Below are 67,333 nucleotides of genomic sequence, written 5' to 3' on the forward strand. Positions count from 1 at the left end.
GATCCCAGGTTGAGAAAAAATTCATATCCCCATACCCAGCCCGCCACTCTTTAGTTTTGTTTGAATAATCCCATACGTCACTGGCCACAATATGCTGAAGGCAATGGCTTTTTCCAAGATCCAGCCCTGTCCCATTACACACCCAACACCAATGACCTTTTCCCTCCACCACACTTATCCATTTAGATACATTTATTCCCACTGCTTCCCAAGTGTCATTGCTGTTCCATGTTCTGTTAAACGTATGATGTCCTCCAGTGAGGTCTGGGGAATTGAGTGGGATAGCCAGGATAGGAACACCAGCTTGAGAGTGGGCTGGGATGTGGCTGCAGACCCAGCATTTAGAAATAATAAGGGTCTGAGCTATCCACACTTGCCGCTGGATAAAAGAATTGCCATTGTGGGCTCCCCAGACCTTAAGACACCAGCAGCCGAGGAACAGGCGCCACCAGAGGCGCATGTTGGAGGCAAGGCCCTTCTGGTTCTGACAACCTCAACTGAGGGAACTGCAGTCATGGTTTTATGTCCACCAGGCAGCAGGCGCTGGGCTCACTACTGCTTCTTTTGGTGGGCCTTGCTTTAGGTTGTCGTCTGCTTCCGGCAACCCTTATGAGAGCATAGATTGTAAGGTATTGCAGGCTGTTCCTCTACGTCTTTTTCTGGGGTCAAAACTGACTCTGTGCAGTTCTGAGGTGATGATTGGTTCGCCGGGGAGGGTGTCTTCTTACACTGTGAAGCATGTATCTACGCTGCGATGCCAGATAGCTTAACAGCTGTCTGGGTAGTAAGCAGTACCTGATGAGGACCCTTCCACCGAGGTTCCAAGGCGTGTTTTCGATGGTGTTGCCGTATGTAGACCCAGTCACCTGACTCAAGGTTGTGGCAGGCGTCAGAGGTGGGTTCCGTCGGCCAGGCAGCTCAAACCTGTGAATGGAAGTGACTTGCAGCTTGCATTAATCCCTTGCAATATTGAAGGAGCGTACTGTGAGTCAAGTTCAAGTCTGGGACTGGAGTAATGGTAGCCACAGCTCGCATAGGGTGTCCCAATGATTTCAAAAGGACTCAGTTTATGCCTTTGGGATGGAGTGGATCGCATTTCCATAAGGGCTAGTGGTAAAGCTGCTGGCCAGCTTAACCCTGTGGAGTCACAAATCTTAGCAAGCTTATTCTTAAGTACATCATTTCGCCTTTCCACAGCACCTGCACTTTGTGAGTGGTAGGGACAGTGCAGCAGGTGTGTGACATGTAATATATGATCCAGGTGTTGGACAATTTGTCCGGTAAAACGTGTACCCCGGTCACTGGACAGAGTGGCAGGAATTCCCTTGGCAGGCATAATATGATTTAACAAACATTTAGCAACGGACAGTGAGTCAACCTTGCGACAAGGAAAGGCTTCAATCCAACCAGAAAATAAACATACCATAACCAAAATAAATTCATATCGTTGACACTTAGGCATTTGTACAAAATCAAGTTGCCAATGCAAGAAGGGTGCTTGGGGCAAGCCCCGGAATCCCTGAGCCACTTTTACAGGTTTACCAATATTGTGGCTTTGGCAAGTGGTACAGGCGGCACAGTAGCGGGCTGCAAAAGAGCTGAAATGGGGAGCCCACCATCCCGCCTTAGTTAGAGCAGAGACCATTCCCTCCTTTCTGACATGCGAAAGACCGTGTAGCAGGGCGGCCAGCGATGAGTAGAATGAAAAGGGGGCCACAAAGGCACCAGTGGGCGAACGCCACAGGGAATCAGGATGTAGAGAGCAACCCTGGGCAACCCAGGAGTCTTTTTCGGTTTCTGGGGCAGAGTTCTGGAGCAGGGTGAGGACAGTGAGGGACGGCAGTGGTATAGAAACAGAGAGGGAACCTAGAAATGCATCTGGGGAAGGTTCTATGGCAAAAGCATGTTTAGCAGAGGCATCAGCAAATGTGTTACCTTTAGCAACATCAGTATCCGCCGTGGAGTAGCCAGGGCACTTAATAGCTAGGGCAGAGGAAAGTAAAACTGCATACAGGAGAGCAGCGATATAGGGGCCATTTTTAATAGGGGTACCGGCAGAGGTAAGGAAACCCCGAGCTTGCCAGAGGGTGCCAAAGTCATGTACAACCCCAAAAGCATAGCGGGAGTCAGTGTAAATGGTGGTGGAGCGTCCCTCCGCCAAAAAGCAGGCACGGGTGAGGGCAACTAATTCAGCAACTTGCGCTGAGGTTACAGAAGGTAAAGGTGCAGCTTCTAGGGCTTCAGAGAGTGACACTACAGTGTATCCTGCAAGGAGACGACCTTGGTTGTCTCGAAAACAGGAACCATCAGTAAACAAAACAAGGTCAGAATTAGGGAGAGGGACATCAGAAAGGTCAGAGCGTGGGACGGTGATAGCAGAGACAGTTGCACGGCAGTTGTGAGGATCATTGTCATTAGACAAGGGAAGGAGAGTGGCAGGATTTAATTGAGAACAACACTTTATGGTGATATACGAAGCCGACAGCAGGAGAAGTTCAGACCTGGTAAAGCAAGTGGAGAAGAGGTGGCTTGTATTGCGTTGTAACAGCAGAGTTTCCACAGAGTGAGGGACCATGAGAGTAAAGGGGGAGTGAAGGACAAGGGATTCAGACATTTCGACCAGGCGTGCTGTGGCAGCCACAGCACGCAGGCAGGGGGGCAGGCCTTGGGCGACAGGGTTCAAAGTGGCAGAGAAATAAGCCACTGGGCAGTTCTTGCCTCTGTGCACCTGAGTGAGAACTCCAAGTGCACATCCAGATTGTTCATGGCAGAAAAGGGTAAAAGCCTTAGAATAGTCTGGCAGCCCTAAAGTGGGGGCAGAAGCCAAACTTTGTTTGAGAGAAACAAAGGTAGAGTCTACTTCAGGTGGCCATGGCATGGGATTAGGCACAGAGAGTCGAGTGAGTTCTTGGAGAGGTTTTGCAAGGGAGGCATATTGGGGAATCCATTGCCTGCAAAATCCAGCCATGCCCAAAAATTTTTGGACCTGGTGTGGGGAGCAGGGTCAGGGAAAGTGAAGGATAGCCTGGACATGGGTGGGAGAAAGCATATGGGAACCCTGGGAGAGGAGACAACGAAGGTATGTGACATAGGCTTGACAGAGCTGTAGTTTAGAGCGAGAAGCCTTGTGACCTTTGTTTGCTAGGGCAGTAAGGAGCACTAAAGAATCAGTTTTTGAGGCAGATAACGAGGGGAAACAGAGGAGCAGATCATCTACATATTGGACTAGAGTGGAATGGGAAAACAAGATCAGCTAGGTCTCAGGCTAATGCCTGGAAAAAGTAAGATGGACTTTCCGTATACCCCTGAGGGAGTGTGGTCCATGCATATTGCTGTCCCTTGTAGGAAAAGGCAAAGAGGTACTGGGAGTCAGGGTGAACCGGAACGGAAAAGAAAGCAGAACACAAATCAACAACAGTAAAATGAGTTGCAGCTGGTGGGATAGAAGCCAGGATCGTTGCTGGGTTTGCGACAACAGGAAAAGCGGGTATGACAATACGATTAATGGCTCGAAGGGCCTGAACAAATCGCCATGATTTGCCATCAGCTTTTCGAATGGGGAGGATAGGAGTGTTACAGGGACTGGAACAGGGAACAATAATGCCTTGCTCCCGCAGGGCAGTTATGACCGGAGCAATGCCAGCCTCTGCCTCAGGGTTTAAAGGGTACTGAGATAGGCGAGACAGGGTTTGGAAGAGTCAACAGTAATGCAGATGGGGTCAGTATTTAAGCGGACCACCTCAGAGGGATGAGTTGGCCACAGAGAGGATGGTACCTGCAAAATTAGGTGTTCAAGGGACGGGACCAGTGGGCAACAAGGGACTGGAGTGGAAAGGGACGTTTCAAACAGCAGGGAGGCTACAGAATCACTCAGGGAGGACTGGGGAATCTGTAAATAGACCCCATTTGGGGAACAGTATATATGGTGCAGCCAAGCTTACATAACAGATCCCGACTCAAAAGATTTACTGGAGTGGAATCAGAGAGAAGGAAGGCATGATCCGCAGAAAGGGGACCAACCTGGACTGGTAGAGGTTTTGAAAGGGGATAAGGGGTTGGGACTCCTGTAATGCCCACAGCGGACACGGTTTTTCCGGAGCGGGAAACCACAGGCAGGTCGGTAGTATGAACTGCAGAGAGCGAAGCTCCCGTATCAACAAGGAAAGGGAGAGAAAGATCATTGATAGTTAACACACACTCACCCATGGGAGTGAGAGGTAGTAAAGGAGCTAAAATTTCCTGCCGTTCCCCGGTGTCCCATCATTGCTATGGGGCAAAGTAAGGCTGGGGACTGATTGGCTGTGCTGGCAGGGGGTCTAACTGGTTATTCACAGAATTACCAGGCCGGCTCAGACATTCATTCTTCCAATGTCCCGGCTGTTTACAATAATTACAAATATTTCCATAACCTGAAAATCCAGTTCCCTGGCCCCTCCCACAACCATGTCCCCATCCCTGGTATTTTCCCCGTCCCCGGTACTGTTTGCCCTGCCCTGAATAATGCTGTATTTGCAAGGCCATTAACTGTTGAGCTGATTGTTTTTCCTTTCCTTTTAAAGTACGTTGGCAGTGCTCTGCCACTGTTTGCAATTTGTCCACGGTTTCAGTCTCCCACCCAACACTTATTTGTTTTAGCATATTGCCAATAGCAGGCAGGAGGCCATTAACAAACGCACTAGCCAGGGCGCCCTGTTCATTTCTATCTGGTTGCTGTATACCAGAATGTTGCAGAAAAATGTCAGTTAGCCGGGTGCGATAGTCATCCGGGTTTTCTCCCTGTCGTTGCTTACAGCCATTTATGGCCGTCCAGTTGCTTTTAGGAGTCCATACCCGGGGGATGGCTTCAAATAGATTTTTAGCTCGTTCCTTACACTTTTTCTGGTATTCAGCATTAGGACCAGTGTCTGGTAAAGTAGAGTGGCCGTCAGTAGCAAGCCAATCTGCTGCTGTGAGCCATTTTTCATGCTCACTAGGGGCTGCTACAAGTAGCTTGCACAGCTGCAGGAGGTCTGCCTCAGAGGGTTCATAGGTATCACATACTAACAAAAATTCCTTTGCAAATTTGGTAGGATTTTCTCAGGGCCTTGGAAAGCCTTTTACAATTGAAAGGAGCTCTGTGCGAGTCCAGGGTTTTTAGCTCCAAGTGGGACCCCCATCTTGGCCCCCAGCATGCAGGATTCGGAGGGGAACCTGGATATTTTTAAGGCCCAAGCACAAGCTTTTACGAGGCAGAGCGAGTCCAGAGGAATGGGCCTCGGCAGTACCGGACGATCCGGATGGGTCTGAACTGGAGATCTCTGGGAATTGTTCCTGAGCCAGGAAATCTGGTGACAGTCGTTCCTGAGCTGGGAGATCTGGTGACAGTTGTCCCTGAGCTGGGGGCGTGGGTGGCCGTCTATTGATTCGACGCAAGGCTGCCAGGCCAATTAATGCATCTTCTTCATCCTCGTCCCTGGAATCTAGCAAGGGGTTTTCTTCGTCTTTTCCCACCCGGAGACAGGAGTATGAAGTGGGGTCTGCTTGGAGAACAGGGTAAAGGGGAGTGCTCGGTCTAGTGGTGGGAGAAGAGGTTTCCAATAAAACTTTTAACTTATCATTTGAATCTTTGAGAGAGGCGAGTTTCGATTCTGTCCATCTACAATTTGCCCCTTCCCATCATTGCATGAAACAATCGACCTCTCCTTTTGCCAATTTAGTTTTAGAATGGCTGAGTTTGTCTTTTAAGACATCTACTCAGTCCTTGTCCCAAGATCCTAACAGTGGCCACTGAGTTTTGGGATCTCCCTGAGTTAGCCTAGACCATTTTTCCAGAAATTTAGAGGAGTCTGGACCTTTCCTAAAATACATAAAATGAGCCGGTGTTCCTTTAGGGAACTGCCCCGACTTCGACGTCTGGTTACCTATACGGGAGGACTTTACACATCAATCACACAAGAAGGAAATTTGGGTTCGTCAGAGCGATGCCCAGTGCAACACACAAAAGCAGCCCACAGGCTACTGCCTCAATCACCCTTGCTTTCACACCAAGGGTTTTACCCAAAGTGCGGTGCGGCTGCGATTGTGCAGATTTTACTCACTCAGACCGCAGGACAGGAACCCCTTGGTCGGCCGATCCCCAGACGGAGACGGCACCCAGACTCAAACACTCCACAGAGAGGACGGATAGACACAGAGACAGGACAGTCCTCAGTCCAGACAAAACACAGAAATAATTACCTGACCAGATTCTTGATGTCAGATCCCAGGATCCCTACCAGAACAGAGTGGGACCCAACAGGTTCGATGTTGTAGACTTCACTGTGGTCGTGCACCCTTCCGTTCAGAAGGAGGACTGCTCGGGCCAAATGCCCAGGTGCCGGCTGCCACGGTTGTCCCACAAAACGGTCAGGAATCACACGGCCCCAGTGAAGATGGTTGCCACCTTGGTGGAACCTCCAAATTGTCAAAAGTTAGAATCAGGACTCACAATTTGTCAGACCACTCTGTTTTATTAGCGCAGAGCTCTGCCAATAACACCCAGATAATGTGAGTGGCCACGCAAGACCCAAACAGACTTATTTATACTGATAAAAGAGCGGGAATTAGACAAAGGGACAAAGAAAGCAAAACAGTAAAATTCACCTGGGGCACAGCATGCATATCCTACTTCTTTACAGACAGCATTTCTTTAATCCTTTCTATTTTCACAATATAATTCATTCTACTTTCACACACCCTCCGCTGGCAAAAGGAGACCCCACACTCCCACCATTGGGTGCCTCTCTCAGTGCTGGAGAGAGCATCTGAGCTGGAGAGAGCGCCCCCTGCTGGGACAAGGGAACCAATCCCATCCACCCCTCAGTCCCAAGGGCACCCTCCCAAGCTCTCAGCACCCAGCCAAACCCAGAGAAAGTGCCCCCAGTTGGGACAAGGGAACCAATCCCATCCACCCCTCAGTCCCAAAAGCTCCCTCCCGAGCTCTCAGCACCCAGCCAAACACAGAAAGCGCCCCCTGCTGAGGTGCACACACTCCCCAGGGTGAGGAGTGCTGCCCATTTCTGGTACAGTGCCAGGCATGCTTGTAACCGAGTGGTGCCGGTACCAGCAGCAACCAAGTTGGCCCCTGCCTGCCATGCCTCCTCCCTGGCACTGCCCAGGTTCAATGGGGAGGGAATGGTACATGCTTCCTGAGGGAGATGGCAGCGCTTTCATGAGGATGTGCCGGAGGAGAGATTTCCGTACCCTTGGCGAGGGGGCCCATGAGGAAGACTCTGGCCGGTGATGAGGGAGAAGCAGAGGATGACAGGAAGGGGGTGTACAAAAGATGCCCTTGCCAGTGAACAGGGGTGAGGTGCCTGCAGCCAGCAGGGGGCGGGTAGGAAACTGTTCAGTTGCCAGGGCCAGGGGCGCTAGAGGCCGATGGAGTAGGCCCCCGAATCAGTGGACTGCTTCTCGTCGTTCCGGCCTCCCAGCATCTGGCTGCTCCTGTACACGGGGCTGTGGCGCAGGGTCACATCCGTCACCTGCAGCGGGCACAGAGCCGGGTCAACGCCCACCACAAGGGCATGGAGTGACCTCCCCACAGGCAGCACCCATGGCGGGGACTGCCAAGCTATTGCCACAGCCTTGCTGGTAGGAGTCAGGAGCCTGCCCCACAGCCAGTTCTCCCAACCCCACTCCCCACAGTGCCCCCTTCTGGGAGAGGCTGGGACTGGAGCAGCTAGGAGCTCTCCCCACAGCCAGCGCTCTCAACCCCACTCCCCACAGTGCCCCCTGCTGGGACAGGCTGGGACTGGAGCAACTGGGAGCTCCCCCCACAGCCAGCGCGCTCAACCCCACTCCCCACAGTGCCCCCTGCTGGGAGAGGCTGGGACTGGAGCAGCTAGGAGCTCTCCCCACAGCCAGCGCTCTCAACCCCACTCCCCACAGTGCCCCCTGCTGGGAAAGGCTGGGACTGGAGCAGCTGGGAGCTCCCTCCACAGCCAGCGCGCTCAACCGCACTCCCCACAGTGCCCCCTGCTGGGAGAGGTTGGGACTGGAGCAGCTGGGAGCTCCTCCCACAGCCAGCACTCTCAACCCTACTCCCCACAGTGCCCCCTGCTGGGAGAGGCTGGGACTGGAGCAGCTGGGAGCTCCCCCCACAGCCAGTGCTCCTGCCCTGCTCCCTGCAGCGCCTCCTGCTGGGAGACACCAGGACTGGAGTAGCCAGGAGCACCCCTCAGATCCTGCACTCCGCTCTCTGTTGGGTGTGCCAGGCTCTGCAGCACCTTGGGCTCCACCTCCCTTGGACTCACCTCTTCGAACTTCTTTGCCTTGTACTGCTCTGCGCCCTTCAGGAAGTTGAGGAGGATGATGTCACACAGCACAGTGCCCTGCCGGGGAGGGGAGACAGGCTGAAGGGGGGCCCAGCCAGGCTCAGCAGAGGGCAGGGCCTTCCTTTCTGGGTGTGGGGCTGTCCCCAGTCACCTGGGGATGACAGGGGCCCAAAGGCAGCAGGGCAGGACCCACAGGCCTCTGGGTTCATGGCGGGGGGGCTCTGGGAGCGGGAGGAAGGACATGGATCCAGAGCCGAGAGAAGCTGATGAGCGGGCCTAGCTCTTCCCCTTCAGAGCAGGGCTGAGTGCAGGTGCCCAGGCTCGTGCGTTCAGAGCCCGCACTGCTGGAGTGTCCGTAACCCTCTCTGGGGTCCGGCCAACACGAGCAGGGACAAAGCCATACACCGAGTGGGGTGGGTGACACACTGCTGAGTGGAGGCTGGAGCACTTCCCGTGGCATCGCCTTGCTGCCATCTTGGATTCCCCCTGGGGCCATTGCCATGGTGCCATCTTGGATTCCCCCTGAATCATTACCACAGCCCTCCACCCTGTTACTATGGCACCATCTTGGATTCCCCTGTGTCATCACCATGGTGCCATCTTGGATTACCCCTGGGCCATTGCCATGGTGCCATCTTGGATTCCCCCTGTGTCATCACCATGGTGCCATCTTGGATTCTCTCTGTGGCTCTGCAGTCCCTGGCAAGCCTGGATTTGACTTTTGATTCAGGGCTTCACTAAGCAGCAAGGTGGCCTGCCCAGATGGGCAGCTCTTTTCTCTGCCCCGGGGCTTCCTTTTTCCCTGCAGTCTGGGGCTTGCTCACCCCGGCACCTGTGGAGCGTGCAGAGGGGAAGGAGGAGGCGGCAGAGAGATGGTTGCACTCACCACCCCGACGGAGGTGAAGGCTGCCACTGTGTTGATCAGAGTTGGGATGATGTTGAATTTCCCAGCCTGAGGGGACAGAGAGTGGAGTTAGTGGTTGGGAGAGGGAAGGTTTGCCCCTAGGACACCACATGAGGGCCCCCCCCCCTTCTCCTGTATAGGGTGGTGTAACCCCCTCTCCACACCCAGCCTCAGGATCTGTGCCCCCTCCACTCCTGCCTTATGGCTTGCGTTGGGCATGTGAGTCTTGGGGCTCTTGTCCTCCTTCATTAAACATGGCCACCAGGTGGCACTGCATCTCCAAGCACATGACCACAGCCAGCTAACTCCTCCTACACCCTATGGCGCTTTGGCAGGGGCCTGAGTCCATGTGGGGGAGTCCTCCACTCTCATTGCATGGGGAGGAAGGACAGTGAGGGGTCAAGCTGGAACCCTCCTCGCCAACAGGAGGTGGAGTGGCATGGAGAGTCAGGCACATGGGGGCAGTCCCAAGCGGAGGGGAGGAGGAGCCCCAGTGCTCTGATTGGCCAAGAGCTATACATGCCCACGGGGTGGTCTCTACCAGCCTTGTATGGACCCCTCACACACATTGGTGATTCCCCATCAACTCCCTTCCCCTATCCTAGGGCATCAGTGCTGACTCCCCTCACTGACCCTGCTGGCTGCCTGGCCGTACATACGTTTCCATAGACCAGCACATCAAAACGGATGCCAAAAGCCTTCATCAGGGTCCGGTACTCAGTGCCGTTCTCCTGCCTGTAGTACTTGGCATACCTGGGGGACAGAGAGAGGGGCTGTGACTTGCCACCCCCCAGTCCCCAGTGCACCGTGTGCACACCGACGGGCAGCTGTGTGTGGAAGGAAGGGTCTGGTATGAGGGTAATGTGTGTAGCGGGGAGGGTGTATGTAACTGGGTGAGTCAGTATGTAGGTGTGGGGGTGTAACTGGGAGAGTGTGTGTAATAGGGTGTCTGGTGTGTCAGTGTTGCTAGAGGGGAGCGTGTGTAATTTAGTGTATTTGGTGTGGAACTGGAGGGGAGTGTGTGTAGAGTCAGGTGTATGAGGTGAGTCAGTGTGTATGTGGAGGGCAGTGTGTGCTGTGCATGTAGTTGGGTGTATCTGGTGTGTTGGTGTGTCATTGTGTATGTGGAAAGTGGTATGTGTAGTTGGGTGTATCTGCTGAGTCAGTGTGTGTCTGGAAAGTGGTGTGTGTAGAGTTAGGTATATCTAGCGTATATGTGGAGGGCAGTGTGTGCTATGCATGTAGTTGGGTGTATCTGGTGTGTCATTGTGTATGTGGAAAGTGGTATGTGTAGTTGGGTGTATCTGCTGTGTCAGTGTGTGTCTGGAAAGTCGTGTGTGTAGAGTTAGGTATATCTAGTGTGTATGTGGAGGGCAGTGTGTGTTGTGCGTGTAGTTGGGTGTATCTGGTGTGTTGGTGTGTATGTAGAGGGCAGTGTGTGTAGTCAGGGATATGTGATGTGTCTGTGTGTAGCTGGAAGGTGCTGTATGCCCGTATGAGAGGAGAGACATGTGCCCCGAACATGTCCAAGCGAGTGACTTTACTCCGGGGTCTCACATAACTTCTTCCGTGTGTTTGCGTGTGTACGTGTACACCCGCTGCGCTTGCCTGAAGTTGTAGCCGGGAGAGACATTGTTCTTCTCGGAGATGCTGTCGAGGCGGGTGAAGGTGTAGCTGGGCACGCAGTGCTCCCACGAGCGATCCAGGTCACACACCCACCCGATCTTGATCCCCAGAATTCCTCCCTGTGCACAGAGATGGGGTGTTAGGTCAAACTGCACCAGGGTGCACCATAGAGGGGCCATTACGCCGTGTCACTGGACAGACGCCTTCCCCCTTTCTAAGGGACTGACCAAGGCCCCAGAGTCCCCTGCAGCTCCCCCCTTCTGCTGTGTGTAGAAGGACGGCCCCTGGAGATAGTCCTAATTCACATGCACCATCTCATGTGTGCTCTGTCCTGGCATGTGGCTGTCAGGCCAGAGCCCAACGTAGGGAGTCACTCATGAATCTCACCGTGGAGGCCAGCTTGGAAAAATCCTGTCCGGCAAAGCGGACGATGTCGCCCAGGCGCAGGATGGGGCAGAAGGGCTGGGTGACTGGGTGGAAGCGGCACGTCCGGATGTCCTGGGCCGTGAGGTTGGGCAGCAGGTTACCCCTTGGAGGGAGACAGACAGACAGAGGGAACTGTGAGAACACGGTCCCATGGGGAAAACCCATCCCTAACCCCATCTCATCAATAAACCCAAAACCTACTCCCAACCCTAACCCCCTTCCATAGCCTCCAACCCTAACCCTAATCCTAGCCATAACCTCAACCCTAACACCCTGGCTGGCTCGGCCACAGGCTCCCCTGCTGTTATTCCCAGCTGGAGGCAAATCTCGACCATCACCAGGAGGGTGGCCCCAGGAGCTGGGAAATCCTGTTTATCTGCAATGCAGCCGATTGGATGAACACAGCCTGGGGGCATGGCTCTCTGTGACCCTGAGGGTCAGCTCCTCGGCTAGTCAGATCCTGTGCTTGAAGCAGGCTCAGATGGGGAGGTAAAGGCGCTTCAGACCTGCTTTGCACTTGCCATATCCTGGGGGCCTGCCTGGTCCTCAATATCAAATAGAGCAGCCTCAGGGCTGCATGGACTTAGACCCTACTTTCCATGGCCCGGGGGGGCAGAGAACAGCCACAGTGCAGAGACACCTGGTCATGTTCCCACTCCATCCCCTATGGGCCCGGGTGGGACAGAGAACAGCCACAGGGCCATCACCCCAAGTCACGACCCTGCTCCATCCCCTAAGGGCCCTGGGGGGGACAGAGAACAGCCACAGCTCAGAGACACCTGGTCATGCCCCCACTCCATCCCCATAGGCCCTCGGGGGCAGAGAATAGCCATAATGCAGTTCCATCTGGCCAAGGCCCCGCTCCACCCCCGTGGGCCCTGGGGAACACAGAATAACCACAGTGCAGCGCGGCCTGGGCCATATCCCTGTGTCTGAGAGCAGGGTGAGTGCAGGGCCCTTGCCCCATGCCGGCTGGGAGACTCCTCCACCATAGGGGTCAGGGGGCCATTTCCACCCACCTCAAGGTCCCTCTACGCTGCCAATGCAGGGCAAAGCAGGTTCCGTGTCCCTGAGCGTCGGGCCCTGACCCCAGGAGAGCTGAGGTGGAGGGAGCCCTGTACACACCCCATGCAGCCGCCCCGAGTACTCACTTCTCAAAGTCAAAGAGCGGGAAGCGGATGCTGTTCTTAATGAAGAGGGTGAAATTCTCTGCCTCCAGCATGATGGGCCTGCAGGGAGAGAGCCCCGGGAAATCACCCACACGGGACATGGGCAGCGGCCTGTGGCCTGGGGCCTGCCTGGGTGGCTGTGTCCTATCCCCATCTGCCCCCCTGCTCCTGGCTATTTACCCACCGCAGCTTAAGGCTCTTTGTGTCTGTGGAGTCTGTGCAGCGCCTTGCACAACCAGGGAGAGCCATGCATGGCCTGGGCTGAGGGGCGCTGCTGTGACTGAGAATAATCCTCTTGGGCTGGATGGGCTCTGAACCCAGGTACAGTGTGGGTGGAAGTAGCCTGAGCTCAAGGTGACTAAACAGTAAATATCCCTACGGGCCCTGTGGGGCAGAGCATAGCCACACCACAGTGCCATCTGGCCATGACCCAATTCACCCCCTATGGGCCCTGTGAGGCAGAGCATAGACACAGCACACTGCACCCTGGTCATGACCCCAATCCATCCCCTATGGGCCCTGTGAGGCAGAGCATAGTCACAGCACAGTGCCATCTGGCCACGGCCCCAATCCACCCCCTATGGGCCCTGGGGGCCAGAGCATAGCCACAGCACAGTGCCATCCGGCCATGGCCCCAATCCACCCCCTATGGGCCCTGGGAGGCAAAGCATAGCCATAGCACAGTGCCATCCGGCCATGGCCCCAATCCACCCCCTATGGGCCCTGGGGGGCAGAGCATAGCCACAGCACAGTGCCACCAGGCCACGGCCCCAATCCATCCCCTATGGGCCCTGGGGGACAGAGAATAACCACAGTGCAGTGCCACCTGATATACCACCTCCCTTATGGGCCTCATGAGGCAGAGAATAGTCACAGCACAATGCACCCTGATCCACCCCCTATGGGCCCTGTGGGGCAGAGAACAGCCACAGCACAGTGCACCCTGATCCACCCCCTATGGGCCCTGTGGGGCAGAGAACAGCCACAGCACAGTGCATCCTGATCCACCCACTATGGTCCCTGTGAGGCAGAGAATAGCCACAGCACAGTGCACAGTGGGGTCCCTCCTGCATGTCGAGAGCTGAGGATGTGGGAGGTTCCCCACCCCTGGCCATACAGAACAGGTGACACAGCCAAGCACAACTGCCACCAGGAGGTGGCCCTGGCGCGGTGCCCCAGACTCCTCTAGGTGCCAGTGACTTCCAGGAGGGCTCTCGGGCTGGGGACAGAACAGGGTGCTGAAGCAGGGGAAAGGGGGTCTGCCCTGAAGGGCCCAGCTTACGCCTGGACGGTGTCCACCTCAGCCGGGCACCAGCCCTGGATCTCACAGGTCCGCAGGCTCCTGTTGTAGTTCACACACCGGCCAGTCAGGATCCCTGTGAAACCGCCCCCTATTAGCACCACAAGCCCCATTCCCAGCCCCTCCACCCTGCCTCCTGTGCCCACATGGCTCCCGGCTGCCACCCCCACAGAGCCCAGATCCTGCAGAGAGGTTTGAGTTGGCTACCACTTCCCAGCTCCTGATTTTCGCCTTCCCCTGCAGCGTGGGGCATAGGTCACTTGCTGGTGGATTCTCTGCAGCTTGAGGTCTTCAAACCACAATTTGAAGACTTCAATAACTCAGGCATAGGTTAGGGGTTTGTTATAGAAGTGGATGGGTAGGGTTCTGTGGCCTGCTTTATGCAAGGGGTCGGACTAGATGATCACATTGGTCCCTTCTGACCCTAGAATCTATGAATCTATGAAAGCGGCAGGTTCAGACACCGCCATGCATCAATCCATCCATCCACCCCTGCTTCTTCCACTCATCTATTCTTCACTCTCTCCTTCCTCTCCGATCCCTCACCCCCAACACACAGCCTGATGCTGCTCCCTCCTGGCCATTGCACCATGCTAGGGCATCCGTGCACCATGCCCACATGCTAGGTCCCAGCCTCCTGTTGGAGCTGCTGTGTGGTTCTGGGTTCTTACCGCCTCCCGTGGTAGGGATGGGCCTCTGGCAGTCGCTGTCAGACACACAGCTGTACTTCACTTCGCTCTGGAAAAGGAGAGCAAGGGAGAGGCAGGCAGAGAGAATGAGCCCCGGGGACAGACAGGCAGGCACATAGATAACTCCCCCTCTCCTGCCACCACTTTGATGGCAGAGGGGGACCCCAGATGCCCCAACAGCAGGTACCTCAAGGGAACCTCTCCAAAGAATAGCTTCACTCTCAGCTGGGGAAGATCAACCCTCCTCCCCCTTCCCAAGCCCTCCCACCATTCTCCCTTGCTCCTCACCTGCTTACCTCAGGGCAGAAGCCTTGCACCTGGTTCTCCGTGACAATCTGCTTAGTGATGATCACGAAGACAGATGTCCCCTGCAGAGTTGGGATGGGGTCAGAGAGATAGGATAGTGAAGAGTGCAGAGATGAGACAGAGCAAGTGAAACAGTCAGAAGCTGGGGTATGTTGAAAACTGTGTTAAAATTGTGAGCAATCACTTTAAATTCTCTGGGGATTGCCCAGGCCTGCATGCGATCAGCATCAGTCTGCAGAGAGCCAGCCTAGAGTAAGGTGGGGTGAGTAGTGCTAGGGAGCAGCCTGCTTTGTCTCACTCTGCTTTTGGTTTTAGTTTGTTAAGGTTCTGAGTTCTAAGAAATAAAATTCTGTTATGTGGCAGCCTTCCAACAAGAACATTTGATATTTTTATTAGGGCTGTCAAGCGATTAGAAAAAGCGCCGCAGGCCGAGGGATGTGCTGGCCGCAGCTTCCCGCCACCCTCATTGGCCTGGGATGGTGAACCGTGGCCAGTGGGAGCTGCGATCAGCCGAACCTGCTGACACAGCAGGTAAACAAACTGGCCGGCCCGCCAGGGTGCTTACCCTGGTAAGCTGCGTGCCAGAGGTTGCCGACCCCTGGTTTAGACATTTGCGCAGTGAAACCTTTCCATCTTTTCAATGCGGAGCAGATTTTCCTTTCAAAACTTCCAACAATTGTATTTTCTAAAAATTATTTAAAATCCACTCGCAATCAAAACAAAACGTTTTATTCTACTCAAAATGATTTCCCCCCCAATTCACTGAAAATTTCAAAACACTTCATTTTTGGGTGGACCTGAAACAATTTCTCCCCTGGCCCCTACTTTTCCTATTTGCCAAGGAACCCAAAATGTTGTTGGTTCCTGAAGATAACTTGTGTGGGAGGGTGTGTTCCTCCCTGGGGACAGACCTCACAGCTTGCTCCTGACCATGCATGTGCTGCATCTGATCAGCTCTGATCATGTCCTGCATAGCTGGAATCCTGCCCCCAACCCCAGAGCTCTGGGATCTGTACGAGGCACTGTGTATGGGTGGTGGGTTCAAATCCTAAACCTGTATCTGTAGATTCTGAGCAGGGCTCTGCATTTGATGCAGAAAGCTGGTGGAATCATAGAATCTCAGGGTTGGAAGGGACCTCAGGAGGTCATCTAGTCCTACCCCCTGCTCAAAGCAGGACCAATCCCCAAATCGCCCCCTCAGGGATTGAACTCACAACCCTGGGTTTAGTAGGCCAATGCTCAAACCACTGAGCTATCCCTCCCCCCTGAATAGAAAACCTGCATGGCCTGGGTTTGCTGTGGTCTCTACTTACCAGGCCAGTGAGCAACTGGGTGCTGTATGAGCTGGAGTTTCCATGTAGGTTTTTCTACCAACCCCAGCTGGCTAAAGATGCACTGTTGTCTCTATAGCACAATCTGTGGGCAGGGATCCTGTTCGAGCCAGAGAGCACATTAGCCATAACAACTGCTGTTCTACAGCATTCTCAACCACCGAGCCCAGCGCACATTACAAAAGGGTCCCTGCCAGGGGAGCGGTAAGCCCTCACTTGTTTTGATTGTGCAAAGATGATCCAAAAGGGAACCCCAGTTTGTTCCCCAGGCTGCTGGGTCAATAGTACAAGGATTACTCTCAGCACGCTGAAAACTGAGGCTAGATGCAGACAGCTTTCACACACTCAGGGATTAGTCTTCTCCAGATTGAAGCTAGGGCTCATTCACCCTGTGATGTGAGAGAAGCAAGTGATTCCAGACAACATGAGTGAAAACTGTGTTGTACCAGAGTGTGTGTGTTGTGTGTGTGTGTGAACTTCCCTTTGATGTACGAGCCAGGGTGTGACATTTTTGGTAACAGTATGAGAGCAGTAACTGAGACTGGGGCCCTGTTGTGCCAGGCGCTGCACAGACACACTGTGAGAGACAGGCCTTGCCCCAGCCGAGATCCGGGGCTGTGTTGTGCCGGGTGCTGCACAGACACACAGTGAGAAACAGGCCCTGCCACAGATGAGATCAGAGCCCTGTGGGGCCGGGTGCTGCACAGACACACAGCGAGAGACAGGCCCTATCCCAGCTGAGATCAGAGCCCTGTTGTGTCCCTGCCTTAAAGTGCTGCAATCTGAGAGACAAAGGGTGGGAGGAGAAACTGAGGCACGGAGTGGAGCAGTGACACGCAGAGGACAGTTAGCTTTCAGAATAAGCCCAGCAGCCAGCCATCCCAAGCCTGTCTCACTATGCATTCAGCAGGGGTTGCCCATCACGTTCAGCTGTGAAGTCCAGAGAACCAAGCACATATCACATGCCCACTGAGCACTCCCCTGGCCTGCCCTCCATAAGGAGCTACAGCAGCGACCCCAGGAGAGTAGGCGAGGCTGGGACACAGGGGCCGTTGAGGAGGGCTTGGCCAGCCCACTCTGCCCTCTGCCTCTCAGCATGAGGCCAGTAGCCCCATGGCTAGCGCTCCCTGGGGCTCACATGAGTAAAGGCGGCTGGTCACTGACCTCCTCTGTGACCAGCCACCTCACTAGCCTGGCAGGACACCCCCACAAGTCCTTTTGAGAAGGCTTAATGGTCCTGGCCCCTTTAATGACCAGAGCAGATCATGGGGCTGGTGGGAAATGAGCGAGTTGCTTATTGCAGCTGAGCAGCCAAGCCTCAGGATAAGGTCAGCCTCAGCATAGCTGCAGCTACAGCTTTTCAGTGCGCGTGCGTATTGGACGCTGGGCCAGATCCCCAGCTCGCGTCAATGGACCATGGCTCCATTGGAGTCAATGGGCCAGATCTGCAGTCCCAGCACTAGGGGCTCCTTCTCCTAGAAACAGCGGGTCTGAAAATGCCTTTTATTTCCGCAGGAAATTTTGAGTTGTTGGCAAAAATAACTAGAAATCAAAATATTTCCATTTGGAAACATCACTGTGGTGCCTCATGGGAGCTGTAGTTCCAATGCCTCACGCACCCCCACCCCCTCCCCGTTCTCCTCTCTAGGCCACATTTCTTAGCCAGACTACATCTCCCATGATGCACTGCAGTCTCCCCTCATGGTGAAGGGCAGTGGGTGTGTCATGAAAGCCCCTAACCATTCATGGGAAATGTAGTCTGGCCAGGGAGACCAACCCACACAGAAGACCAGGGACAAGAGGCAAATGAACAACAATTGCCATGAGGAATGAACGAAGTAATTCCTGATTGAAATTTTTTTTGAGTTTGGTCTTTTTAAAGAAAAAAATCTAAATTTTCTGAGGAAAGCGGGCACCTCTCTCAAAAAATATGTTTAGTTGAAAACCCCGTTTCCACTAAAACACAGTTTTAATGGAAATTTTTCAGCCAGCAAGTCTCTTAGCTCAAAGCACCTTGATTCGATCCCTAGGCATGGCCCTTTTCATAGAGCCGGGAGAATTATTTTTTTTTATTGACAAACAGATCCTTCATTGAAAAATGCATTTTTCAGCATCCTCCCCCACTCCAAAAAGTCAAAACATTTCATTTCAAGATGTTTTGTGTCATTTTTCACTTTGTTTTTTTACTCAAATTTGCCCCATTTTTTTCAAAATATGCAAAAAAGGAGAAATCCACCCAAAAACAGGTGATTAGAAACGAACAATGTAAACAGAATTTCATTTGACTCATCCAGGATCTGTAGACTAAAAAGCATGAGCCCCTCCTATCTCAGCTAACAGACCTGAAGATGAGCTCTGTGCGCTTTGAAAGCTTGGCTCTTCCACCAGCAGAAGTTGGTCCATTAAAAGATATGATCTCACTCACCTTGTCTCTCAGCTACTATGTTAGTTCACAGCCAGCAACAGGCTTTACATGATGCAGCCACTAGAGGAAGAAAGCACCCCATACTGAGTTCTCATGGTTTCTCCAGGAAGAGCGTGACCTAGGGGTTAGAGCAATTATTGCTCCCCTCCCAATTCAACTAAAATTTTGGCTCAGTTCTAGTTCTGTATACTCTGTCTTCCTAATTTACTCTGCACCTATTTCCAAGCAGGAGAGCACTGCGTTGTACGTCCCTGTTTGAAGCTGGGGGAAGGAGCAGTAGCTACAATGCAATGTCAAGGCCGGTCTGTTTATCCTGAACACTGTGTGCTTGTGCTCACAGCTTGTAAAGGGGACACAGGAAAGCTGCTGACGGCTCAGGAAAATGCTGTCTTTAACCTTCTATGTCCTAGGCGGTTCTAAGGAGGGATCAGATGTTTTGCTTTATGATTCTGATGAGGCCAAAGTAAAGGAACAAAATTCTTCCAGCTCTTGGGTCCCTTCACAGATCCCCCGTGGGGAGGAGTGTCTCCCCCTCTATATTCATAAAGCTGCTGCCTTCTCCTCTTTCAACCTCCTCCTCTGCCATGACGCTCACAGATCTCTTCCTGTTCTGACCTAGGATCCTCATCCTCTCACAGAAGTGATACACAGGGGGAATTCCCTGCAGTCGGGAGTAAACAGGCCAACAGCTGCTTGTTTAATTGAATAAGGCAGGTATCAGGGATACAGTTCTTTGACTTCAAGCTTAGAGGCTGAAGCAGCAGACAGCAGGGACCAGTATCCATTATATCACTATAGTATCAGCCAAGATCAGGGTCCCCACCGTGCCAGGTGCTGCACACATTAATAAGAGAGAGTCCCTGTCCCAAAAAGCTAGCTAGATAAGATTAGACAAAGTATTATTTATCGCCTCATTTTCTCAGTCATGGCAGGGCCTGTCTCTCACTGTATGTCTGTGCAGCGCCTGGTACAGTGGGGCCCTGATCTCAACTGGGGCAGGGCCTGTCTCTCGCTGTGTGTCTGTGCAGCACCCGACCCCATGGGGCCTTGATCTCAGCTGGGGCAGGGCCTGTCTCTCGCTGTGTGTCTGTGCAGCGCCTGGTACAATGGGGCCCTGATCTCAACTGAGGCAGGGCCTGTCTCTCGCTGTGTGTCTGTGCAGCGCCTGGTACAATCGGGCCCTGATCTCGACTAGGGCAGGGCCTGTTTCTCGCTGTGTGTCTGTGCAGCACCCGGCCCCATGGGGCCCTGATCTCAGCTGGGGCACGGCCTGTCTCTCGCTGTGTGTCTGTGCAGCGCCTGGCACAATGGGGCCCTGATCTCACCCGGGGCAGGGTCTGTCTCTTTCTGTGTGTCTGGGTTGAGCAGAGCTCAGCATGACCGGACCCTGATCGCAGCTGGAGCCTCTGGACACTACCATAACATGAATAATAGTAGTAATAATCAAGTCCCTCTAGCCCTTTTCGGCATCCTTAGCTCACATCACACAATACCTCAGTTCTGACTATTTTTAAGCACTCCTCTGGTACTGGCCCTCCGGCATGAGGATTACCTGTGGGGGTGTAACGTAGTCTGCTGTGTCCATGACCCTGTTGGTGTATTTGCCGAAGCCCTTGACCTTGGTCACCACAGAGGACTCAATGAAGGTGTCCCGCACCTGGTATGCCTTTTCATGGAGAAACACCCAGCTGCAGGGAGAGAGGGACAGAGACCCACATTAGCCTTTCACCAGAGGGGCAGATTGGGGAAACTCCCTCACAATTCGCCAACATGGGACAAGCTCAGGAGACAGCTGTGAAGACCCCTTTACATTGTCCCCAGCTCTTGGGATTTTATTGGGAGTGTGTGCTGTCGTTGCTAGAGCCCCACCTCCTGGAGTCATGGGATTTAATGTGTCTAAATGGAAATGGTTTTGTTTTCGGGTTAACTTTAGTTTTCTTCAGCCTAAACTGCATTGGGTCCACACACATGTCCTGTTTTCAAACGATCCAGCATCTTGTGCCGCATTCATCAGTCTTTTTTGGAAGTGGGTGAGCTCTTTCAGACTGAGTTCCTGGAATTCCAGTGTGGGTGGACACATCCTCTTTCAAAAGGACCGTTTTGCTCCTGCTCACCCTCCTGCTGCCATCCCACACTGCACTGCTGCCCACCTGGGGCAGCTCATCCATTTACCTTCGGTCCTTGCTGCGGGATCACCTCCCCGTTTAAATGCTGGCACACAACCAGCAGCGCCCCTTGGCAAGCTGAGGTCACGCACTTTGCTTTCATCAACAAAAACCAAATGCAAGTGTCTAGCCATGCTGATTACCAAGAAGAACATGATAACAGGACCCCCATGTCCCCTACCGGCTCAGGACGCAGAAGGCAAAGGAATTTTATAAGACTGTCGCCTGATTTTGGGGGTACGTTGATTCAATAATCCCAGTTACTGAAATGACACTTCCTTCTGAAAAGCGGCAGCAAATGTTAAAATGTCCCTTTAAAATAAAGAGTGAGCAGAGCGGGCTCAGAGCCAGCCTGGATGTAAAAGCCACACCGAGCTCTTCTTCCTAAACATCTCGTGCCACCTAGTGGCCCTCTGCAGATTCTTCTCTGCAGTTGTACCCCCGCTACCTTCACTGCTTTTTCTTGTTGCTCCGTGGTTAAGGAGCATAAGTCCCATTTTCAAAAGTGCCAAAGGGGTCACTGGGGCAGAGGGTGAAGGAGAGGGGTTGGATGGAAGTCACTGGGCTGGGGGACCATGCAAGGGGGGGAAGGGGTGGCACGGGAGCTACTAGGGTTGTGGTGGGGGCCAGAGGGGGCTCAGCAGCCCCACACTGTCCGTGGTATAGCATCCCTTTTGGGGGAGGGCTGCAGGTTAATTCCCTTGGTTTTCACTGACGGTGGAGAAAGTGCCTCACCCTCCCACCCCCGTGTATCCTGCCCATCAACCCTCTGCTCCGTCCTCCCAGCCCCCACCCGCTCACACAACCTCTGCTGCACCCCTTCCTCCCAGCCCCCCCTCCCCCCGCCCTCACTCCTCAGATCCACGCACAGCCCTGCCCCTCCTGTTCACACAGAATCACACACACACCAGCCCTGCCCGGACATCCAACCCAACAGCTGTCTCTGCACCCTCCCGCGGGGAGGCTGATGGGCAGGGCTGGGCACTGTCAGGATGGATAGTGTGTACAACCATGCACCAAAGGCTTCTCCAAAGCCAGCCTCCCACTCTTCAATTCAGCACATAGTGGCAGAAAGGGGATAGCTGCCTCTCTAGGAGACGCTGTCTGGCCCCAGTGATTAGGGCCAGCAGGGCTTGGACCTCTTCTGTCCCCCAGCACAGCCCCACCTGGCAACGCCCATCGGCAGCTAGGAGCGGGGAGGAGAGAGACCCTTGCGGCTGGACAAGCTGATTACATTCCTCCCAGAGAGCATATCCCCACCACCACCCCTCTGCAACCCACATGCAGGGTCGGGTCAGTGGGCAAGCGGCGCTCTTTAGCCTTGGGAGTAATTCTGTGCCAAGGTGAGGTTGGCTCATCCCCCAGCCTCCTTCCTCCAGGAGTGGGGATCTCTGGAGAGCAGCGGATGATGGTATGCACCCTGGAGGATAATTCTCCTGGTCCTCTGGGACTCACCTCCTTGATCCCCCAGATAAAAAGGCCCAGGGGGAAGGGGGTTTGGCTATGAAGCCCAAGTACCAGCGAGACTCCCCTGGCCTGGGGGGCACTCACCCGATGAAGTATGAGATGATGAGCAGCTGAACAGCCCGGTTGATCACACCAATGGTCCAGCTCTTCACCACCACCGACTTGGTGGTCTCGTAGGTGAAGAACTCGGCTACGCAGTTCATGCTGGAGGAGAGCATGGGCATCGGGAGCAGGGCGTGGCCCACCAGCCTAGGGCAAATGGGATGCCTGGACTGGAGACTGGGGGAAAGGGGTACCCCAGGGGGTGACGGATGCCCAGAGCTAATTGGGAGGGCTGTCCCTTTAAGACAGGGAACAGGAGTGGAGTCTTCCTGTGTCCTGCGGCTACTCTGGGCTGCCTGGAGCCAAGGGACCCCTTTAATATACTCCCCCCCCACCCCACGGTGATGCCATCAAGGAAAGGTGGGGCTTCCTAGCCCATCCATTACCAGTTGGAGTCTCTGGGGTGTGGGAAGGTCTTTAATGCATTCCATGTGTCCAGAAAGGAATCTGCTGTCTGCACATTTCATCTCAGCTCTCATCCTTCCCCTCCCCCCCCCCAGCTCTGCCGGTGCCCCTCACTTCCAACCCAAACCCCTATCCCCACCATGGGCTCCCCCACCCCAGCACTGCTGGTGCCCCTCAGTCCTGATCTGAGCCCATGTCCCACCACAGCTCTGCCAGTGACCCTCACTCCTGACCCAAATCCACATGCTAGCCCAGCCCTGGGTTCCCCGCACTAGCTCCGCTGATGTCCCTCAATCCCGACCCACTGGGGACCCTGCAGTGGTGCCAGACCCCCCACAGCCCCCACTGCCTGCCAGACCTGCCAACCTGATCTGGCACCCCCCCCACTGCCAGCCAGACCCTGCACCCCCCACTGCCCGCCAGACTCCCCACGGCCTGCCAGAACTGCCAACCCAATCCGGTACCCCCCCACTGCCCGCCAGACCCCACGCACCTCCCACACCCCAGAGACTCCAACTGGTAATGGATGGGCTAGGAAGCCCCACCTTTCCTTGATGGCATCATCATGGGGCGGAGGGGAGGAGTATATTAAAGGGGTCCCTTGGTTCCAGGCCCACAGGCCCACCAACCCACAGTCCCCAGCTATCCAATTCCACCCCCACAGCTCTGCTGGTGCCCCTCAGTCTTAACCTGCAGCCCCTGGCGATTCCATCTCTGGCACAACATACAGGCAGCAGTGGAAGAATAGCCAGAAAGGAGAGAGCCAGCTAAACAAATACCACACTAATTCTTCTCCGGAGACAAATTAGCAGCTGGTGGAAGATGCTGGGCAGTGGCAGTTCCTGAGCCTGAGGACTTAAATTCTGAGCATACACAGTATGGCAGGGCTGGTGCAACCCATTAGGCGACCTAGGGCACTAGCATTTGGGGGGCAGCATTTCAGGTCCTTCGGCGACGACTGCGGTGGCCGGAACTTGGCCGCCCTGGTCATCGTCATTTAGGCGGAGGGACCTGGGGCGGGGGCGGGTGCAGGGAGGGCCACCTGCAGCAAGTAAGAGGGGGGGTTCGGCACACAGGGGAACAGCTCTCCGCCCCAGCTCACTTCTGCTCCGCGTCCTCCCCTGAGCACGCCGCCCTCTCTGCTTCTCTCCCTCCCAGGCTTGCAGCGCCAAACAGCTGATTGGCGCCGCAAGCCTGGGAGGCGGGAGAAATGGAGCGGTGACGGCGTGCTCAGGAGGCAGAGCAGAGCTGAGCTGGGGCAGGGAGCTGCCGCATGGCTCCCCGGGCCAGGGGGAGTTGCTGCGGAGGGGTGCCTCAGGGTGGATGGGGGGAGCTGCTGTGGGGAGAGGGGGGGGAAAGCTGCCATAGGGCTCGGGGGGCAGAGGAGGCGCAAGGTGGAAGTTTTGCCTAGGGCGCGAAACATCCTTGCGCTCGCCCTGCAGTATGAGCTGACACGGGGCCCTTGCTTGGCTTCCCCTGGGGACCCATCTCTAGGGGTGGCGTCAAACAGATCCCCATCCCCCAAGGCCCAGATTATCCTTGGCCCTGACCCCTCTGCTTAGGCTGCCAAGAAGGGAGCTGCCTGAGTAACTTGCGCCAGGGGGACTGGTGGCTTCTGCAGTGTTTGACACCCCCATTCTGCTAGAGCAGAGAAACGACCCCTCACCCAGTCATTTCCCACAGCTCTGTGGGTGCATTTTCCAGGCCAGTTGGGGAAGGATGTTGCGGAGAAATGCAAATCCCACCAAGCCCCGTGCAAGCAGCAGCCTCCCATGGACTATCCAGTAAGGTTTGCTCCTCCGGGGCACTGTGTGAGCAGGAGCAGCAGTGTAAACGCCAGCTAGGCTGCCCAAGCACCCTGCCATGGGGGCAGCTGGCTGATGCCACCCCCACCCTTGCCAGAAATGCACCAGGCCTTTGCAGAGGGGGAGCAGCCCAGGGGAGCGTTCAGTCAAGCTGGAGCAGCGTGCGGGGCCCCAGGATGACCAGATGTCCCGGTTTTATAGGGACAGTCCCGATTTTGGGTCTAGGCTCCTATTACCCCCCCACCCCGTCCCGCTGTTCCACACTTGCTGGCTGGTCACCCTAGCACAGGGCTCGCAGCCGCACTGCAGGGTCCCCGGTGGGGCGCGTGCTCGGGCCGCCCCGGCTTTGCACAGCTCGGACCCGGGCTCAGGGGCCGCGGAGAGTCAGGGCGGAGATGGGGGAGGGGTCTAGGGGCGGGGCCTATAGGTATGGGGGCGGGGCTCCGCGTGCACGCGCGCGCCCCCAGCGCCGGGCGCTGCCAGACAGCTCGGGAGCGGAGCTGGAACCGCCCCAGAGGGCCCCGTCTAGCCTTAGCCCCGCTGGGACTCTATGGTAGGAGCAGTGCGCACGCGCATGGGGCCTTTCACGGCCGGCGTGAGCCGGAAGGCGGATGCGGGGGGGGGGGCGGCTTCCGGGGGGGAGGGAGGCTCCGCATGAGGTTTGTGCTGCGCAGGCGGGAAATTGACCCCCGGGGGGTTGGTACCGGGGGCCGAAGTGGGGTCAGTGCCTGGGGCAGGGCCGGGGGGTCGGTGTCCCGGGGAAGTGCCTGGGCAGGGGGTCCTGGGGCAAGGAGGGGGCTGGGCTGGGCTGGGCTCTGGGGCAGGGACGGGGGGGCGGTGTCCCGGGGAAGTGCCTGGGCAGGGGGTCCTGGGGCAAGGAGGGGGCTGGGCTGGGCTGGGCTGGGCTCTGGGGCAGGGATGGGGGGTCGGTGTCTGGGGAGGATGGGGCGGGGGTTCTGGAGCATGGGGGGGGAGTCGGTCTCCAGGAGGGTCTGGTGTCTGGGGAGGATGGGGCGGGGGTTCTGGAGCAGGGAGGAGGGGGTCGGTCTCCAGGAGGGTCTGGTGTCTGGGGGAGGATGGGGCGGGGGTTCTGGAGCAGGGAGGAGGGGTCGGTCTCTAGGAGGGTCTGGTGTTGGGGGAGGATGGGGCGGGGGTTCTGGAGCAGGGAGGAGGGGGTCGGTCTCCAGGAGGGTCTGGTGTCTGGGGAGGATGGGGCGGGGGTTCTGGAGCATGGGGGGGGTCGGTCTCCAGGAGGGTCTGGTGTCTGGGGAGGATGGGGCGGGGGTTCTGGAGCAGGGAGGGGGTCGGTCTCCAGGAGGGTCTGGTGTCTGGGGGAGGATGGGGCGGGGGTTCTGGAGCAGGGAGGAGGGGTCGGTCTCTAGGAGGGTCTGGTGTCGGGGGAGGATGGGGCTGGGGTTCTGGGGCAGGGAGGGGCTCGGTTTCTAGGAGGGTCTGGTGTTGGGGGAGGATGGGGCGGGGGTTCTGGAGCAGGGAGGGGGTTGGTCTCTAGGAGGGTCTGGTGTTGGGGGAGGATGGGGCGGGGGTTCTGGAGCAGGGAGGGGGTCGGTCTCCAGGAGGGTCTGGTGTCTGGGGGAGGATGGGGCGGGGGTTCTGGGGCAGGGAGGGGGTCGGTCTCCAGGAGGGTCTGGTGTCTGGAGGAGGATGGGGCAGGGGGTTCTGGAGCAGGGAGGGGCTCGGTTTCTAGGAGGGTCTGGTGTCTGGGGGAGGATGGGGCGGGGGTTCTGGGGCAGGGAGGGGTTCGGTCTCTAGGAGGGTCTGGTGTCTGGGGAGGATGGGGCGGGGGTTCTGGAGCAGGGAGGAGGGGTCGGTCTCCAGGAGGGTCTGGTGTTGGGGGAGGATGGGGCGGGGGTTCTGGAGCAGGGAGGGGGTCGGTCTCCAGGAGGGTCTGGTGTTGGGGGAGGATGGGGCAGGGGGTTCTGGAGCAGGGAGGGGGGGGGTCGGTCTCCAGGAGGGTCTGGTGTTGGGGGAGGATGGGGCGGGGGTTCTGGAGCAGGGAGGAGGGGTCGGTCTCTAGGAGGGTCTGGTGTCTGGGGGAGGATGGAGCGGGGGTTCTGGAGCAGGGAGGGGGTCGGTCTCCAGGAGGGTCTGGTGTCTGGAGGAGGATGGGGCAGGGGGTTCTGGAGCAGGGAGGGGATTGGTTTCTAGGAGGGTCTGGTGTCGGGGGAGGATGGGGCGGGGGTTCTGCGGCAGGGAGGGGGTTGGTCTCTAGGAGGGTCTGGTGTCGGGGGAGGATGGGGCGGGGGTTCTGCGGCAGGGAGGGGGTCGGTCTCTAGGAGGGTCTGGTGTTTGAGGGAGGATGGGGCTGGGGTTCTGGGGCAGGGAGGGGTCGGTCTCTAGGAGGGTCTGGTGTCGGGGGAGGATGGGGCGGGGGTTCTGCGGCAGGGAGGGGGTCGGTCTCTAGGAGGGTCTGGTGTCGGGGGAGGATGGGGCTGGGGTTCTGGGGCAGGGAGGGGGTCGGTCTCTAGGAGGGTCTGGTGTCTGGGGAGGATGGGGCGGGGGTTCTGCGGCAGGGAGGGGGTTGGTCTCTAGGAGGGTCTGGTGTTGGGGGAGGATGGGGCGGGGGTTCTGGAGCAGGGAGGAGGGGTCGGTCTCCAGGAGGGTCTGGTGTCTGGGGGAGGATGGAGCGGGGGTTCTGGAGCAGGGAGGGGCTCGGTTTCTAGGAGGGTCTGGTGTCGGGGGAGGATGGGGCGGGGGTTCTGCGGCAGGGAGGGGGTCGGTCTCTAGGAGGGTCTGGTGTTTGGGGGAGGATGGGGCTGGGGTTCTGGGACAGGGAGGGGGTCGGTCTCTAGGAGGGTCTGGTGTCTGGGGGAGGATGGAGCGGGGGTTCTGGGGCAGGGAGGGGGTCGGTCTCTAGGAGGATCTGGTGTCTGGGGGAGGATGGGGCAGGGGGTTCTGGGGCAGGGAGGGGGTTGGTCTCTAGGAGGGTCTGGGGGCGGGGTGAAAACAGGGGTGAGGAGGGTTCTGTCTGATCTTTCTGCTGGGGCTCAACTTCCAGCCCCTGGATGGCTCTGTAATGCTCTCCAGCTGCCCAGGCCTGGCTGAGTGAGGCTCACTGGGTGGGTGGGAGCCTGCCCCTGTATCTACTCTGTGGCTACCCCATGGGTTCAGTCTCTAGGGTCTCCTGAGTTGGCTGCCTGCTGGGCCTCATCCTACTGGTGGGGTCATCTCTCTCCTCTCCTCCTCAGGTGCTTCGCTGTTTTGACACTCACCCTAGCTGCAGCTTCCTCCCCTCTGTGCTACCCCGGGCATGCGGGACTCAGGAGAGGACTGAAGAACTTCTTCATCTCTGAAGAACTTCCTGACTGAACCTAGTTTCCAAAGCTCTGCCAAACCCATCTCTGGGAGACACCCCGCCAGAGTGGGCGAGGTGGGGAGGGGCCATCATGGCAGACACGCTGGAGTTCAACGAAATATACCAGGAGGTGAAGGGGTCCATGGTGAGAGATGCAGGAAACCTGGAAAGCCATTCCTTCCTGGGGGTGGGAAGCAGAGAATCTGGGAAGCTATTGTTATTGTGGCTGATGGAGTGGTGTATCTAGGGCTGAGACAAGGTGCTGAAGTGTGGTTCTGCTTTCATTACAGCTGTCAAGCTAAGTGGGGTCACAGCTGGAGTGCCACCCCAAAGTAAAACCTAGAAGCTGTAAGTGACTTGGGGAAGGAGCGTGTGCTTTTTCCCTGAGTAATTTCTGAGCCCACAGATCAAGCAGCATGCTAGGAGAGCAGGGCTGCATCATTCTGATGAGACAAAACATGGCCAGACCCCCGTAGATATTAAAGATCCAGTGACAATTTCCTGGGTGTTGGGGAGTTAGTGCCAGTGTTTTGGCTGCATTCCCGCTCTGGTAGGTAACACTTGGCTGACCAAAGTTCACAGCCCGTTGGACTTCAGGGAGCAGACTCTTTGCATTTTGTTCTAAACTGTTGCATGGTATCACCAAGTGCTGTGGGAGTTGATGGGTGGCCTAGCCTGAATGGCTGAAACTTGAGAGCCTTTCAGAAAATGCAGCACAAGATTCTTTTATTCCCAGACATGAGTGTTTGCCAGTTTACAGCGAAGGTTCATGGTGCCCTGAGCTTTATGAATGAGTCGGTTCCCATGCCAAGAAATCCAAATCTTTGGCTGTTGCTCATGATGGTTACACTGGGGAATGTTGTCCCTACGTCTGTGAAATGTCCTTGATTGGGCTGTTGCTCCTAAGTGGCCAGTCAGTCCTCTAGCTAAAGCAAATAAAGGCTTGACGGTGCCCCTCTGGCTGACTTAAACTGGAGAGCTGGTGCTATGGCCCTGTGATGCATGGGGGGTAGTTGAAGTGGGAGGCGAGGGGATCTTGGAGTGAAGCTTGCATGAGGGCGAGGGAGAGTGTTTGGGGTGGGTTTAGTGGTATGTGTTAGATATGGGGTGCATGCACCCCTGTGTGGGAGAGGAGAGATGATGGGGTTTCTGTTTTACATCCATGCGGATGGGTGTTAAGTAGCCTTTTCCCTGGAAGAGGAAGAGTGTTGCTGGCTGTTGTGGGGTTCTGGGTGCATTCTGTGACACCATTCCAGAGAGTCACCACTGTTGTTCTCACCAGTGTGTGCACTTAGCTCTTAGAGCATTGTCCGTGTGCCCCCTACCAACCCCTGTCTCTCTCTGCCAGAATGATGGGCGACTGCGGCTGAGCCGCCAGGGCGTCATCTTCAAGAACAGCAAGACAGGCAAGGTGGACAACATCCAAGCCTCAGAGCTAGCGGAGGGCATCTGGCGCCGGGTGGCACTGGGCCATGGCCTCAAGCTGCTCACCAAGAATGGACATGTCTACAAGTATGACGGCTTCAGGGAATCGGTGAGACCTTTGGCCTGGCCGGCTCCGCCTTCTAGAAGCGCCCACCCCACCCAGTGCCAGGACTCCCAGGGGGAAGTTACGTGGGTGGGCATCCCCAACCAGCTACAAGGTGACAATTGCTGGGCAACCTCCTGGATTTGCCACTGTGGCATTAGTGCCTCAATGCAGCCCACACCCTCACAAGCCCTGGATCCCGTCTGGCTCTGTGTAAACACCTCCCTCGTCCTGCCCTAAGGATCCTGTTCTTGGCCCAAACAGTTTGCCATGAGTTTTAGCTTCAAGGCTCTCTCCTAAGAGTCTTTTTTTAATTAATTGTGTTTATTATGGTAATGCCTAAGGGTCAGCTGAGAATGGGTCCCATTGCCCTAGGCTCTGTACAGAGTAGTAGATAGTCCCTGCCCTGAAGAACTTGTAGTCTAAATAGACCAGACAGACACTGGGTCAGGAGTAGGAGTGGAACACACAAGCCCAGTGAAATATGTGATGGCAGCAAGTGTCTTGTTAGTGCCTGGTATTCTTTTCTGGTGGGTGTAGTTAGGGGGGGATAAGCTGAAGGGAAGCAGGGGAGAGAGTGGACCAGGTGTTGAGGGAAGTTGAGGCAAAGAGACTGTGAGCGAGGGGCAGTGTTCCCTCTAATTTTTCACACATATGTGTGGAATGAATTTAGTTATGTGCACCAATATGGGAAGTGAGGTGTGACTCCTCATCTTCATATTGGTGCACATAACAATTCCTCTGTTGGAGGTGTGGCCAAGGAGTTTGGAGTGTGGGAGGGGGCTCAGGGCTGGGGCAAAGGGTCGGGGTGCGGGCTCTGGAGTGGGAGTGTGGGCTATGGGGTGGCACTAGGGATGAGTGTCTCAGGGCTGGGGCAGGGTTGGGGTGGGCAGGATGAGGGTTCCAGCTGGGCGTGTGGGCTCTGGCAGGGCCATCCCTAGGGAGTGTGGGGCCTGGGACAAATCAGCCTGTATGGGGCCCCCCTTAACATTTTTTATACAGGAGAAATCTGGTGTGGGGAGGGGACACCGGTGCTGTGGGGTCAAGAGATGATGGAGAGTCACAGGGTGGCACCTATGCTAGGGGTGAGGGGGCCCCCTGTGCTGGGGGGGTCCTGCAAAAAGAAGGGCAGTGGATGGGGTCACCCTGGTGCTGGCGTGTTCCATTGGCGCTAGGATGCTGGCAGTGCAAGAAAAAGAAATACAACGCGCGCTTCCTGCTGGTGAGTGTGGGCCCCACCCCTGCTGCTGGCACCAGGCCCCCTGCTACCTCCCCGGGCTGGCCTGCACCCCCTAACCCCACCCCTCCTGGGCTGGCCTATTGCCCCCTGCATGACTCATTCACACTGAAGTGTGGAGCCCGGAGCAGTTGCCCCGATTCGCCATACCCAAGGAATGGCTCTGGGGTGGGGCTGAGGATGATGGGTTTGAGGTGCTGGGGGGAGTACTCCAGCCTGCATCACCTGGGCTGGCGGGGAGCGCTGCCTCTCCCTTGGCCATGGCAGGTCCGGGCTAGGGCTGGATTGGGGCTAGGGGAGGAGCACCTCTACCCCGGCCGTGGCAGGTCTGTGGCTGGGCTGGGTTGGGTCCGAGGCCGTGGGAGAGGAATCTCTCCCCACCGCAGCCCTGAGCGTCTGCGCAGCACTTAATAGGCTGCTGCCTGGCCATGCAGCTGAAAGGGAAGTTAGGTGCGTGGAAGGGCTGGAACAAACAGCCCATCAGCACCAGGTAGAGGAAGTCCCGTCAAACTGCAGGGAGTTCTTTGAACATGTGAGTGTCCCTGCTTTGGCTGAGGCTGCTCCGACCAGCTGGGGTCTCTGACTGGCTCCTCTGCAGTTGCCAGTTGTGTACTGGGGCGTATCCCTGCGAGAGGTTTCAGCTCCACACAAATGTCCATCAAAGATGCGGGGCTGGTAACTCCTGCTTGCTCTCCCTTCGCTCTGTGGTTGTAGTTTGCCTAGTGGCTGATTCTTTCCCCAGCTCAGTTGTTTCCTGGCATGTGCTTTGGGTTGCACGGGCCTAGATAGGAGAGCGCTGGAGCTCCTCGCTGCTGCTGTTTGTTAGCCGGGGGAACTATGGGGTACTAGCAGTGGCCGGGCCTCTCTGGGAGGGAAGGAGCCCTGAGGTGATCTGGGTGTGGGGAGGGAGGATCCCTGGAATCATGGCTCAGGCTGCTGGGGTATAGTCGCTTCTTATGGCCATTCTCTACTTCCCACTCAGGAGTTTGACAAGCTGTCGGAGTTCTTCAAGTCCCATTATCGTCTGGAGCTGGCGGAGAAAGATCTGTGTGTGAAGGGCTGGAACTGGGGGACCGTGAAGTTCGGAGGTGACTCTGGGGCTGTGTCTTCGCTCTTTGTGAAGCATGGGACATGTTTACCCGCGGTAGCCTAGCCCGTGACAGTGCAGCCACGTTTCCCCTGCTGTGACACCCGTGCTGGCGCTGTATCTGGCCCTGGCAAGCAGTAGAGCCAGCCCAAGGTTCATAGCGCCACAACTCCCTGTGTCATTCTGCTCGTATTCGCGGGGCAGTGGGCCCGACTTGTCTGGACGCTCATCCCCGGCCAGGTTAGCCAGCCTCCTCTACCAGACACCAGAGATGGAGGCTAGTGGAGAGGCTGCAAATGGAGAGCCGAGCAGAGGCAGACAGACAGTTGGCTTCTGGTCAGGGGCTGATGGGAAGGGATTGGAGGCCCTTGTGTCTCAATGGGCGTGAGCACCTGTGGCTTTGTCCTTTAACTGCATCTACCTCGGGGTAGCAGTACGTGTTAACAGCCGCCTGCAGCTTGGGGAGTGCTGGCTTCAGCGCTGTTAGCGGCGTGTGGCTGTGTGAACACAGCGTGTTGGGGAAGAACCTGTGAGTAAGCTGGAGTTAAGCCTGTGGTGAAGGCCAGCTTTGGGAGATGAGGGGTGTAGAGCAGGGAGAGGAGCACAGGATGTAGGGGCCGGCGTTGGGAGTGGATGGCTAAGTGTGCAGCAGAGAGGGAGTAGCTTGTAGCTCCTTCTTCTCCTGAAGGGGGCGCTTTGTTGTGGGGGAGCTCTGAGTTGCTCTTGTCTGCCCAGCACCACCTTGTAGCTGCTCAGCCCTGTCCTTTCCATCCGGGCTGCCGGCTGCAGAAGTTGTCTGATGAGAGGAGTGGCTGGCTGGGCGAGGTGGTCCATTGCCCTCTGCCGACCCACTGGGTTCCCCCTCCACGCAGGCCAGCTCCTGTCTTTTGACATCGGGGAGCAGCCCGTGTTCGAGATCCCACTCAGCAACGTTTCCCAGTGCACCACGGGCAAGAATGAGGTAACCCTGGAGTTCCACCAGAATGACGACGCCGAGGTGTCGCTCATGGAGGTGCGGTTCTACGTGCCACCCACGCAGGAGGATGGCGTGGACCCTGTGGAGGTGCGTTTGGGCCGAGCTGAGGGTGGAGGAGGTGGGAGTTCGTGGACTGGGGGGATTGGGGCTGTGGCCTATGTGAAGGGGCTGTGGGAGGAGATATGGGGGGCTGCATTCAGCTGTCTGGAATAAAGGCCCCCTGTCCTCTCCCACCCATAGGCCTTTGCCCAGAATGTGCTGTCCAAGGCAGACGTGATCCAGGCGACCGGGGATGCCATCTGCATCTTCCGGGAGCTGCAGTGCCTGACACCACGTGGTCGCTATGACATCCGCATCTACCCCACCTTCCTGCACCTGCACGGCAAGACCTTTGACTACAAGATCCCCTACACCACCGTGTTGCGTCTCTTCCTGCTGCCCCACAAGGACCAGCGCCAGATGTTCTTTGTGGTGAGGAGAGGGACAGGGAGCTGGCAGATCCCTCTCCCCCCCCCACACACACTCTGCATTCGGGGGAAATGGGGGGGGGCTGGCAGATCCCACTCCAGTGTGCCTGGGAGACGGGGTAGCCAGCAGATCTAAAGGCCCAGACCATCTACTTCTGTTGGGGGCTGAGAACTGGGAGGGAGGGGACTGCCCTGTGGTACTTGGGAGGGATATTGCATGGAGGTGGGAGCTGGAATGGAGGAGATCCCTGATCTTGGGGTACGGGGATCCCTCACCTGTCCATATCCTTTGCTTCCTTTCCAGATCAGCCTGGACCCTCCGATCAAGCAGGGCCAGACACGCTACCACTTCCTGATCCTGCTCTTCTCCAAAGACGAGGACATCTCCCTGACCCTTAACATGAATGAGTGAGTGGCCTTCCTTCCCTAGCCGGTCTGGCCCTGCCCCCAGCCCTGTACCTTGTCAGGATCCCTCTGCTCCTGCCAGCCTGGCTCTGCCCTGTGTCCAAGCCTGACCCCACTCTTCTCCCCCCTCTTGCCAACCTGGCTCTGCCCCCCAGCAGGACCCCTCCTGCCATCCTGTCTCTATCCCCAGGCAGCCCCCCAGCCATACCCATCCTCAGCTAGCCTTGCCATGCTCCAGGCAGGATCCCTTCAATCCCATATGGACTCCAAACCTTGTCTGGCATGAGTGTCTGGCCATCCCCCTCCAGGTTGGCTCACTTCCAAGCCTCAGGAGCGGGGTCTCTTCTCCCGGGAATAGATGCTGTTGCCCAAGGAGTATGCGTTGTCCTCCTTGGCGGCCCTCTTATCGCTGAGTGCTGAGGGCTTCCCATGCTCCTGTCTCTCTCAGTTGGCGTGGGTCATCCCGTGTTGTTCGTGCTGGGCTCTCTCCTGCCTTCTGTCCTCATGCTGCCGTTTTCCCTGTGCCGTAGGGATGAGGTGGAGAAGCGATTCGAGGGCCGACTCACCAAGAACATGTCCGGCTCACTCTATGAGATGGTCAGTCGGGTCATGAAAGCGCTGGTGAACCGCAAGATCACCGTGCCCGGCAACTTCCAGGGGTGAGCACATGGCGGGCAAGGGAGTGGGTCATGGGGCCTTCCTCTCTAGGGGGCTCCTGTCCCAGGGCATGGGTATTGTCTAACTGAGGGGGTGGTGAAAAGGACACGGGGTCTTTTTCCTTGTAATGGGTTCAGGCTCCAATCCAGTCCCAGGGCGGGAGATTGTCTTGGGGTGGACAATCGAACATGGGCCCTTTCTTCTCTAGGTGCACCAGCTGGACTTTCTAGCTTGGGTGGCAGGGAGTGGAATACAGAGCCTGTTGCTAATTTAAATGTTTAGAAATGACTGACCTGTGAGGTCTCGTCCTTATATGAGTGACTCTGATGGACATTTTTCCCAGTCCTGTGTCGGGGTGTTCCCAGTGGTGAGTGGGAGGAGAGTTGTGCCTCAGAGGGACATCTGACAGATTCTCATCCCTTTTTCCACCCCCCTACTTGGCTGCTGTCCCTGGGGCAGCATCTGTGCATGGGAGCTTTGCTGGTGTAACCCCTGTCTGTCTGTCTGTCTCTTTCCCTCCTCCCGCTTCCCTGCATCCCCAGGCACTCGGGAGCCCAGTGTATCACTTGCTCCTACAAGGCCAGCTCGGGGCTGCTCTACCCGCTGGAGCGTGGCTTCATCTATGTGCACAAGCCCCCGGTGCACATTCGCTTCGATGAGATCTCCTTCGTCAACTTCGCCCGCGGCACCACCACCACCCGTTCCTTCGACTTCGAGATCGAGACCAAGCAGGGCACGCAGTACACCTTCAGCAGCATAGAGAGGTGAGCCTGGCCCCCCTCGCCCGCTCTGGGTGCGCGGTACACATTCAGCAGCGTAGAGAGGTGAGCCTGAGGCCCCCCACCCGCTCTGGGTGTGCGGTACACCTTCAGCATCATAGAGAGGTGAGCCTGCCCCCCCCTCCCCTCCTGCCGCCCGCTCTGGGTGCGCGGTACACCTTCAGCAGCGTAGAGAGGTGAGCCTGGGACTCCCTGCCTGCTCTGGGTGTGCGGTACACCTTCAGCATCATAGAGAGGTGAGCCTGCCCCCCCTCCCCTCCTGCCGCCCGCTCTGGGTGCGTGGTACACCTTCAGCAGCATAGAGAGGTGAGCCTGCCTCTCCCCCCCCACCCCCCCGCCGCCCGCTCTGGGTGCGCGGTACACCTTCAGCAGCGTAGAGAGGTGAGCCTGGGACTCCCTGCCTGCTCTGGGCGTGCGGTACACCTTCAGCAGCATAGAGAGGTGAGCCTGGGGCTCTCTGCCAGCTCTGGGCGCGCGGTACACCTTCAGCAGGCTAGAGAGATGAGCCTGGGGTCCCCCGTCCGCTCTGGGCACGCGGTACACCTTCAGCAGCGTAGAGAGGTGAGCCTGGGACTCCCTGCCTGCTCTGGGCACGCGGTACACTTTCAGCAGCATAGAGAGGTGAGCCTGGGGCCCCCCCCAACCGCTCTGGTGGCGCGGTACACCTTCAGCAGCGTAGAGAGGTGAGCCTGGGGCCCCCCGCCTGCTCTGGTGGCGCGGTACACCTTCAGCAACGTAGAGAGGTGAGCCTGGGGTCCCCCGCCCGCTCTGGGCGCGGTGCACCTTCAGCAGCGTAGAGAGAAGAGCATGAATTCCCCCCGCAAGCAGCTACTGTCTGCTTTCTCCCACCCTGTACCCATGGCTGTACCGCCTATTGCCCCATCTGTTCTCCTGGGCTGCCGCCTTCTTCCATGTGACACAGCCCTGTCTCATGGCCTGCACTGGTATCCTGCTCCTCACTCAGCCATGGGAAGTCTTTGGCACGACAGCCTAGTGGTGCAGGGCTGCCGTTCTCCATGCCATCACCGTGCGCTGCCCTCTTGCTTGCTCATGGATGGGGGAGCGTTAGACTTTGCCTCTCCATGACCCCGTTTCCCCACTGTCACCCCCCTGCAGAGAGGAGTATGGGAAGCTGTTTGACTTTGTCAACGCCAAGAAGCTAAACATCAAGAACCGAGGCCACAAGGAGGTACCTGCAGTGGGGCGGGGCTGGGCGCTGGCTGGGTCCCCTGTCCCATCCTGACCAGGAGCCCCATAGCCGCTGGGTGAGGGCAGGGGTTCGTTCTCTCTCTCGCTGCAGATTCTGCCTCCTCACTTTCTCTTCTCTCCTTGCCCTTGTAGAAGAAAAAGGTCCGTGCGATTTCCCCTCCTCCTGGTGCAGGTCTCCTCTGAATGGCTGTGGTGCTCTCTACTAACCACAGTAACCGCGCATGAGCCATGAGCGGGAAGGGAGGACCGTGCCCCCTTCCCCCCCGATCTCCTTGCCGAGTGGGCCCCAGCTAACCCGGTTAACACCGCTCCTCTGATCCCTGCATGCAGCCTGTGCTTGGAGTGCTGAGGATCCTTTCCCAGAGTGGGGTGGAGGTGCACCCAGGAGCATGCTGGGAGTTGTAGTTCTCAGTTCTCTGCACATTTGGGGTGGAGGGGTGGCCTCTGCCCTTCCCCTCTGCTGGGGGGGAGGGTTGGAAAGTGGCAGTCACGTGACCTTGCCCTGCTCCCCATGCAGTCCATGCCGCAGAGCTATGATGAATACGCTGACTCTGACGAAGACCAGCATGATGCCTACCTGGAGAGGATGAAGGAGGAGGGAAAGATCCGGGAGGAGAATGCTGATGACAGCAGTGATGAGTCTGGGGAGGAGACTGGTGAGACCTGCCCCTGTGCCTAAGGCTTCTCCCCCTGGCTGTGAGATCTGCCCCAGCTGGGGTCAGAGAGACATTCCCATACTCTTTACTCAGCCCTTTCCCTTGGGCTGTTGCTGTCCCCATCCCCCTCCTGCCCCGCCCCCACCCAGAGAGGAAGAATGACGCCTGCATTCCCTTTCCTTCCAGATGAGTCGTTTAACCCTGGGGAGGAGGAGGACGATGTAGCAGAAGAGTGAGTAGGGGACAGGGGCTGCCTGGCATGGGGCTCTCGGGCTGTGACCTTGCCCTCTGATTGGCCCATTCTCGGATGGGAACCCTACCTGCGGTGGCTGCTTGGGGCTGGACATTGTGCGTGTAATGCCATCAGTGCTGGCCTCCCTGTGTGCTGGGGGGTGCCGTGCTGCCATGCGCAGCAAGTGGCTCAGTATGGGGCACTCTGCCTTTATGGGGCCTCCAGAGCTGATGGCTCAGCCAGAGGCACTGTCACCTCGGCCAGTGCTCCAGTGCGCTAGGTGGCCTGGTGCTGCTGTCTGAGGCTTGTGTCTCCCTGACCCTTTTCACTGGCTTAAGGCCATTAGGTTCAGTGGCCAGCCATTAACTTGGGGAACTCCCTTCTGTTGACCTAAATTGCCCTGTAGCCCCAGTGGGTTCTTCTCTTCCTATCCTGAGCTGTTAAACAGCTGCTTCCTTTCCCCTCTGAGGCTGCTGCATCTCAGTGGTGGGTTGTACAAGTGTCTGAAATCGAGGGGCTGCTTACATTGTCTGGGGCAGGGACTGTCTTTCTTGCTATGTGCCTGTACAGCACCTTGCATAGCAGGGCCCTGATCCGTGACTGGTGCTATGACAATACAAATCATAGACTCCCTGAATGAGGCAGGGTGGTTTCAGAGCAGAGGATAAGCACTAGGTTTTTGCCTCTGCTGCTTGCTGAGATTTGTGCTCTAGAGCAGTGCAGCTGGCATGCCTGCCAGAGGGAACACTGCTGCCAGCCACAGAAATGATCCGGGCTGACGGGACTGCCTAATGGGGAAGAGATCTTTGTAGCATGGAGCAGCAATAACTGGGTGGACATTGTGCGGCTCAGTGAATCCCGGACCTTGGAGGATCATGAATCTGGGGGTGCCACTCAGAGCATGGTGGGAGCAAATGGCAACAGGGAGAACTCTGGCAAAGATTTCCCACCACCAAGATCTGCTGGGTTGTGGGGTGGTGTCACAGATCCACAGTGTCTAGTCCATGCCCATCCTATAACCAGTTCCTTGGGAGTGACTCCTGTGTGGGTCCTTGGGGCCTAACACACTACAGTGGTAGGCCCATGGCCTCTAGGACTCCCAAACTGGGCCTTGGGGCCCCAGTAATCCCTCTCTCTCTCCATGGCTCCCTGCAGCAAATTCATCCAAGCCAGACCCTTGCAGGACGTTTGTATCATCTCTGTTCGGGGCGCTGTGCTGTCAGGTGTATCTGCAGCGAGAGCAGCAGCCTTCCCAGACACGGGGGAACATTAGCCGGCTGGCCCACGGGATCGGAAAGGCCTTGTGTTCGCACAGAGAGGCAAAGCTCGAGCCATAGTCCAGCCTGGCCAGCGCCGGTGCAATTAGCCAGCCAAGCTGTTATGGCCTCTATCTCCATGTGGCTTCTTTTCAGCCCCGAGGCCTGGCCACTGGCCTCCTTTCCCCTTTGTTCTCCCTCTGGGGCCTTTGTGCTGCTTCTCGGCTGAGGGCTGGGGGAACGTCTCCTTCCTCCTGGCTGATGGCTGCTAGGAGTGAACAGCCCGGCCATTGGGGTTCCTGCCCTCTTGCTGGATGCTTCGTTGATGTGGGTTGGTTTTCACCAGTCCTTTGCTGACCCTTCTTCCACCCCAGCCAGCCATAGACTCTTGCTCTTAGAGCAGATTTAGCCTTTTTGCACCCCTGCACAGCAGTGCAAAGGACAGAGGGAAACTGAGGCGTGAAATGAGGTTCATAACAATGTTACAGAACTTTCCCTCTTGGTCCCAGGTGGGGTCCTGGGTCAGGAATGGGGAACCTGTCGCCTGGGAGGCCAGGAGGTGGCCCAGAGGAGCGGGCCTGTGCTGTGCCCCATACTCTGCTCAGAGGGGCTCACATCTCTCCAGCAGGGATGTCTGTGCTTAGCACTGCCACTCAGGTTCTGCTGCCAGCAGGTCTGGGGTGACACCCAGGGATGGGAGCAGTTGGTGTGGGGACAAGCTGGCTCTGCCCCTTGTACCCTGCCCAGAGTGCTTGGTGGTGCCCCTTGCCACCCTGTTTTAAGGGACAGGTGAGGAGGCCTTTCCTGTTGCCATGCCCAAGCCATACTAGGAATGCCCTAACCCTTCCAGCCAGCACCCTGGAGCAATCTGCCCATGCTAGGCCCGATCTGTGCTGACCTCGCTGAGCTGGGGCTGCCAGCCCTGGGAGCAGTGGTGTTTGGTGCAGGGGGCGGCTGATGCCAGGCTCCTATTCCCTCCTGCAGGTTCGACAGCGAAGTCTCTGCCAGTAGTGATGGTGGCAGCGACCGTGAGGAGAAGAGGAAGCCCGCCAAGAAAGCCAAGATTGTCAAGGAGCGCAAGCCCCGCAAGAAGCCATCAGAGGTGAGAGCTCTGCCCTGGCAGAGGGGGCTGCATGGGTCCTGACCACTGGCTCTGAGGAGTGGGATCCTCTACCGCCAGCACGCAGGCCAGCCCTGTGGGCAGATTGAGCCTTCGGGAGCTCTGCTCAGGGGGCTGATGAGGCCACGAGTGAGTGTCCTCTGTGATGGGGAACTGTCCTGAGGGTCCCGCTGCTCCCCAGCTCAGGACTCTAAGCAGCCTCCACCTGGGGGTGAGTGACTCCCCCTCCATGCCACGGAGCTCTTCAGTCCTGTGCCACTCCCCCAACCGCAGTCTCACCTCACAGCCTCCCTGCGTTCCTGCCCCGCTGGCTCCTTTGGGCTCCTTGGCTCTAGTTCCCTTGTCTTAGTCTTGTGCTGCCTGGGCCCCGTGAGTGTGTCTGGCTGCTGGGGGGAAGGGCTGGGGTATGGAAGGCCCTGCCCTAGTATTAATGGGGAGCACAAGGGGCCTTTGCCATGGGAGCCAGAGCCTCTGGCCCGAGGAACTGTAGAGCTACGTCTTGATGGATCCCCTGCTTGTTCAGTGTTTGCACCTGCCACCTCCTCTTGCCAGAGTAAGAAAGGGAAAGACCCCAATGCCCCGAAGAGGCCCATGTCTGCCTACATGCTGTGGCTGAACGCCAGCCGCGAGAAGATCAAGTCAGACCACCCCGGCATCAGCATCACCGACCTGTCCAAGAAGGCTGGGGAGCTCTGGAAGAGCATGTCCAAGGAGAAGAAAGAGGTGGCCTTGAGTTGAGGGCGTGGCATGTTTGTAACTGTTGGTGGTGTGGGTGTTTGGGGGAGGGGGCTGTGTCTGGGGATGATAGGGGTAGTGTTGGGTGTAGGCCTGTGTGGGGAATTATTGGGGAACCAAATGGAAGAGGTCTTGGAAGCCAACCCAACATGGGGCAGGGGCTGTGTCTTGTTCAGGGACGGGATGGGCATAGGCATCTGGTCTTTGGCGGGCTGGCAAAGCATGCTGGGGGTAGCTTTGTATCTGATGGGGCTCAGAAGTGAAACTGAGGCAGGGGGGCAGATGAGCAAGGAAGGGCATCACCAGCTCTGTGCTCTGGTGGCAGGAGTGGGATCGCAAGGCGGAAGATGCCAAGAGGGACTACGAGAAGGCCATGAAGGAGTACAGCGAGGGGGGCAAATCGGAGAGCTCCAAGAAGTAAGTTGGCTGGGCTGCTGGGGACACTGGGGTGGGTGACGAAGGGCCGTGGCCCCGTCTCCCCGGAGGGTAGGCAGCGAGATGACGGGGAAAGGTGTGGCCCATGTAGAGTGCAAGGAGTGGAGGATTGTCCGTTTCCTGCCAGGCCTGTGGCACCTCCACCAATGCAGCAGGGGCTTGGGATGACCCTGTGATTGCTCGCTGTCCCCCATCCTGCACAGAGAGAGATCCAAGAAGAAGCAGCAGCAGCAGCAGGGGAAGGGGAAAGCAGAGAGGAAAGCGGCACCGTCCAAGGCATTAGCCAAGTCCCCCGCCAAGCAGCTGGGCGAGAGCTTCAAGAGCAAGGAGTTTGTCTCCAGTGAGGAGAGCTCTGGTGACAACAAGAAGGAGGTAGGTGTGGGTGGGGCAGGAGGGCGCCTGTCCCAGTCAGCAGCTGTGGCTGTATGTGGTCTCCTGTTAACACATTTTCCCTCCCCCGACAGGACTCGGAGGAGGAGGAAATCGCCAGCACGCCCCCCAGCTTGGAAGACTCAGCATCTGGCTCCGATTAGAGCAACCCCTCCCCCTCCCTTTAGCCCTGCCCCTTTCCTGACTGCACAGGTCATAGGTCACTGAGTTGAGGCCTAGACACCTCCCCCCCCACGCTTCCCCAATGCCCCCACATCCCTTCTGCCAGGGGCATGGGCTGGAGGGGTGACGCTGCTGCTCTGCTGGCTAGAACCTGCCCTACTTCTGGACCTTCCCTGCCTCCTCCTCCCTTGTGGAATTGCAGGACCTGTGCTGAACTCTGGAGAAAGACAGAGGGTGCTAGAGAGCAGGGGAGGGGGCGTACCCCTCCTTTCTCTCCATGCTGTGGAAGCCCTCCATGTCCTATCAGGAAGCCCTCCCAGCAAATAGGAGCGTGGGGGTGGCCCGCAGGCCCGACGGGGGAGCTAGCTGGCTGCGGGGGGTTCCATCCCTTGGCCTGTAGTCAGGCTCTGTCGGTGTTTTTTATGTTCTGTTTATTTTTGTATTTCTGATCTGTTCACATGGCAATTGAATGGAATAAAAACCAAGTGACTTTGGACGGAGCTTCTGTCTGTCGAGCGTGGCCAGGGGACAGATCTCCCAGTGCTGACAGCTTCCCTTCTAGAGCAGGCAAAGCCCGACTCTTGCCAGAGGGGGCAGGAGGCCACTCTGGAGCTGTGGTCTCCCCTCCCGCTGGCTGCGTTTCCCAGGCATCGCAGCAGGAACAGCTCTGCCTGCATGGAGCTGAATTTGGGCCAGAGCCTTATCTCACTGCGTTCCAGTAAGCTCTGGTCCTAATTGTATTAAAGGCCAGCAGGCACCTTGGGTAGCCACCTAATGAAGGAAGCAGTCGATAGCAATGAGGTGTAACCAAGTGTTAGGGGCTCCTTTCCCTCCCCTCTCCTGCTGCCGGGGCCATCACTAGCCTCAGCAAGGTTGGGAGGGTTGTTCCCAAGATGGCTTAAGGTAGGGAACTGTAGCCCCGCAGGGGGTGCTGTGACTCAGGCAGCGGGAGCCCTTCCCTCCTTGTCACACCCAGTACCTCCCAGCTGCGTGTTGCTGAGGGATGCAGTGTCCTGGGGCTGTGGGCACTTGGTTGGCATAATGCTTCCCCTCCCCCTGGTTCTGCTAGCGGCTGCCCTTGGGGCTACAGGGAGGGCTCAAAGCCTCATTGCTCTCCGTTCTGGGCCTGGAGCTCTGACCAGCTCGAACTGCGCCGAGAGTGGGCGAAGGGGAGTGTGTGGCGCTGACCAGATGGTGGATGCAGCATCCATCTCTATTACAGCCATCACAGGCCTTGCTGCCAGGACAACTAATCTGAGTTGGGGGAAGGAGGCCTGATCTGATTAGAGCCTATTATCAGACCTCAGTGCTCCATTAAAGTATCTGTGGCTCCACTTCCAATCACCTGTGTGTCAGAGGGCACACTCTGCCTCACTCTAATTGAATCAGCACTTTGCTAGGCTGCAGCTCTCAGAGAGGGAAGAGAGCTGTGTGTGCTGGGGGAGGGAGAGGAATGTGCCCCAGAGGCAGTGGCTTTTATAACCAAGGCTGCAGCAGGTTAATTGTGCAGATGGAAGCTGGCTCCTGTGGGAAATTCTCTAGAGTCCCATTTCCTTTGGCCTAATTTCTATGGGTTATTTACCAGAACTCCACAGCTGGAGTAAATGGGAAGGAAGAGCTGCAGGCAGCCATGGCAACTCCTGTCTTCAAGCACCCTGTACTACGCTAGAACAGGGGCCCAGCAGTGCCGTGGAGTTTAAAACCAGCAGGAACCGCCACATCTGCCCACCTGGATGTTACAGCTGCCCAACACCTGTGCACTAAACCCAACAACCAAAATCAGACCAAAGCCTGTGGGCGGTGGGGCCTTTCTTTGTTCCGCGACAGCTGCCCCTTTTCACCCCTCCCATCACACAAGGCTAGAGCATGGTGTAGGTTCACCAGCTGCTGCATTCGTCCTGCAATCCTACCCCAGCTGTAAGGAGGGGGCTGTTTTGCCCTGGGTGCTGGGCAATGTAAGCAACTGCCACGATGAGACTGGTTGGTCTTATGAGGGGTGGCTGCCTGGCAGGGGCAATGTGCATAGGTGCCAGGGGTAGGCAGTCCTTAAGAGTGAGACTTTCCAGGTGGTGTGTTAGGTCGGGGCTCTCCTCTGTGCCATCCAGCAGTCCGGGATTTTAATGTAACTAGCACTTAATAGTTTGTTTTAAAGTGTATACTGATTAATATTGCATGTGAAACACTTAAATATCCTCATTCATACTAAAGTCTAGGGCACCTGAGAAATCTCTGCAATGCAAACCAGTGGATTTTAATAAAAACAATTATTAGCTGGTTGAAATAAAACCCTAGATGGTTGGAGAGCCCTGAGGACATTAATTTGGTCAATGTGATTTAAATTTTGAACTGTTACTTCGCAGAACCTGCAAACTTTCAATCAAGTCTTGCTTGTTTTGGGGCAAACTCAGTGCCACAAGTACTCCTGTTCTTTTTGCAGATACAGCCTAACATGGCTGCTACTTTGAAACCTGTCATATTTTCTTGGCCATCAAGTACTCACACACACACCCCTTCCAGTCTCCTCTCCTGCAGATAGAGCCTGTAGTCTCCATGGTCACCACAGTACACAATCTTGGAAAGTGGCTTTCCGAGCCCTAAGTCTCAGATGTATTGTCTCTTGCTGTGCCCAAGTAAAAATATTTTAAATCTATCTTTACGCAAAATGAGTGAGAAGCTTAGGAATGAGTGAAACATACTAACAAGTGAGTCTCACACCCAGAGAGTGACATTTGACGTGTCTGACTGTGGGTGAAACAAATTGAGATGGACTCTAAGTCTAGCACAATGTGGACAAATGTCCTCCATCTGAGCTATGGCCCTGACTGGCTCTCCTTGCTGGCGGTTTCCCAAGAGATATTAATTAGCAAACAGGCTTTCACAAACTGAGCAAAGTGGGCGTGAGGGGTGTTCAGAGAGGGGACTCTAGCCTCTGGCCCTATCCCTCCAGCATTAAAATTCATGTCACTCTTACACTAAGGACGCACCAAGAAACCTTTTTTCCCTGGAGGAGGTCAGAGGAGGCTTTAGGGGAGCTGGGGGGCAAGGAGGGCTGCAGGGTCAGCTTTAGGAAGCGTGGGCCCGATTCGAACAGTTTCGATGGGGCCCCAGCAGGGGTGACTAAAAAAAAAAACATAAAAAACATGTGGGGCTTGTACTCACTGGGCGGCGCTCCTAGTCTTCAGCAGCGGGTCCTTCACTTGCTCTGAGTTTTTGGTAGCACTGAAGGACCTGCCGCCGAAGTGCTGCTGAAGACCTGGAGCAAGTGAAGGACCTGCCGGCGAAGACCCAGAGCACTGCCGGATGAGTAAAAATTAAAAAGGAGCCTCTGGCCAGGGAAGGGATTCTCGACCACTTGCCCCACCCCCCAGCGGCTCTGCCACTGGGCGCAGGGCCCTCTTAGGCGCGGGGTCTGATTCGGGGGAATTGGTGGAATTGGCCTAAAGCCGGCCCTGGAGGGGTGAATAGTTAAGATGTCTCTGGAGCTGGGCAGTGCAGGCTGCAGTGATTCTATGGGGCACTGGGTCTGGGGCGCAGGACACCTGCTACGAGCCTGTGGGGGCTCAGGCTGAGAATGGTGGGGGTTAGCAGCCAGCCCTCTGCAGCTGGCAGGCATGGAGTTGCCTGTTGGGATACCAGCTGGGATGAATACACACACACTCCCAACGTGAGCTGGGGACAAGATCCCTCCCCACTTAGGGGTTAGTGCCAGTGGGGTCCTGGCTCTCTGGCTGGCAGAGGCCCCAGGGGTGTTCCAGGCTGTGGAGGTAGGGCTGAAGGGGCCATGCCCTATGGGAGTGGCGAGACTGGTGCTCCAGTAACGGCTGGGGAGGACGCAGTCCATCTGTGGGGCAGCATGGGGGGCCCCGGGGCTCTACCTCCGCCTATGGCACATCCTGCCTGCAAGATCACATGTGGGAGTGGGCGAGCCCAGGGTGGATTTATTTGCATAGCTCATGAATATGCAGCAGGGGGTGGAGCCGCCCCCGCCCTTGTTTTGCTTCTCATGAATATGCCGCGGAGGGGTCGGGGCGGTGCCGACTGCGAGCGCGGCGCGGAGCCCGGTGAGGAGCCGCCGGGACCCGGGTAGGGAGCAGAGTGTGGTGTGACGGGGGGTGGGAGGGTGTATGGTGATTGGGGTCCCAGGTTGGGGGGTGGGTGTTTGTTGAGCTGCAGGTGCTGGAGAAGGGGCCTGGGGTTTTGAGGCTTTGGCAGGGACGAAGCATGGGGAGGAGCAGGAAAGTCCCAAACTTTGCAGAGTGTAACAGCTCCGGGGTGGGAGACACTGGCAGCAGGGACGAGGTGATGGAGGACGGGAACACATAGGGTGGGGGAGGGGCAGGCTATGGATGCCAGGGGGGTTCCCCTGCGGGACAGTGTGTCACTGGGGGTGTCTGCACTGTCCCCAGGGTGCCCCTCACTAGCGTTACTGATCCCCAGCCGCACCCTGGGGCTGATCCCAGCTTCCCTCCCTGGCCTGTGGCCTCGGCCTCTGCCTGCCCTGGAGGATTCAACCTGCATCTCCTCCACGGCTCCTCCCATCGCTTGGCCATGCCAGAGCCAGGCCCTGGACCAGCTCATAGAGTTACCTGCAAAGGGCTGTGTGTGTTTGTGTCTCTGGGAGCACCCGGTCTGGTCAGACAGGGCTCTAGGGTGACCAGACAGCACGTGTGAAAAGACAGGACGGGGTGGGGGGTTAATAGGAGCCTATATATGAAGAAGACCCAAAAATCGGGACTGTCCCTATAAAATCGGGACATCTGGTCACCCTACAGGGCTCACAGTGCCACCCTCAGCCACTAAGCCCCAGGTTTCTGTCAGGGGTGCACCCCTCCCCCCGACCCTCCCACTTAAAGCCCTGCCTGTGCCCTCATCAGCAATGCACTCTTTCCAGACCACCCCGCCCTGCATCCACCCTCTGCCTGCCTACAGCTGGACATGCCCTACTGCCTCCACACCTGCCTGGTGGTGTTTGTCCAGAACCTTGATTCCAACCTCCCCACTGCAGCTGCTGACCCCCTTCTCCTCCCCAGTGCTCTCCATCTGCACAGCTCCCTGCCACCCTTCCCCCCTCCCTCCTGCAGTACCCTGGGCTGGTTTCCCTCTGGCTACAATGGCTCATAGCCACTCTCCCCAAAGTAGCTAATCAGCTTCTCCTTCCTGCTGGAGGGGGAAGGTGAAGACTCAGCTTCACCTTTCACCCTCCTGGATCTGAGCACCTGGTTAGCTGAGCTGTCCCCTAGCTCTGCAGGTGCCGGAAGTCCTGCGAGCCAGGGCTTGGTCCTGTCTATTGCACTGTGCTGCTCCCTGGAGCCATGCAGGGCTTGGCCCTCTTGCTCTTTTCACTTTGCCTCCGCGGGCTTGGGTCTGGTCTGCACTACAGAGTTAGGTCAACACGGCTGCTACTCTGAAACCTAACTCTTTCAGTGTCTACACTACAATGGGGCTCCTGCTGATGTAAGTCCCCACTACACTGACTTAATAACTCCACCTCTGGTGAAGGAGTAGTGCTCAGGGTGATGCAGTGTCCGTGTAGATGCTGCTTTACTTACCTCGCCTGTAGGCTGTCAGCCCTGCATGGGGCTGACAACTGGAGCCCCTCCCCACTCCTTCCCAGTGCTGACAGCCTGAGCTGTAAGACTGGCATGGGGTGCACAGCTGGAGTCCCCCCCACCACCCAGCATTGACAGCCTGAGCTGTCATCCCAGCATGGGGCTCACAGCTGGAACTGTCCTCTGCCCTGGGGCCCCAGCTCTGAGCCAGGGGGCTCAATTTCACAGCTGGGAGCCAACCAGCAGTGAAACTGACATTCTTGTTGGTTTCACAAATATAATTATTTCACATTTTGTGAGCCCTGTGTCACAGTCAGTGCCCCACAATGACCCACTTCCGTCAATGCAAGCGCTCCTGGTGAGGATGTGCACCACCAGCAATGTGGATACCAACCTCTGATTTAATTGCTGTGGTGGCTGTATGTCGACCTAATTGAAGTTGACCTAATTTTGTACTGTAGACAAACCCTTGGTCTCCTGCGCACCACCTTTAGCTGTGACTGTGTAGCTTTGGACTTCTCCCTGCTCGCTTCCTCTGCCTGTCCAAAGAGAGCTCCTGGCTTGGTTTGAACATTTCCCATATGAACATGAGACATCCTGGGGAAGACCTGCCTCAGAGGCCTGGCATCCTTGGGTATTCCTTCCCCGGCTTCAGCTTACCCTCTGCTAGTAAACTTGGCCTCCTTCTGCCTGAACTGTCCTCCATCCCAAAGCCTGGTCTCCACTTAAAATTTAACTAGAAACTTGTATCAGCACCGCTGTAGCGATTGTGGTGAAAATGCTCTAAGATGACGGGAGACAGGTTGGTAGCTACGTCGGCAGGAGAAGCTTTGCCGCCAACACCGCACTCTCTACGCTGAGGGATAGGTCGATATAACGACATCACTCAGGGTGTGGATTTTTCAATAGTTATACTGAAGAAAGTGTGTATATAGACCTAGCCTTAGGCTGACATACTTTCTGCCCTCAGAGGCGTGACTCATCCATGTGTAGTGGACAGATGAATGCTCTATTGGACTAGCTACTGTCGCTCAGGGAGGTGGTGTTGCTACAGTGATGAAAAACCCCCGTCCATCGCTGTAGCATATATCTACACTACAGCATTACAGCGGCATAGCTACAGCACATTAACTGTGAAGCTGTAATGCCCTTAGTGTAGACATGGCCCAAGTCTCCTTTGCTTGCTGTTCTGCTTGTGGACTCTATCTCTGTTGAGGCTCCTCCCCCAGGGATTTCCTCTCACCTTGATGATTAGGTTCCCTTCTCCATGTCCCAGTGTGACCAGAAGCCACCATCCACCTTCTTGCACCTAGACAGAACCCCAACCACAGCTCCCCTGTCATAGAATCATAGAATTTCAGGGTTGGAAGGGACCTCAGGTCGTCATCTAGTCCAACCCCCTGCTCAAAGCAGGACCAATTCCCAAATAAATCATCCCAGCCAGGGCTTTGGCAAGCCTGACCTTAAAAACCTCTAAGGAAGAAGAATCTATCACCTCCCTAGGTAACCCATTCCAGTGCGTCACCACCCTCCTAGTGAAAAAGTTTTTCCTAATATCCAACCTAAGCCTCATAAGTCATGTGCTCCAGCCTCCTAATCATTTTTGTTGCCCTCTGCTGGACTCTCTCCAATTTTTCCACATCCTCCTTGTAGTGTGGGGCCCAAAACTGGACACAGTGCTCCAGATGAGGCCTCACCAATGTTGAATAGAGGGGAATGATCACATCCCTCGATTTGCTGGCAATGCCCCTACTCATACAGCCCAAAATGGCATTAGCCTTCTTGGCAACTAGGGCATGCTGTCCTTGGACTTCTCCTTTGGGTCCATGATTGGCTGTAGACATGGTCTATGTTGTTGATCCTGTTCTCAACCCCCTCTGTGGAGCTACCTGTTATTTTAGTAAGTATTTGATGACTGGCTCTTCAGTCTAGCAGACAAAGATCTAACGAGCCAAGGTTGAAGCTAAACAAATTCAGACATTTTTAACGAGGGGAATTAACCATTGGACCAATTTATCAAGCCTTGTGGTGGGTTCTCCAGTACTGGCAAGTTTTCAATCAAGAGGAGGTGTTTTCCTAAAAGCTCTGCTTTAGTTGGTCAGGGAAGTCCTATGGCCAGTGTTACAGATGATCACTGTAGATCCTTCTAAATTCTCTGACTATCCCATGAACCCTGTAGCCAGCTCTTCAATCCCTCTACTTGACCTCCTCCCCAAGCCTTCTCCTTTGGTGGCCCCTGAGACTCGCCTTCCTCCCAGGGCTCATCTGGGAGCAGCTTAATTCTCCCTGGGGCCCGAACGGCTCTTAAAACCTCTTCCACTTGATTCCTCACCTGGGGACCGCCCGTGCTGTAATTGAATCGCTCTGTAATGGTTTAGTTATCTCCGCAGAGCCCCTGGGACCCTAGCCTAATCTGTGTAGTTTGTCTGCAATGGTGTTGGGGGTATGTCACTTTGGGGGTGCAGGAGGATTCCCCAGGAGTGGGAGAGGCAGGTTGGGGGGTACAGATCACCAGGGGAACATCCCTCCATGACCATCCTTTCCTCCCCCAGCGCCTGCCCACTGAACCACTTGCCCCCCAGCAGGCAGGAGAGCTGGAGATGTTCAGATCCTGCCTGTGTTCAGTCTGGCTTGCCCCGGGATTGGCACAAGCTGGGATGTTACCCACCAAAGGGAGCACTGTGCAGGGTCTCAGAGCAGAGCTCAGGGGACCAGGAGGTAGGGGAGGGATGTTGTCTGCTGGCCAGTGGTGATAGCACTAGGAATCCTCACTCAGATGGAAGGTCTGGTGATGCCAGGGCGTGGTGTGTGAGGGAGGCAAGGGCCATGCCGAAGAACCTGCAGCAGTGTTGGGAAGCAGCAGGAGAGCATCAGGGGGCACAAGAGGAGTGGGAAAGGGGTAGGCAGGGTGTGGGGGATGGGACATGGGGGTATTGGCATGGGGAGGCAGTGTGTGGGGGAGGGGGTGATGAAGTGTGTGGGGGTACTGGCACAATGGAGGGAAGGCAGGGTGTGGGGAGGATTGTGGTGTGGATGGGGTATTGGCCTGGGGGAGGTAGGGTGTGGGTGATGGGGCACAGTATTACGGGGTGTGGGGAGTATTGGCATGGGGGGAGGCAGAGGGTGGATGCAATGTCGAGGGGATTGGCACAGGAGAAGGCAGGGTTTGTGGAGGGGGCATGGTGTGATGGGGGGGTATTGGTACGGGGGAACGCAACTTCCGCATGCCCATTCTTCCCTGATTCTTGTTCTGCCCCGCAGGCCCCGCCAACTCCCTCCTGCCCCAACCCTGGCGGCCCGTCCTGCCCCGCCCTCCCAGCACCCCCCGATTCGTGCCCCGCCCTGTCCCCTAGAAGCCCGTGAGGGACTGGCACGGGAAGGCCACCCCTCCTCTCCCTGGCCCGGCCCGGCTCGGCTCGGCTCGGCTCGCGGCGCAGATCAGGCGGAAGCCAGCAGCCGCGGCGCAGCTGGGCCGCCTCGGATTCCAGCGCCGCGCCAAGAGGCTGGGAAATTGGGGGAGGGGAGAGAAATCCGATGGCTTCCAGATGTGCCCGTCCCGCCCGGCTTGGCTGGGGCAGCTGTGACGCCAGCTCCCCGGGGAGGGGCGGAGGTCGGTTCCCACTGCGCCGGGGTGGGGAGAGTGTGACGGGGTGGGGTGGGTGGGGGAATGAGGCAGGAGGAGCGGTGAAGGGGAGGGGCTGGGGGAGTGGGCAGGGGAAGGCAGGCGGGGAGAGGAGAGGGGGAGTGGGACAGGGGAAGCTCGTGAAGGGCAGGGACTGGGGCAGTGGGGTAGGAGGAGCGGTGAAGGGCAGGGACAGGGGCAGTGGGGCAGGGCTGGAGGAGGCGGGGAGTGGGACAGGGGAAGCTCTGTGAAGGGCAGGGACTGGGGCAGTGGGGTAGGAGGAGCGGTGAAGGGGAGGGGCTGGGGGAGTGGGGCAGGGCTGGAGGAGACGGGGAGTGGGCAGGGGAAGCTCTGTGAAGGGCAGGGACAGGGGCAGTGGGGTAGGAGGAGCGGTGAAGGGGAGGAGCTGGGGGAGCGGGGCGGGGGAAGGGAGGCGGGGCTGGGGGAGAGAAGAGGGGAGGGGCAGGAGGAGTGGGCCAGGGGAAGGAATGCGGGGCTGAGGGGGAGAGGACAGGTGCAGTGGGGTAGGAGGAGCGGTGAAGGGGCGGGGGAAGAGAGGGTGAGTGGGGTAGGAGGAGTGCTGAAGGGAGGCGGGGCTGGGGGAGCTGGGTAGGAGGAGCGGTGAGGGGGGGGAGCAGAGGGGGAGGGGTGAAGGGGCGGGGCGGGGACTCGGACGTGGGGGCGGGCTCGGAGTCAGGCCCTCGGGAGAGCTGGTTTTTCTCGTCCCTGCTGCCTGAGTCACGGGAGCTTGTGCGCCCCAGCTCCCCCCCCCCCCCCCTCCGCGCCCGGCCTGCGATGAGGCAGCTGCGTGGAGGGAGATCCAGGCTCCCCGCGGCCGGCCCAGGAGAATCCAGCCGCTGCTGAGCCACGCGGGAGACCCAGAGGGGCGTGGGCACTGTGCGTGCGCGCCTGCGGGGGCGGGCAGAGAGGTGGGGGCTAGGGCCGAGTGGGCACCGTGTGGGTGGGGAATCAGCGCTGTGAATGGGCCGCGGGGGGGGGGGCTTGGCCCCGTGTCAGGGAACGTGGAGTGTTTGTGCCGGAGTGAGGGGTTGGCACCGTGTGCAGAGGGCTGGGTGGGGCAGAGGGGCTGGCACTGTGTAAAGGGGGGTTGGCTTGTGTGGGGAGGGGTGGGGGACTGGCACTGGAGGGTACAGGGGTTTGGCTCCATATGTGGTGGTAGGGGTGGGGAATTGGCCTGTGCATGGGACTGCTGAGGGAGGCAGGGGCCTGGCACTGTAGGGACATGGGAGGTTGGCACTGTGTAGGGAAGAGCAGGGGATTGGCATTGTGTGGGGGGTAGTGGTGGGGAGTTGGGTCTGTGCATGGGGGGACTGAGGGGAAGCAGGGGTCTGACACTGGGGGGGGAGTGCAGGGGTTGGCACTCTGTGAGGGGGCAGGGTGGAAGTTGAGGGAGGGAGCTTTGTTTGCCAGCTGTACATTGGATGCAGAGCGGTGGAGGTTGGGGTGTGGCTGGAGCTGTGTAGTGAGATGTGGGACCTGCGGTGGGGGGCAGTACAGTGCCCAGCACAGCTAGGGGGCATCCTTGGGAGGCAACAGCATGATGTGACCGGAGGGAGGTGGGCGGTGATGGGGCCATGTGGGGCTTTCACAGGAGCAGCACGGAGGGGGCCGGAGATGGAGCTGAGGGGCATGCTGGGAAATCAGGCCATGGATGGGAGCTGGGGTGGGAGTGAAGAGGACGGAATCTGGTTACTCCTTTCCAGGCCAGCCCCGATCTACCATCCCTCTCCTCTCGCTTAGGGGCTGACGTGTGCATCAAGTTCATCGAGCCTTAACCGAGGTGCCACCATGGCCTCCCAGACGCACCCCCTGCATTCCTCACCTCCCTGCCCTACCTCCAATGGCGGCATGGGGGCCAGAGGTGGACAGCCGGCTGGCAGCCCCAAGACAGGTACATGCTGGTGGGGAAGGGAAGAGGGGGGAGCGGGGGCTGGGATGGAAAATAACAGAGCTAGGGAGCAGCTCACTCGAGTGATGGGCACTGGGGAACAAGGAGCATCACTCAGTTCAGAAAATGCCTGTGAGTGGGGAATGGGAAACGGGACCTTTCCCTGCCAGGGGACACTGGCTTCGATCCTGCTCTGGGGATGGGAGATGGGACCAGGCTACCAGCTGCTTTTCATGGGTCCATCTGTGAGACAAATTTGAGTTCTCAGCCTGGCGCCACCATCACAACGCCCCAGCGCTGAGCATCTGTCAGTGCAGACCCTGGAGAGCTGTGTCCACCCCAGAGTGGCCAGTCTGGAGAGTGAGGGTTGCCTGGGCTGTTCCTGCTGGGGCACTGACCAGTGCAGTGCCTGCTCCGGGGGGTGCACTACTGGTGCTTCTTCGCCATGTGGCTGGGCTCTGAGATGGTCTCTTTCTCTCCCCCACCCCAGGTGACACTCGCCTGAAGCCGCCGGTCGGGCCCAAACCCCGCACGCTGCCCAAGCCGGCTGTACCAGCCAAGCCCTGCACCCCACCGCCATCCCCTGGGTCGCGGCCCCCCCGCCTTGAGTTCCCCTCTGCCGAGAAGATCAACCTGCTGGCGGGTCCCAAGCCATATGGGGGCAGCAGCACCGCCCTTAAACGCCTGTCCTTCAGCCTCAAGAGCCCCCCGGCGGAGACCTCCACTGTGAAGGGGGCACCGCCACCCGCAGCCAGAGCCCTGCCCTGTACTACAGAAGAGAGATCGCTGGCTCCTGTGACGCCTCCTGCTGGGGGGCCCCTAGGAGTTCTCAAGGGCGCTGCCCTGTTCAAAGTGAAGCCAGTGCCGGTGGTGGCCAAGCCGGAGCGCTTCCCTGGAACCACGGTGGAAGAGATCTTGGCTAAGATGGAGCACCCCCGCAAAGAGGGGCTGGGCAGTCCCGACCTGGCCTGGGGCTGGCGCTCAACCTTCAGCCCTGACAGCAGCTCCCGCTTTGGGCCCAAAAGCTATGCTGCCTTCTGGAGACACCCTAGTGCCGAGGGAGGGGAAGGTGATGCTGTCACCCCTGGCTTTGAGGCCTCCTGGGAATCTGGGTCCCCGGAAGCTCAAGAGAGCAGAGCATCCTGTGGGGACAAGCCGGTCGCTGGCAGGACGAAGAGAGAAGGAAGCCCAAGTCCCATTGGAGAACGCCCGCCAGAGCCCCCAGACGGAGAAGCAGAGAGAGACCCTGGCACAGCCTCCAGGAACAGGTGAGGGGCTGATGTGCAGGGGTGAGGCGGGCAGGGCATTGTGAGTAATGGCCTTGTCTATTCCGGGGAGTGGGCAAGGTGTGCTGCACTGCACTGTGGGTAAGAAGCTGGCAAAGGTGCTAGGATCTGGTTCCTGGTCTTCCCCCCAGGAGGCAGAGAGGAAGCCAGAAAGGGGATTGTTATGTGGTGCTTCCTGGAGGTAGAGGGAGAATCTTAGAGGCATCCAAACAGCTCTTTGCACCTGTATAAAATAACCTCTGTAGTTAGATGAGTGCAGCTCTGCATATGGACAAGACCTTAACACCTAGTGCAGCGTTAGCCTGTGGAACTCCTTGCCACAGGATGTGGCTGAGGTCACAAACTTGGCTCGATTCCCAAAGGGAGTGGATATTCGATAATTATAACATGTCCACAAGGCCTTGGTTTATTTTGAGTTGGTTAAGAATGTGGTTAACCTAAACCAAAATAAGCCACTCAGTAAGGGTGCACATGGCAGGACTGTGCACTTGGTTTAGTTAAACCAGGGAGAGTTGACAGTAGATGAGGGGGCCTGGAACATGTTCCCAGTCCCCGAGAGCTGGCAGTTTGAGACCCACAACTTGGGGGTGCATGGCGAGAGCGCTGGGTAGGAAGGGTCTCTGGAGAAATGTTTGGAAGAGGAGAGTGGACCAGGAGCATGATCCAGGTGCAGGGGGCACCGGGGTGGTGTGGGAGAGGATGGGAAAAGATCAGCTGTGGGCAGGTGGTGAGGTTCTGACAGGGCTTGGCTGTAAGGGTGAGGGGTTTGTAGTAGAGAGAAGAAGGGGCCATCAATGGAGGTGAGAGTTGAATGGGAAGTGACTGTAGAGTTAGAGAGGACAGGGTGGTTCCTGGTGAAGATAAGTGTTGAGCTTTCTAGAGAGCTTTAAATCCATAGATCTCAAAGCACTTTCCCAAGGAAGTAGGTATCGTTAACCCCATTTTACACATGGCAAAACTGAGGCATGGGGAGGGGCCATCCAAAGAACCCAGCAGCAGAGCCGGAAGTAGACCCCAGGAGTCCGGAATCCAGTCCCCTACCCACAAGAAATATTTTAGATGTTCTGGAGACTAACCCCCCATTTCTCCGTGTTTTCTCTCCCTCAGTGGCTCCTCCCCGGCCAGCACCAACTGCGACGGGGACCAGTCTGGACACAGGAAGTCGCCATCCCCCCCTGGTGTGAGTTCTCGGCTCGCCCCCTCCAGCGTGGCAGCTGCTCTGCTCAGTGCTCTCCTTCTGGGCTCTCCTGTCTCCTCCTGGGCTCCCTCTCTCTGGGGTGCGTGTCTCCTCTCCCTTCTCTGCCAGCTCTAGGGCACCAACTCCTGCAGCTGTCCCAGGAAGTGAGGCCACGGGAACCCAGGTGTCCTGCTTGGCACCATGGGTCCCCCATCTGTTGAGTCCTTGGCCCATTGAACTTCCCCCATGCATGGGAAGAGAGTGATAAAGAACCCAGGTGTCCTGCATGGAACCATGGCTCCTTCACCCATAGGCTTCTAGGCCAATGCTGTTTTATCTTGCTCAGCCCTGGGGGGTGGGGTGGACACATGAGACCAGGCCAGCCAATTGACTCAGGGTCTCCTGAAGGGGGTGCTCCCCCTCTGTGGCAGCAGCCCTGTCTCACCGGCCCCGTGGACTCAGAACACGGCACTTGCTCTTGGCCCGGATGCCTGCGCCCAGGAGGAAGCAGCCCTGACTCACCGCATTGGGCTCGCTGACCTGGCAGGTATGCGGCAGGCGGGCGGTTCCCGGCCCCACTGGGCCCTTGGCCAAACTTCTAGACAGGGAAGGCGGGGCGGGCATGCCCCCCCTTCCCCTCCTTCCCAGCCACTCCTCTCAGGATGCCTAGGAGATAGCCAGGAAGAGGTTAACCATTAACTCCCTTTTCTTGGTGGAGGCGGAGTGGGGAATTGTCCCTCGGGCCCCCATCCCTTCTCTCTGGTGGGGGAGGGAGCATCTGACCCTCCTGACCTGGGGCTGGGGGCCTTCAAAGCCCTGAATGCTACTCTGCAACCGGATAGCTTGATACCTCCTGCTTCCTTCCTCCTCCTCCTCCTCCTCCTCCTCCTCCTCCTCTCTGCCTTCATCTCCCGGCCATGGGGCTCTGCAGTGGGGAAGGGGAGGGCACCGTAGATCATGGGAGGCTGCAGCTGAGGCTGAGCGTGGGGCTGGAGTGGGGCTGAAGGGGTCACCTGAGCACAAAGGGTGGGACAGGGTAAGGGACAGGGCTGGGCAGCAGCCCCCCACAAGGGAGATTGGGATCCAGCTAAGTGATGTGGGGAACATTCTTGATGCCTCTAGTGAGATGCTTCCCATGGGGAAGGGACAGGGGGACCCGGGCAGTGGAAATCAGGGTGCATCTGGGGGTCAAGGGTGGTTCCTAGGTGGTGGAGGTCAGGGGCTGTCTGAGGGATGGAGGGAAGCCCCAGGGCAATGTGGGTTTGGAGGGGGGAGTTTTTGGGGATTGGGGGCCATCTGGTAGGGGGAGCCCCAGATCTGGGGGTTGGGGGGAGGAAGCCCTGGGAGCTGGAGATTGGGGGTTGTCTAGGGGATGAGGGAAGCCCCATGAGCTGCAGGGGTGGGGAGTTAAGCTCTGGAGACTGGGGGCCATCTGTGGGATGGCGGACAGTCCCGGGCACTGGGGGAGGGGGGAGGTCTTGGCGATGGGGTTCAGGAGCCATTCAGGGGATGGTGGCAGGGATGTTCCAGGTGCTCGGGGTCGAGAAGCATCTGGGGTTGGTGGTAGAAGCTCTGGGCACTGGTGGTTGGGAGCCATCCGGGGGGGAGCCCCGTTGGTCTGGGGAGTGCATGGATAATGACTCTGATCTCCCATTCTTCTCACAGTTCTCCTTGGCCTGGACCTGCCCCATCCCTGTGGCTCCTGCTGAGCTCTCCCTCGGGGCAGCCCCTGGCACCTCTGCTGGCCTTGCCCAGGCCCCAGGATCCCCCATCCTTCCTGCTGAGCATCCTGTCTCAGCCCCGGGGTCCCCCGCTGTGCCCGTTGAGCTCCCTGCACTTGGTTCCACCCCTATCCACACTGAGCTCCCCTCCAAGGTCGGGCCCTGCTTCCCAGGCACCCCAGAGTCTCTGGCTAAGATCCCCATAGGACTACTCCCGGCCCCTGGTGCCCCAGAAGCTCCAGCTGAGCCCTGCTGCAGAATCTCCCTCTCCCTGGGGTCTCTGGAGGTTCCTGGTGAGGGGTCCCCACCTCTGTCCAGCCTCCCTGAAGGCCTGGCACCAGGCACTCCGGATGCCTCCACAGAGCTCCCTCATAGCCTCACTGCAGTGCGGGCCCTGTCACCAGGCCCCCCTGATGCCCCTGCCAGGCTCTCCCCTAGCCCCCTTGCAGAGCAGCCCCTGGCACCAGGCCCCACTGATGCCCCTGCCAGGCTCCCCCACAGCCCCCCTGCAGGGCAGGCCATGGCACCAGGCTCCCCTGATACCCCTGCCAGGTTCCCCCACAGCCCAACTGAAGAGTGGGCCCTAGCACCAGGCGCCCATGATGCCCCCACAGAGCTCACCCACAGCCCCCCTGCAGGGCAGGCCCTTGCACCAGGCCCCCCCGATGTCCTTGCTGAGCTGCCCCCCAGAATCACTCACTCCCCAGGGGCCCCCAAAGTGCCTGTTCCATCCCCAGAGACCCCCAATCTATGTCCTAAGCTCTCCACCAGAGTGTCTCAGTCTCCGGGGTCCCTTGATGGAGCTGCTGAGTCCCTGGTGTCCCCATGCAGCCCCCCATCTCCTGAGCGGGGCTCCCCTTCACCCCTCAGCGATGCGGAGCCATGTGTGGGGCCTGCGCCAGCAGATGAGAGCCTCCGGTGCCCACAGCTGGGGCTACGGCGCTCCTCAGACGGGGTGGTGCAGCTGCCAGACAAGGGGCTAGGAATGGGAGTGCTGGGAGGCTCCCTGGCTGCCCTGCCTCGGGGAGGGCCCCCCCACTCCGGGCCACCCCTGGAGGGCGAGTCCAACTGGGCCCTGTCGCAGTCGTTCGAGTGGGCGTTCCCATCCCGAACTGCAGAGTGGGAGCCCCCCAGGTCCCCCATCAGAGAGGCGGATGACTCTGGCCTCTCTGAGCAGGGAGACTCGGATGGGGAGGGCCTGGCCTCCACCCCCAAAGGGTCTGAGGAAAGGAGCAGCTCAGAGAGGTTGGATTGGCAGGATGCCAAGGCTGCAGAGAGTTCTGCCCACCTAGATGGTGCCACGGGGGCTCCATGTGATCAGGGAGCAACAGAGGTTGGAGGTCTGGAGGCCACATGTCTTGGAGGCCCTGTAGCAGAAACGGAGCCGGCTGTGGCTGAGCTGAAGGGCCCTGCAGTGGTGGATGAGGCGGGCACTATCTGGGAGGAACAGGGCAGGCCACTGCTGGGTGCCCCCCTGCGGCTGACCGAGCCGAAGCCGGGCCAGGAAAGAGCCGCCCCCATCTTGTTGTCTGATGCTCCCCGGCCAGCTGGTGCCGACCAATGCCAGGAGGACAACTTGGTGCTGGGCCTGGCGCCGGTGAGGAGCTGCCAGGAGGGCCCGAGGCCGGGCGAGGAGGGTTCTGAGCCGCATCCCAATGCGCGCTGGCTGGATGAGCTGCTGGCATCGCCCCCGCCCAGTGCTGATGAGACCAAGAGAAAGGGCACGCCTGAGCCCAGGGACCCTGCAGGGCCAGAGGTAAAGGAGGGGTGACCGCGTGCAGGAGGGAAGGGGGAATCTTTTGGCGCCAGTGGGGGTGGTAGGAGGACATGTCTGTGTCTCTCTCTCCCCAGGGTGAGCGTGGGAGAGGGGTGCCTCCCGAGGCCGAGCAGGGGGCGGTCTCCCCAGGGTGATTGTGGGGGAGGGGAGAGGGGGTGCATCTCACTGTGGGTAGAGCACTTCCTGCTGGATCTGGGGGATATGTGTAGGGGCATCTCCCTAGGACCTGCGGGGGTGCTCTCCCCAGATTGAGTGTGGGGGAGGGGTGTTTCCCGAGGCCCAGCAGGGGGCGCTCTCCCCAGGTGAGTGTGAGGAAGGTGAACACCCCCTTCTCAGCCCATCCCTGGCTGTGGCAGCAGAAGGGGTTAACTCCCTGCTGGGGCAAGGAGTGGGCGTTCTCTGCTGAGCTGCACAGGGCTGGGCATTGGCTGCTGGCGGAGTGTGCAGAGCAGTCGGACGGGTTGGGCAGAGGCAGAGTGGAGCGTGCTGGGGCGAGCTGGGACAGGGAGAGCCGCTGAAGGCAGCAGTAGAGCTGGTCTCTCCCGGGCTCTCCTTCTTGGGGTGCATGAGTTGGCCTGCTACAGCCATGGCCAGGGAGGCTGGCGGGATGTCTGTCCTGGAGCGACTTTTGGCTAACTTGGAGCTGCGGGACGAGGCTGGGCGTGCTCGGCACATGAGTGAATGGAGCGCTCCCTGTCCGGCTGTGAGTACAGACGGTGCTTCCGGCGGCATCTGGGTGGGGGGACCCAGGAGACCTCATTCCTGTGGCCGCCCCGCTGGACCGGGCTGGAGGTGGGAGTCAGGGGTTTGGATTGGCTGGGGCTGCCCAGTGAGATCTCACCCCTCTCCCTCCAAGTGCTGTGGCAGAAGGGCGGTCCCTGAGAGCAAAGGGCATTGGGCCAGGATCAGAGGGCTAGTGAACCGGAGACCTCAGCAAGAGTGGGCGAGTCTCCTGCCTATCTTGCTGGGCGGAGAGAGGTGATGCTCAGGAGTGGAGGGTAATCTGGTACCCCAGTGCTGCAGCTGTGGGGGATGTGCCCCCAAGAGGCAGATCCCCTGGCATCATGCCTGCCTTGCATACAGCCTGGCTGGTTTGAGATGGAAGGGTTGATGCTGTCATATCTCCCCCCTGCCCCCCAATTCTTGCCTCTTTTAACCCTATTCTCCTCCCCTCCCAGGATCTCCTTGGCTGGTCGCGAAAGGATCTGTGCAGTGAGTTTGGCATCAGAGGGGCCCACCGGGCCGGTGAGTTTGGCTGGGCCTCTGAGCCCAGCACGGGGAAGACCAACTGGCCCGGCAGTTACAGAGCCAGTGAGACGGAGCAGGATCGGGAGTTTGGCACCGGCACACAGGACTGGAGCAGCACATACAAAGAGACGGAGCTGCTGGGTGATTCCAGTGTGGGCCACGGAAACTGGCCCGACGCCTACGGCATTGGGGACAGCTGCCGGAAGGAAGGGGAGTTCAGCCCCGGCAAGCCAGACTGGAGCAGCCAATACAACACTGGTGGTGCTGACAGCCAGGGTGGGGAGTTCAGTACCAGGAAACTGGACTGGACCAGCACCTACGGCATTGGGGATGGCGCCCAGCAGGACAACAGGTTCAGTACCAGCAAGCCGGACTGGACTCCTGAGTACAGTGTCGGAGATACAGCCCGGCAGGATAGAGACTTCGATACCCTGAAGCCAGACTTGGCTTGTGAGCCTGGTGTCAGTGATGCAGCCCTGCAGGATAGAGAGTTCGGTACCGGCAAGCCAGACTGGACCCATGAGCACAGTGTCAGTGATACTGACCAACAAGATAGAGAGTTCGGTACCGGCAAGCCAGACTGGACCCATGAGCACAGTGTTGGTGATACTGACCAACAAGATAGAGAGTTCGGTACCGGCAAGCCAGACTGGACCCGCCAGCCTGGTGTCGGTGATACAGCCTGGCAGGATAGAGAGTTCAGCACCAGCGAGCCAGACTGGACCTATCATCGTGGTGGTGATACAGACCAGGCAGATAGAGAGTTCGGTACCAGCAGGCCAGACTGGATCAACATGTATGGTGCTGATACTGACCAACAGGATAGAGAGTTGGGTACCAGGAAGCCAGGCTGGACCCTCAAGCATGGTGTCGGAGATACAGACCAAAAGGATAGAGAGTTGGGTACCAGCAAGCTAGACTGGACCCGTGAGTACGGTATCAGTGATACGGACCATCAGGGTAAGGAGTTTTGTGCTGGGAAGCCAGCCTGGACCCAGGACTGCAGTGTCAAGACCAATGGACAGAGTAGAGAGTGGACCTGCGAATATGGTGTTGGCAATACCACCCAGCAGGACAAGCCAGATTGGACCTGCGAGTTCAGGGTTGGTGACGGTGCCCAGCAGGACAGAGCTTTCAGCCCTGACAAGCCAGCTTGGCTTGGTGAATATGGCATTCACCATACAGACCGGGAGAGTGCCTTTGGCTCTGGTGTTGGAGACTTTGACAGCACAGCCCAAGAGCCTGGTGCCAGGAAGCCTGGGTGGAGCGGCACCGACTGGCAGGAGAGCAAGTTCCCCTTCGCTAGGAGGGATTGTGCCAGTGATTTCAGGATCAGAGGAGCTGAGCACGAAAGCCAATTTGGCATCATTGGGACTGAGCGGGCGGGTGGCTTTGGCTTGAGTGCTTTGGATCCATCTGGTGCCGTTGGGACCCTGGGCCCAGCAGAGCTTGGAGAGAGACAGACTGACTGGGCTGGCTATACCAGGACTGTGAACCTGGATGAGCCGAGAGAGGCTGGTGTGGGGCAGTCTGACTGGACCCGAGAGCTAGGCCTCAGTGGCACAGACCCCTCTGTCAGCCTGGAAGCAATCAGTCCTGAGGAGCCCAGTGGAGGATGGATGGACTGGACAAACGAACTGAGAGTGAGCAGCATGGATCTCTCCAGCAGTCGGGCGCTGAGGGACTCCGATACATCCAGAGAACCTGGCGTGGGGCAGCTGGATGGAGCGAGTGACTTTGGCCCGGGAGGCCTGGCCACAGCCAGTGGCTTCGAGAGCGTGGGCCAGGCAGAGACCAGAGTAAGACAGACTGACTGGAGCCGTGAGCTTGGCTCTGGGGATGAGGGCTCCACTGAGACCAGGGAGGCTGGAGCAGGGCAGATGGTCTGGGCCAGCGAGGTCGGGATCGTACATGAGAAACAAACCTATACCACAGCCATGGCTGGCTTGGAGCTGCATGGAGACAGGTGAGGGCTGCGCTGGGTGCATGAGGTTTGGACTGAAATGTAGGGTGCTCCATCCTGGCCTTCACTGCTCATCAGAGCAGCCGGTGACCCACCTAGGCTGGGGTCCGATCTCAAACAGCAGCTGTTTTCAGTGGGGCTGAAGGGAAGGGGGAGATCTCGCCTGATCCCAGTGTCGGGCTGTTTAGACAGAGTACTCTTGTGGGGATCAGCACCCCTGTGCTTGCCTAAATGGCTGATGCCTGTTTGCTGCTGAGCTCATTGCTCTCAAACATCCTGCAGCAGTGAGTTCCACTGTTTCACACCTCCTCTCCTTGGGGATGCCTCCTTTGGACTGCCACCCAGCATGGTCATGCGCCGCCTCGTGCTGGCTTGATCAGGGCAGCTGGGTTGCATTCCACCCACCACCTTTGGACCTCCTCCTTCCTCTCCTGTTACCCTCCTTGCTTCAGCACCTTGTCTTTGAGTCAAGTCGCTACCGTAGCCACAGGAACATTTCCGTTTGCATCTTAGTCCCCTTTCTTGCTGGCTCAGCTGGGCTTGGATTTGAGCTGCCTGTGTCCCTGCCAGGAGCTCTGCTGTTCACCCACAAGCCATTAGTTCAGGGCTGTAGGTGGCTACCCAGGCAGGAATCGCTGCCCCACTCGCATGTCTCAGGGCAATTTCATTCTTCAGCATAGGCAGGACGTCTGCCCAGAGAGTCACTCCTCCACCTGCGCTGGGCTCCAGCGCCGAGACACTTCCCTCCCATCTCTGTGTGCTGAAAGGAGGGTGCTCACCTCCGTTCAGCCCCCCTGAATCAAAGCCCAGCTCCCTTCCCGGTGAGCTCCACCAGCCCGGTCTAGAAAACCCCTTTCCAGCTGGCCCTGAGAGTCGATCGGGGTGGCCAGACACAGGCCCCCTGGCCCAGGCGGGCAGGCTGTTCCTTATAACACCCCGTTGATTGCATCTGTTGAATTCCATCTTTCGCTGGGTTTCCTGGCCTTGGGTGAGTGACCTTGGCCATCCAGTAGCTTTGTCTCATTGGCGAGTGTTGCCACCCATCTGTTTTCTCCCCCCTTGTCCAGTGCGTAGTCTATGGTGCATCAGGCCCACGGGACTTTCTGCCACTAGCTTCTTCGTGCTAGGAGAACGGGCCGTGCATACTTACAGTGCTTCCTGTTTTAGAATCCGAGACGGTGTTTCCCCTCCCGCCTTGGCTCCCATGTTCTTAGTAGCCTCCAGTGCGGGGTCTTTTGTCTAAGCCATTAGAGCCACTGAGCAAACTCATCAGCCCAACCAGAAGTGCCTTCAAGGGACCTCCTTCCCAGGTGCTCGGTGCTTTCTGAGAACTGAGCGCCTTTAAGCTGTCTCAGATTGGTCCCCCCCAAAATGGAGGCCCCCCAAAATCATTAACCACTGTGGAAATTGGAAGCCACTGTGGTTGGGGCAGTTCTCTGGCCTGTTTCATCTCCCAGATCCTAGTCACCTGAGCCCTCATCAAATGACATATTCAGAGTAGGAGGCAGGGCCACACTTTGAACGGCTGCAACACACAGTCAAGGGAAGTAGTGGATATTTCCATCCCTTGATGTCTTCAGATGAAGCCTGGCCACCCTCCTGGAAGACACACAAGTTACTGCGCTCAGGATGGGGGGTAACTGGGTGTGTTATGCAGAAGGTCGGGCTAGATGATCGATTGGTCTCTTCTGACCTTCATGTGTATGGAAGGGGGAAGTTCCAGAATTGGGGGGAGGGAAGGTCCCTTGCCAAAAACCTTCCCCCCCCCCCGCACAGCTGTTGTGTGTACTTTGCGCTTTTCCCCACGGGGTGCTGTCTGAGAGCTGATCGCCAGCAGTGGCCTCCCGTCCCAGAGGAGAACACAGGCAGGGAGAGGGAGGAGAGCGAAGCCAACATGTTGGAGCAGAGTGGGGGGCAGGACGCAGATCGATGTCCCAGCCTAGAGCCCAGCCCCATGGCCCATCTCTCTGAATGGGAGCTGTGCTGCTTCGGAGACGTCTCGTGCCATGGCTCTCTTCTTAAAGCAGTGGTTCTCGAACTTTTGTACCGGTGACCCCTTTCACATAGCAAGCCTCAGAGTGTGACCCCCTTATAAATTAAAACTACTTTTAAATATATTTAACACCATTATAAATGCTGGAGGCAAAGTGGGGTTTGGGGTGGAGGCTGACAGCTCATGACCTCCTATGTAATAACCTCACGACCCCCTGAGGGGTCCCGACCGCCAGTTTGAGAACCCTGGCCTTAAAGCCTCATCATCACCTCCTCCCCTCCCATGTAATAGCTGTTCTCAACTGGCCTCGCTTAGTTCTTCAGATTCCTTCCCAGCTCTCAGGCAATGTGTCCCTATCCTGTTCCTCCGCAGGATCCAACAGCTTCGCTTGGCCTGTACGGAGTAACCTGGGGTTGGGATCCAAGTTCCTTGTAAGCTGTAGGGTTGCACAATAGCCTATTTAGTGCCATGCAGACGTTCAGGGAACCCCCCAGGGGAGGGGTGGTGGGGGAAGGGGAGCCCCTCCTCTGGCCCCAACCTAGTCCGGCCCCCAACCCGACCTGGACCTGTCGCAGCCGTGGCACCTCTCCCTGAACCCAGCCCAGGCCCGGACCTGCGGGGGCCAGGGGAGGGGTGCCTATCCTGCAGCCCAACCCCGGAGCTGCCGTGGCGGGGGGAGGTGCCTCTCTCACCCAGTCCAGGTGCTGCTGCGGGGAGAGAGCTGGGGGGAGTCCTGTCTCCCCGCCATAGCCCCGGAGCATCCTCTTGCACCCCAAATACCTGATACCACAACCCGAAGCCCTCCCCAGCCCTGAGCCACTCATCCCCGGCCCCACCTCAGAGCCCGCACCCCCAGCCGGAGTCCTCACACCCCTGCACCCCAACCCTCTGCCCCAGCCCTGAGCCTCCTCCCACACTCTGAACCCCTCAGCCCCACCCCATCACATGAATTTTGTTATGTGCACCAATATGAAGGTGATGGGTCACACATCGCCTCCGTATTGGTGCATATAACAAAATTCATTCCGTACATGGGTGGGAAAAATTAGAGGGAACACTGCGCTGGCGTCCCCCAGCATCTGAGTACCCCCTTCACAGCCAGGGAGCCGATGGGCTTCTGGCACATGGCTTCCCCCGCTGGAGTCCCTGGAGCAGAAGGACCCAGGCTACAGTTGGTGGTGGACGATGTCATTGGCTCTGGAGTAGCCATCCAGTTGTTGGCGATCATGCTAGCAGTCAGCTGTTGGGTGGGGCTTGGAACCCAATGTCCTGGCTGCTGGCTTTGCATGGCTTCTGGCATTGTAGCCGGGCGCTGCCCAGGATTGAGGCCCTGCTGGACTAACCTGGCACTGCAGAGCTAACAGCCAAGCCACGGCGGCTAGGCACCGCCAAGAGCAGTGTGTTTCTGCCCCCTACCTTTGGGATAGCTGAGGCTGGAGTTGCACCATGTGTCCCCTTTACCCCTTGTCTGTACATCTGTCGCTCTGCCCATCAGTGTGGCATCCGAGTGCCCTGCTAACATGCTCCATTTGTCCTCCCTGGAGCAGGAAGGGGGCCTGGAAGAAGAGCTTCCAAAACACAGAGAACCACTGCCCTCAAAGCCCCAGTTGAGCTCCCCGGTGTTTGGGGCCAGCTGCCGGGAGTATCCAGTGTTTAAAAACTGCCCCCATCCAACCTCTGGAGTGGGCTGATCCACCCTAGATGCTGCATCTGCTGACCGGCCTCTGATCCCCATTCTCTTCTGCCCAAACCCCAGATCCTGCTGAATCAGTGGGGCAGCACTGGGCCCTTCCTCTCTGGCTGGCATGTTCCTTCCTGGGCGCCAGGGGTCTTCCGGGCACTGTGGCCTGGCTCTGTTGTCCCACCTGTTGCTCTGGGCATTGTGCCGCTCCAGTGGCTCTCTGAAGGCCTTCGCCAGCTGCTCCCGGGAAGGACACCTTCCCACCGTACCCAGTGAATTAGGTTAAAGGGATCAGCTTGTATCTGGGTTCTATCCCCAGCTCTGCTACTGAACCCCCGGGCAAGTCGCCGTCCCACCCTGTGCCTCAGTTTCCCCATGGGGATAATGATTTTGATCTACTTGGAGGGAGTGTTCAGGCCCTGGAGTTAGTGCTACATTGGGGCGAGCTGTGCTTATTTCCTGGCCTAGCTCCTGGACAGGGGCCCAGGCCAAGCTGCGAGGAGCCCTGTCTGTTGCATACCTCGTCAGGCCAGGTGAGGGGGCTGTAGGCCTGGGCTTTGTGCACAGTGAGAGGGGAGCAAAGGGGGCATAGGGGGTGAGGGGAAGCTGAGGGGTGGGGGAAGCTGAGGGGGCTGGGAAGGGAGTGAGGGGGCATCAAGGGGAGGGGGAGCATAGGAGGCTGGGAGGGGAGTGAGGGGGCATGGGGTGAGGGGGAGCAGAGGGGGCTGGGAGGGGAGTGAGGGGGCATGGGGAGGGGGAGCAGAGGGGGCTGGGAGGGGAGTGAGCGGGCAGGGGGGAGGGGAGGCAGAAGGGGCTGGGAGGGGAGTGAGGGGGCAGGGGGAGCAGAGGAGGCTGGGAGGGGGCAGGGGGAGCAGAGGAGGCTGGGAGGGGAGTGAGGGGGTATGGGGGAGGGGGAGCAGAGGGGGCTGGGAGGGGAGTGAGGGCATGGGGTGAGGGGGAGCAGAGGGGGCTGGGAGGGGAGTGAGGGCATGGGGTGAGGGGGAGCAGAGGGGGCTGGGAGGGGAGTGAGGGGGTATGGGTGAGGGGGAGCAGAGGGGGCTGGGAGGGGAGTGAGGGCATGGGGTGAGGGGGAGCAGAGGGGGCTGGGAGGGGAGTGAGGGGGTATGGGGGAGGGGGAGCAGAGGGGGCTGGGAGGGGAGTGAGGGGGTATGGGGGAGGGGGAGCAGAGGGGGCTGGGAGGGGAGTGAGGGCATGGAGTGAGGGGGAGCAGAGTGGGCTGGGAGGGGAGTGAGGGCATGGGGTGAGGGGGAGCAGAGGGCTGGGAGGGGAGTGAGGGGGTATGGGGGAGGGGGAGCAGAGGGGGCTGGGAGGGGAGTGAGGGCATGGGGTGAGGGGGAGCAGAGGGCTGGGAGGGGAGTGAGGGGGTATGGGGGAGGGGGAGCAGAGGGGGCTGGGAGGGGAGTGAGGGCATGGAGTGAGGGGGAGCAGAGGGGGCTGGGAGGGGAGTGAGGGCATGGGGTGAGGGGGAGCAGAGGGGGCTGGGAGGGGAGTGAGGGCATGGGGTGAGGGGGAGCAGAGGGCTGGGAGGGGAGTGAGGGGGTATGGGGGAGGGGGAGCAGAGGGGGGCTGGGAGGGGAGTGAGGGCATGGGGTGAAGGGGAGCAGAGGGGGCTGGGAGGGGAGTGAGGGCATGAGGGAGGGGGAGCAGAGGAGGCTGGGAGGGGAGTGAGGGGGCAGGGGGGAGGGTGAGCAGAGGAGGCTGGGAGGGGAATGAGGGGGCAGGGGGAGCAGAGGAGGCTGGGAGGGGAGTGGGTGTATGTGGGGGGAGGGGTCTGGGAGCACAGGACGGGGTGTGGGGGGCTCCATGGACCAGGGAGGGCAGGGTCTCACTGTTCTCTCCCCCAGCAGTGGCTCCGACAGCCCCCGGCTCTCCAGCCCGAGCTCCCTGCTGGAAGAGATGTTGGCCAAGGCAGCAGCCCAGCGCAAGAGCACTGGAGAGGAGAGGGGGCCACCTCCTGCACCCAACGCCCACACCCCACCCTCGCCGCAGGAGGAGGATGGTGGGTCCCGGCCCGAGGGGGATGGTGCGCCCAGCCCATCGGATGCCATGGATGGGGGCTGGCTGCCGAAAGAAGCGAGGAGGCTGAGCCAGCCAGGGCGCCACGTGAGCGAGCCCTCCCCACCAGGCGAGGACTTCGCCTTCCTGGAGGTGAGCCTGGGGGATTTCCCAGCAGCCTCTGCTCCTGCCCGGGGCCTGGTGCTGGTTGTGGTTGGATACATGCTCCTCCCCACCTCCATGCCCACACTGGGAGCCAGTGCAGTAGGGGGGCGGTGACCTCAACCCCCTCCTTTTCCCTGCCCGATGGGGACACCAGGTGGTGGCTGGCAT

The 67,333-nt window shown here is 58.1% G+C and overlaps 3 protein-coding genes across 7 annotated transcripts in view; 2 read left to right on the plus strand and 1 right to left on the minus strand.

The window, feature by feature from the left end:
• Positions 1-6,468: 6,468 nt before the first annotated feature.
• Positions 6,469-22,510, minus strand: P2RX3 (purinergic receptor P2X 3). Of its 2 annotated transcripts, none has more exons than XM_050954359.1 (12): positions 22,187-22,510; positions 20,023-20,158; positions 14,705-14,776; positions 14,391-14,457; positions 13,702-13,795; positions 12,402-12,479; positions 11,212-11,353; positions 10,807-10,943; positions 9,858-9,951; positions 9,181-9,246; positions 8,274-8,351; positions 6,469-7,502 (listed from the first exon to the last, which is right to left on the minus strand). In XM_050954359.1, the coding sequence occupies exons 1-12, from the start codon at positions 22,324-22,326 to the stop codon at positions 7,389-7,391; spliced, it is 1,218 nt and encodes a 405-aa protein (XP_050810316.1). In that variant the 5' UTR covers positions 22,327-22,510; the 3' UTR covers positions 6,469-7,388. The 2 variants fall into 2 exon arrangements, with proteins under 2 accessions (XP_050810316.1, XP_050810317.1); XM_050954360.1 differs by lacking the exon at positions 22,187-22,510 and adding an exon at positions 20,643-20,732.
• A 2,473-nt stretch (positions 22,511-24,983) lies between these two features.
• Positions 24,984-41,552, plus strand: SSRP1 (structure specific recognition protein 1). 2 transcript variants are annotated; one of them, XM_050954303.1, is made up of 17 exons: positions 24,984-25,073; positions 27,621-27,872; positions 29,076-29,261; positions 31,475-31,580; positions 32,452-32,642; positions 32,796-33,026; positions 33,327-33,430; positions 33,958-34,086; positions 34,627-34,848; positions 35,980-36,052; positions 36,590-36,728; positions 36,915-36,960; positions 39,201-39,318; positions 39,889-40,059; positions 40,397-40,488; positions 40,710-40,878; positions 40,971-41,552. In XM_050954303.1, the coding sequence occupies exons 2-17, from the start codon at positions 27,819-27,821 to the stop codon at positions 41,037-41,039; spliced, it is 2,100 nt and encodes a 699-aa protein (XP_050810260.1). In that variant the 5' UTR covers positions 24,984-25,073; positions 27,621-27,818; the 3' UTR covers positions 41,040-41,552. The 2 variants fall into 2 exon arrangements, with proteins under 2 accessions (XP_050810260.1, XP_050810261.1); XM_050954304.1 differs by lacking the exon at positions 24,984-25,073 and adding an exon at positions 25,116-25,134.
• A 10,438-nt stretch (positions 41,553-51,990) lies between these two features.
• Positions 51,991-67,333, plus strand: part of TNKS1BP1 (tankyrase 1 binding protein 1) — a 19,754-nt gene continuing 4,411 nt past the window's right edge. Inside the window, exons 1-6 of one of the 3 annotated variants that reach the window (XM_050954264.1) lie at positions 51,991-52,141; positions 52,629-53,406; positions 54,532-54,604; positions 56,267-58,078; positions 59,278-61,313; positions 66,850-67,153. In XM_050954264.1, the coding sequence (XP_050810221.1) occupies positions 52,039-52,141; positions 52,629-53,406; positions 54,532-54,604; positions 56,267-58,078; positions 59,278-61,313; positions 66,850-67,153 (5,106 nt within the window). In that variant the 5' untranslated portion in view covers positions 51,991-52,038. The remainder of the gene's footprint in view (positions 52,142-52,628; positions 53,407-54,531; positions 54,605-56,266; positions 58,079-59,277; positions 61,314-66,849; positions 67,154-67,333) is intronic. The other 2 variants (XM_050954262.1, XM_050954261.1) reach the window with 2 other exon arrangements.

The sequence above is a fragment of the Gopherus flavomarginatus genome, chromosome 5 (assembly GCF_025201925.1).
Source record: "Gopherus flavomarginatus isolate rGopFla2 chromosome 5, rGopFla2.mat.asm, whole genome shotgun sequence".
Classification (NCBI taxonomy): Eukaryota; Metazoa; Chordata; order Testudines; family Testudinidae; genus Gopherus; species Gopherus flavomarginatus.

Bases quoted from the DNA above. Each gene is read 5' to 3' on its own strand.
- P2RX3 (XM_050954359.1), bottom strand. From the start codon at position 22,326: ATGCCCATGCTCTCCTCCAGCATGAACTGCGTAGCCGAGTTCTTCACC. The intron at 20,159-22,186 runs GTGAGTGCCCCC...CTCTCCCTGCAG, and splicing joins ATCATCTCATACTTCATCGG to CTGGGTGTTTCTCCATGAAA. The intron at 8,352-9,180 runs GTGAGTGCAACC...CCTCCCCGGCAG, and splicing joins CCTTCACCTCCGTCGGGGTG to GGCACTGTGCTGTGTGACAT.
- SSRP1 (XM_050954303.1), top strand. From the start codon at position 27,819: ATGGCAGACACGCTGGAGTTCAACGAAATATACCAGGAGGTGAAGGGG. The intron at 31,581-32,451 runs GTGACTCTGGGG...CCCTCCACGCAG, and splicing joins GGGGACCGTGAAGTTCGGAG to GCCAGCTCCTGTCTTTTGAC. The intron at 34,087-34,626 runs GTGAGCACATGG...CTGCATCCCCAG, and splicing joins GTGCCCGGCAACTTCCAGGG to GCACTCGGGAGCCCAGTGTA.